The following is a 72,089-nucleotide window of genomic DNA, read 5'->3' as shown; positions in this document are numbered from 1 at the left end:
ATATATTCATGATCAGGGTAAAATTCTAAGACGATCTAGCCATGTCCGTCCGTCTGTTGTAATCACGCTATCTTCTAAAGGAATTGAGATAGGGTGCTAAAATTGGGCATAGGGTTATCTTTTGTCTGCAGGCAGATCACGTTCGAAGATGGGATATATCGGTCCACTTTTAGGCATAGCTCCCATATAAGGGTACCCGGCAAATTTCGGTATTTTAGGGTTCTTGAGCGCCTTTTTCAGCCGAATTCGCTGAAATTTGGTACATTGGGTTCTTATTGGATACTAAATGTCTCCACAAAAAATTATAAGTATAGGTCCATATTTTCTGGTAGCCCCCATATAACGGAACCTCCTAATTTTCAGTATTTTGGGGGTTTTTGTCGTATTTTTCCGCCGAATTGGCTGTAATTTAGTGTTTTGAGTTCTTAATAGGTACCAAACCTCTCTAAAAAAAATTATGTATATAGGTAAATTTTTTCGGGTAGCCCCCATATAAGGGTACCCCCCAATTTTCGGTATTTTGGGGTTCTTGAGCACGTTTTTCGCTGAACTTTGCTACATTGGGTTCTTATTGGGTCCTTAATGTCTCCACAAAAAATTATAAATATAGGTCCACTTTTTCTGGTAGCCCCTATATAATGGTACCTCCCAATTTTTAGAATTTTGGGGGTTTTGATCGTATTTTTCCGCCGAATTAGCTGTAATTTAGTATTTTGAGTTCTTAATAGGTACCAAATCTCTCTACCAAAAATTATTAATATTCGCCCCCCTTTTTGGGGTAGTCCCCATATAACCCCCTTTTTTTATATTAATATAGTTATCTGATATGTTCCGCGTTTTGAGTTTGGTTCTAAGACTCTAGTGTAATCATTTCACCTGCAGAGGATAGCGAGGTAAAAAATTAGAACGTAAAGTTCGATAATGAACTATAGTCGCATTTACACCTAGCCTCTGTGGAGGTTTCAGAAGGAGTGGACCGATATTCCCCATCTTCGAATTTGAATTATCAATTAAAAATTTCTGAAATTTGTATTATGGTTTACATAATCCGATTTTAGACATGTCGGTATAGGTCCACTTTTTGGTATGTTTCCTTTATTTTCATTTCTAGTACCTGTCAGTATATCTATGGTGGAGGGTATACAAAGTTCGGCCCGGCCGAACTTAACGCTTTTTCACTTGTTAACGTCTCATTTTCTTGTTTAAGTTCCTCTTATCAAAAATAATTTTTAGGCTCTTTCCACAAGGCTGGGATTTTTTAAAAAAATATTTTTAGGGTCTTCTATAAGTCGTTGCTCTACTAATAGGCGTCGATCTTTTTAAAGTTGCTTTGGTAATTATTATAAATTTGTTTATTTTGTTCTTATTTCAGATACATCAATTTCACTGCAGCTCATCAAATTTCAAGAAATAAAAATGGTCCATCCAGCTGAAAATACTGTTGCCGCCGAGGTCGTCGAACAAGTTGATATGGAATCTAAAGAAGGTAGGTCTAACTTTTTATATATCCTTCTCTATATATAAAAAGTGATTAATTGATCATCAACGACTTGAGGAATCCACAAGGCATGGCTTTAAACAAAAAAAAAAAAAAAATTTTTTTTGGTGGTATCTTCACCCTAATACACTTTCACATATCCTATTAAAGGACATATGTAAGCTTTAAAAATGTATATCCTGTATTTACTTTTGTTGTTGTCATTTTATAACCACCATCAACTACAGGAAACCCATTTGAGTGCATAGAATTTCCATAGATTCCTGAGCCAGTAACAGAAAACAAAAAGCGTGCATCTGCATTCCCCGCTGGCATAGAAATTCTCCATTGAGTTGAGCAACCTTCCAGTAGCAGTGGCATCAGCTTTCTAACTAAGCCCGACTAGTGAAACTAGCACACAATCCTCTATCCTGCTGTGTTCGGGAAGCCCATAAAATTCATTCATTCATCATCTAAATTCTCTACCGAAGAACTATACAATAGAGCTGAGGGGGGAGCAAAAAAGGGCCAGGATTATCTAGGTTTTGTTTTTCGGATTCCAGTTTTTTTTTAATTTTTTTTTTATTTTGGCTGTGGTGATGGTGCTATAAAATTTATTTAAATACTTCAACACCAATAAGGACAGTACCGAGGAATTAGAAAAAAATACAACCAACTGGAAAATGTTGCTGCTGCTGTAACATAAAAACCTACTCGAAAACTACAACAACAAGAGCAACATGTTTTAGTTTTTGTTTTCGGATGGCTCGGCAAAACCCAAATCTGGTGCAAACTACTGCTGTGCAGTCAGCTGTAATATACAGAAGAATAAGAATACGAACTGAACAGTCAGGAATAATGGAAAAATTCGAAATGGGAATTATTTGCGGTGAAAACAAAACAGGCAGCAGCAGCAACAACAACAAAAAACCCTATTGTATGAATTTTCATTACGCTGAACATGCCGAAAAACAATGCTGAGCATTCCGGGTTTTTTTCTATTTAGAATTTTGCATTTGAAGCGAATAGTTTTATTACAAATTGAAATTTAATTGTGTATTTTTTAGAGAGAAATTTATAAATAATTTTAAAAATCCACGCCTATGGTGGCTACCCTCAAAAAATAATTTTTAAAAAATCCACGCCCATGGTGGCTACCTTCAAAAAATAATTTTTAAAAAATCCTCGCCTATGGTGGCTACCATCAAAAAATAATTTTTAAAAAATCCTCGCCTATGGTGGCTACCCTCAAATTTTTTTTTTTAAAAATCCACGCCTATGGTGGCTAACCTCAAAAAATAATTTGTAAAAAAATCCACGCCTATGGTGGCTAACCTCAAAAAATAATTTGTAAAAAAATCCACGCCTATGGTGGCTACCCTCGAAAAATAATTTTTAAAAAATACACGCCTAAGGTTAGCCTCAAAAAATAATTTTTAAAAAATCTACGCCTGTGGTGGCAACACTCAAAAAATAATTTTTTAAAAAATCCACGCCTAAGGCTAGATTCAAAAAATAATTTTTTAAAAAATCCACGCCTAAAGCTAGATTCAAAAAATAATTTTTAAAAAATCCACGCCTAGGGCTAGCCTCAAAAAATAATATTAAAAAAAACAAGCCTATGGTGGCTACCCTCAAAAAATAATTTTTAAAAAATCCACGCCTAAGGGGGCTACCCTCAAAAAATTATTTTTAAAAAATACACGCCTTGTGTAGTAAAAAACACTCTTTGACATTTCTCTTAAAAATCCCTTTTAATTACCAGGTCTGTCACACCTGTTAATTCCCTTGTAAATCTCTCCTCTTCCCATATCTAAGTACCAATTTTACAAGCTATTATCCGCTCATAGTTAACCTCAAAAATGAGATCAAATTTAATATCAACAGGACCCCATTGATGTCATTGATGATGGTGTTGTTAGGATAATAGAAGAGGAGGTGGAGGTATTCGATTTTGTCACCATAGCAATGTTCGTTGCTCCATACACACGCACACAAAAAGGTTAAATTATGCATGGTTCAAAAAAAGAACAACAACAGAGAAATCCATATTATGGAAAAAAGGACATAATCAAATAAGATGGAAGACAAAGATATGAAATGAAATGGAAGAAAGGAAAAGCGAATAGAAAAAAATCGAAAACATAAAAACCAGTCAACAGTAGTCATGGCATATAAAAACCTAATGTTGTGACAAAATCTATAATGTTGAGAGGAGGGGAGGGGGTTGCTGATGGTTGAGGGGTGATACCCAACAGGGAGCTAAGGGACAATGGAACATAAGTAATAACAATTGTCACCAATGACGTGTGCCGTCATACCTCTCCCAATCCACCCACTACTTCTTTAAACAAAAGGACAGCAATCGCTAACATCATCATCAGCAGGGTAATCGATGTGGAGGTGGAGGATGAGGAGATGAGGAGATGAGGGGAGCGTCGGTGTGTGTGTCTTCAATATAGGCAAATGTAAGCAACTATTTTTGGCCTTAAAATTGTCCCGGCTGCCAACATTTGTTTGTCCGCTACGCGATTTGAATACATTATCAAGTTCAGAACAGATATCCAATGTCATTCAATCTTAGACAGGAGACTTCTCTGTGTGGGTGGTTGGGTGTTTGTCCTAATATCATTCACGTGGAATAATGAGTGAATGGAGTGACTTGTATGAAGACTCATACATGGATAAAATCAACAACAAATGTCTTCAAACCATATCCAAGTTTGATGAGGTTCGATGATAAAGACAACATAACTCAGCAACGCCCATTTTCATTAACACCAACATCCACAAGGACATTAACATTCATAGTTACCATTGATCCTTGGATCAAATTCATTAAAAAAGCATTCAAACGTGCATTTTTTTAAATTACCAACAGGCGTGGATTTTTTAAAAAAAATATTTTTTTCAAGTTACCACAAGGCGTGGATTTTTGTACCCTTCACCACGCTGTGGTACAGGGTACTATGTCTGTGCATATGTTTGTAACAGGCAAAAGGAATCGAGATAAACACATGGTTCCTTTTGAGAATATGCATAGAATCACTTTTTATGTCGATTTATGCATGTCCATCCTTCCTTCCGTCTGTCCATGTTAAATTGTAAACAAAGTACAGGTCGCATTTATGATCCGAATTGGATGAAAATTGGCATAAGTCACTTATTTGGACAAGGACGTGGAAATCGGTTCAGATTTAGATTTAGCCTCCATATATATTTTCGTCCGATTTTATGTAAGTGGTGTACTAAAGTTCCTGTATATCTTTCGATGTGCACGAAATTTGACACAGCTCACTTAATTGGGTCTAGAATGATGTGTGCTAAGTTTCGTAAAAATCGGTTCAGTTATAGCTCCCATATATATTTTCGTTCGATTTAATGTAAATGGTGCACCAAAGTCCCTATATATTTTTCGATTTGCACGAAATTTGACACAGCGCACTTAATTAAGTCTAGAATGATGTTTGCTAAGTTTCGTGAAAATCGGTTCAGGTTTAGATATAGCTCCCATATATATTTTCGTCCGATTTAAGGTAAATGGTGTACCAAAGTCCCCATATATCTTTCGATTTGCATGATATTTGGCACAGCGTAATGAATTAGGTCTAGAATGATGTTTGTTAAGTTTCGTGAAAATCGCTTCAGATTTAGATATAGTTCCCATATATATTTTCATCCGATTTAAGGTAAATGGTGTACCAAAGTCCCTATATATCTTTCGATTTGCGAAATTTTGCATAGGGTACTGAACTAGGTCCAAAGTGATGTGTGCTAAGTTTCGTGAAAATCGGTTCAGATTTAGATATAGCTCCCATATATATTTTCGTCCGATTTAAGATAAATGGTGTACCAAAGTCCATATATATCCTTCGATTTGCACGAAATTTGGCATAGCGTACTGAATTAGGTCTAGAATGATGTGTGTTAAGTTTCTTAAAGATCGGTTCAGATTTAGATATAGCTCCCATATATATTTTCGTCCGATTTATTGTAAACGGTCCTTATATATTTTTCGATTTGCACGAAATTTGGCACAGCGTAATGAATTAGGTCTAGAACGATGTGTGTAAAGTTTCGTGAAAATCGCTTCAGATTTAGATATAGTTCCCATATATATTTTCATCCGATTTAAGGTTAATGGTGTACCAAAGTCCCTATATATCTTTCGATTTGCGCGAAATTTTGCATAGGGTACTGAACTAGGTCTAGAATGATGTGTGTTAAGTTTCGTAAAAATCGGTTCAGATTTAGATATAGCTCCCATAAATATTTTCGTCCGATTTAATGGAAATGGTGCACCAAAGTCCCTATATATCCTTCGATTTGCACGAAATTTGGCGTATCGTACTGAATTAGGTCTAGAATGATGTGTGTTAAGTTTCGTAAAAATCGGTTCAGATTTAGATATAGCTCCCATATATATTTTCGTCCGATTTAATGTAAACGGTCCTTATATATTTTTCGATTTGCACGAAATTTGGCACAGCGTAATGAATTAGGTCTAGAACGATGTGTGTAAAGTTTCGTGAAAATCGCTTCAGATTTAGATATAGTTCCCATATATATTTTCATCCGATTTTGAGCTGGGGCATTCTTATTCATCCGCACAACATGGCCTAGCCATTGTAATCGCTGCAGCTCAATACGACTGGCTATGTCGATGTCCGCGTATAAATTCTATAGCTCGTGGTTCATTAGACGCCGATATTCACCGTCGACGCAGATCGGCCCGTAGATCTTTCGGCGAATTTTTCTTTCAAACACCCCAAGAGCTGCCTCATCTGCTTGCGCAAGTACCCATGCTTCTGATCCATATAATAGCACGGGTAGTATCAGCATCTTGTAAGGTGTGAGTTTGGTCTGGCGGGAGGTGGCCTTGTTTTAAACTGCTTACTTAGACCATAGTAGCATCTGTTGGCCATCACAATCCTTCTCCGAATTTCAAAACTGATGTCATTCGTTTTATTTATGGCGGTACCAAGGTATATAAAGTCTTTAACTACCTCGAAGCTGCAGTTCTCAAGTTCCACAGTTGGTCCGAGTCTACTGGACGTCTTGCGCGTTGATACCATCAGATTGGTCTTCTCGCCGTTTACTGCCAGACCCACTTTGGCAGACTCCTTTTCAATTTGTTTAAAGGTGGCTGTTACCGGTCGCAAATTTCTCATAGGTTCTATAAAGACATGAGGAAACATTGACATACAATTGTAAGGATACATATGTACAATATAGTGGTGAAGGGTATAATATAGTCGGCCCAGTCCAACTTTACTATCTTCCTTACTGGTTTAAAATTAAAAATGCCTTCTATTATGTTTATCATGCCACCTTTAAGCTGACCTAATTTTCCAATTATTACCCATCTGTATTCTTCCGGAAGATTTCCAGCGACGTCTGCGACATGACTACCGCCATGTAAAACATCTTTTTGAAAAACGCTAAACACGTTTGAAATAAATGAGCCTCAGATATGAGATGAGAATAAATGTTACAAAAAAAAAAACTTCCTAATAGTCTTCTGTGTATTCCTGTTTGGCATAATCCCGGGGAGACGGAGGCTGGCTGACACATATGGTCTATTAACAACCATACTTCGTTATACCCTCTCACATATTTACCCCCCTGAAAAAAACCTCATCATAATTTCTTAACACAAATCTTATTAACACTTGTTAACCGTGATGAGTCTGCCTCTTCTCTCGCGAGGGGGAAAACCTATCCTGTCACACACACGCACACGATTCAATTTCTTAAAAGACGACATTTTTTCTGTCTAATCACAACAACATGTGGCATACAAATTAAACAAATTTCACGAGATGAATATGAAGAAGTTGTAGGGATGTCTGGGTGTGTGAGTGTGAAAGTCATGCACACACAGGACATGGAGGAAGCCAGTAGAATCATCCATATGGCTTGTAAGGATGTTGCAGGCGCAATGAAATTAGGGTTGCCAGACTTGGAGGAGCTTCAAGGGCTTAATTTTAAAAATTATTAAAAAAAATCCTCTTGGACCATATAATCTGGTGAACCTTAAAAATAATTTTTAAAAAATCCACGCCTTATGGAAGGACCTTAAAAATAATTTTTAAAAAATCCACGCCTTATGGAAGGACCTTAAAAATAATTTTTAAAAAATCCACGCCTTATGGAAGGACCTTAAAAATAATTTTTAAAAAATCCACGCCTTATGGAAGGACCTTAAAAATAATTTTTAAAAAATCCACGCCTTATGGAAGGACCTTAAAAATAATTTTTAAAAAATCCACGCCTTATGGAAGGACCTTAAAAATAATTTTTAATAAATCCACGCCTTATGGAAGGTCCTTAAAAATATTCTTTAAAAAATCCACGCCTTATGGAAGGACCTTAAAAATAATTTTTAAAAAATCCACGCCTTATGGAAGGACCTTAAAAATAATTTTTAAAAAATCCACGCCTTATGGAAGGACCTTAAAAATAATTTTTAAAAAATCCACGCCTTATGGAAGGACCTTAAAAATAATTTTTAAAAAATCCACGCCTTATGGAAGGACCTTAAAAATAATTTTTAAAAAATCCACGCCTTATGGAAGGACCTTAAAAATAATTTTTAAAAAATCCACGCCTTATGGAAGGACCTTAAAAATAATTTTTAAAAAATCCACGCCTTATGGAAGGACCTTAAAAATAATTTTTAAAAAATCCACGCCTTATGGAAGGACCTTAAAAATAATTTTTAAAAAATCCACGCCTTATGGAAGGTCCTTAAAAATAATTTTTAAAAAATCCACGCCTTATGGAAGGACCTTAAAAATAATTTTTAAAAAATCCACGCCTTATGGAAGGACCTTAAAAATAATTTTTAAAAAATCCACGCCTTATGGAAGGACCTTAAAAATAATTTTTAAAAAATCCACGCCTTATGGAAGGACCTTAAAAATAATTTTTAAAAAATCCACGCCTTATGGAAGGACCTTAAAAATAATTTTTAAAAAATCCACGCCTTATGGAAGGACCTTAAAAATAATTTTTAAAAAATCCACGCCTTATGGAAGGACCTTAAAAATAATTTTTAAAAAATCCACGCCTTATGGAAGGACCTTAAAAATAATTTTTAAAAAATCCACGCCTTATGGAAGGTCCTCAAAAATATTCTTTAAAAAATCCACGCCTTATGGAAGGTCCTCAAAAATATTCTTTAAAAAATCCACGCCTTATGGAAGGTCCTCAAAAATATTCTTTAAAAAATCCACGCCTTATGGAAGGCCTTGGAAAATATTCTTTAATAAATCCACGCCTTATGGAAGGCCTTGGAAAATATTCTTTAATAAATCCACGCCTTATGGAAGGCCTTGGAAAATATTCTTTAATAAATCCACGCCTTATGGAAGGCCTTGAAAAGTATGTTTAAAAAATCCACGCCTTTTGGAAGGACCTTAAAAATAATTTTTAAAAAATCCACGCCTTATGGAAGGACCTTAAAAATAATTTTTAAAAAATCCACGCCTTATGGAAGGACCTTAAAAATAATTTTTAAAAAATCCACGCCTTATGGAAGGACCTTAAAAATAATTTTTAAAAAATCCACGCCTTATGGAAGGACCTTAAAAATAATTTTTAAAACATCAACTTCTTGTTGGTGGCCTCTGAAAATAATTTTTAACAAATCCACGCCTTGTCGGGGGCTCGGAATAATTTTTTTTATTCATATCTTGGCATCCCTGTTTCCATGTCATATTCTCCCCCCATCCCGAACTTCTTAAGATCATTAGTTTTTATTAGAGTATTTCGAAGATGAAGCTGCAAGACGCAAGCAGATTTTATAAACAGTTTGTTGTCCCCCTTTATCCTTAATATAAAATATTCTTTACACACACAAATGGATAGATACGTATGTGTTTTTGGACGGACATCCCCCATGACGATGTTGTTACCATATTAAATTGTAACAAATCAAGAAAATCTGTGTCAAAAAAATTCCAAGCCGAACGAAACAAATCTAATCAAAAACTACAACCCCAAGACACCGAGGACATTTCGAGTCGATTAAGAAGGCTGCAGAACTTTGTTTGGTGACAACATTCTTACAAACTGACATTATTCTGAGATGAGAAGGAGGGGGAGGGAGGTTGGAGATGATGATGACTAATATGTTGCTGCATTAAATCTGGCAAATGTCACGAAGACGAGAAAACTTTGAATTTTTTCATCTTTAACCTTTGGAGATTTGCTGTGACCACCACCACAGTTGAAGGATATCTCTCTGTGCCCAGTAGATGTGTTGTGTGGTCTTGTAGTCATTTGTAAGGACTAATATGTTTTTTAGCAAAGTTGTGAACTTTTAATCTCAGTCGAGGTTAAAGTGTAGAAAATTAAGTTACCAGCAACAGCCAGGCAGTCGGCCAGCCACAGGATCCATATGGTCTCCTCTGTGGTGTGTGCGTGCAATTTTCCATTTTGACTATTAACCGCAAAGGCAATTCTTACTCAGGGGAGTGGGAGGTAACCTAGCCTAATGGAAAATTCGGGGAAATATTTGCCAATTTTTTTTAAATCCAGGCCTTGTTGTGGAAAAAATTATCTTTAAAAACTTGAAAAAATAATAACTTGAAAAAATAATTTTTAAAAAATCCACGCCTGTCGATAACTTGAAAAAATAATTTTTAAAAAATCCACGCCTGTCGATAACTTGAAAAAATAATTTTTAAAAAATCCACGCCTGTCGATAACTTGAAAAAATAATTTTTAAAAAATCCACGCCTGTCGATAACTTGAAAAAATAATTTTTAAAAAATCCACGCCTGTCGATAACTTGAAAAAATAATTTTTAAAAAATCCACGCCTGTCGATAACTTGAAAAAATAATTTTTAAAAAATCCACGCCTGTCGATAACTTGAAAAAATAATTTTTAAAAAATCCACGCCTGTCGATAACTTGAAAAAATAATTTTTAAAAAATCCACGCCTGTCGATAACTTGAAAAAATAATTTTTAAAAAATCCACGCCTGTCGATAACTTGAAAAAATAATTTTTAAAAAATCCACGCCTGTCGATAACTTGAAAAAATAATTTTTAAAAAATCCACGCCTGTCGATAACTTGAAAAAATAATTTTTAAAAAATCCACGCCTGTCGATAACTTGAAAAAATAATTTTTAAAAAATCCACGCCTGTCGATAACTTGAAAAAATAATTTTTAAAAAATCCACGCCTGTCGATAACTTGAAAAAATAATTTTTAAAAAATCCACGCCTGTCGATAACTTGAAAAAATAATTTTTAAAAAATCCACGCCTGTCGATAACTTGAAAAAATAATTTTTAAAAAATCCACGCCTGTCGATAACTTGAAAAAATAATTTTTAAAAAATCCACGCCTGTCGATAACTTGAAAAAATAATTTTTAAAAAATCCACGCCTCTCGATAACTTGAAAAAATTGTCTTTAAAAAATCCACGCCTCTCGATAACTTGAAAAAATTATCTTTAAAAAATCCACGCCTCTCGATAACTTGAAAAAATTGTCTTTAAAAAATCCACGCCTCTCGATAACTTCAAAAAATTGTCTTTAAAAAATCCACGCCTCTCGATAACTTCAAAAAATGATCTTTAAAAAATCCACGCCTCTCGATAACTTCAAAAAATTATCTCTAAAAATTCCACGCCTCTCGATAACTTCAAAAAATTGTCTTTAAAAAATCCACGCCTCTCGATAACTTGAAAAAATTGTCTTTAAAAAATCCACGCCACTCGATAACTTGAAAAAATTATCTTTAAAAAATCCACGCCTCTCGATAACTTGAAAAAATTATCTTTAAAAAATCCACGCCACTCGATAACTTCAAAAAATTATCTTTAAAAAATCCACGCCTGTCGATAACATGAAAAAATAATTTTTAAAAATTCCACGCCTGTCGATAACTTGAAAAAATAATTTTTAAAAAATCCACGCCTGTCGATAACTTCAAAAAATTATCTTTAAAAAATCCACGCTTCTCGATAACTTCCAAAAAAGTTTTTTTAAAAAATCCACGCCTTTTGACTACTTGAAAAAATATTTTTTTAAAAAACCCACGCCTTTAAAAAATCCATGCCTTATTGAGTTCCTAAAAATATTTCTTTGGACTTACTGTGCTAATTCTCTTACCAAAATGTTTGCTGGGATGCTATGCAACAAGCATTTTGTTGCCCTGCGGATCCTAGTAGGTGGCTGCCTGCCTGTTTCGAAAAACCACGAAGATTACATGAACTTGGTGCCCGGTTACATGAATACATAAATATTTGAATTTACATATCATCCACTATCCTGCCCATGGTAGGGCTTGACAGTAGAGATTTCACCAGAAGGTGAAACCTCAGATGTAAAAAGACATTTTTTCCCTTCGCTTATCTCTAGTCTTCCATGTGTGTGTGTGTGAGTGCCCATGTAATTTCCATGTAACAATGCAAACATGCAGACTACAGCCTGAGGTTATGCTACAACCAGGAAGAGTTGCAGAACTTCTTTGTAAGTGTGTGTGTTCGTGTGCATGTGCGTGCTAAGGACACATTTTGTGACACTGCAACTTTTTTTAATAAAATTAAGGACTTGCAACTTTTCGAATGACATTTTACGAAGAAAAGTTTTTGGATATAAAATTAAAGAGGCATTTCTTTAAGAAAGACATTTCGGGTCGGACTTTAAGGATGTCCTTTTTCGGAGATTTTTCTTTAAGAAAAAAATCTGAAAATGTTTCCTTCTAACTTTTCAAATCAATTTAAGTTCAAAGGCAATAAATTATTTGGCAAACACCATCTTTGCCAGTTTTGTGCTGGTAGATCCGATTGACTGACTTGGTAGAGACAGGCAGTCAGTCAGACTGACTGCATGATTGCCAAGGGGAAAAAGAATTCGCCCACATACATGTGTGCATTGAGATATTCCAAAGGACCACGCTCTAAAAATCCACGCCTTGTGGTAGGCCCTAAAAAATATTTCTTTAAAAATCCACGCCTTGTTATGGATTCTAAAAAATATTTATTTAAAACCCTACGCCAACGTTTGTCCCGATTTCTTAATCCTGAGGAAATTTTTGTATTCTCTTCCCTCTTTTTTATGGTCATTTATTTAGTGTTTGATATGGTGGTCACGGGACAACGTGTCACGACTGCATCAAATATCAAAATCGATAACCATTAGCATTTATTGCTAATTCGAAAAAAAAGGACACCTGTCCGGCGCTGTGGACCTCAAACACAACAAAATAAACGACAAAATGATTCCCCAGTAATGTTAACTTATCACCTTTTTAAATTTAATGTTTCATAAAAATTAACTGTGTCGTCGTCATTGTCGCAGTTTCACACCGAATGAGGCAAAAAGGTAGAGGTGATAAAATGAGGAAGGGAAAACATCTGATAACAAAAAACGTAGCCATCCCACCACCCTACCCGCTGCTGCCTGATATATAAACTTACTACAAAACACATGATAATAATGGTGGCCCGACCGGCCACATAGTTGTGGCGGAGAACAACTGAACCACAGAGTGTAATAAACATTTATATAGTCTGCGGTTTTTTATTGCACCTTTTTTGTCACGGGCGAACATTTTTTCCGCTAGTGGAGTCGGGAGAAGACAAAGTTTGTGATACTGTGGACGGCATGGAATGGGAGAAGAGGTGTAAGAAGTTGAGATAAATGATAACTATGTTGCAATAATGAGCATCAGCTGGGTTATAATCGACTGCTTAAGGCATTAACTGCAGCCTTTAGGTTCCGGTGTCGGGATATAACGAAACCAACTTTCGTTCTAGACGAAAAATATTTTGAAAGGATGGAAACAAGACGCCAAACTAGCAAAATGGTCCTTCAATTAGTGGAGAGAAAATTAATCTTCACATCAATTCAGAAGATTTTGCCGTAACGTCGATGAAATTTTGTCAACTGACCTGAAAATTATCTTCAGAAAGTACAAAATTTACGGGATCGATTTTAGATGGAATCATTGCTAGAGAGAGTAATCAACAATGGTCCTTCGAGCCGTATCAGTGATCAATAGTGGAGAGAAAATAAATCTCCACACAAACGCAGAAGAACTTCCCTTAACGTCGAAGAAAGTGGACAATTTACGAACCAGAATTGTAGTTTGATATCTTCCTGGAGATTGAGTAAACAACATTGGTCCTTCGAGCGAATCAGTAACCAATAGTGGAGAGAAAATTAATCTTCACATCAATTTTGTAGATTTTGCCGTAGCGTCGATGCAATTTTGTCAAGTGACCTGAAAATGATCTATCTTCATAAAGTCCAAAAATACGGGCTAGATTTATAGCTGGAATCATTGCTAGAGAGAGAGAGAGAGTAATTAACAATGGTCTTTCGAGTCAGATCTGAGACCGACAGTGTAGTAAATAAACCTCCTTCTAAATATTGAAGAATTTTCCGCAACTTCTATGCAATTTTGTCTGCTGACCTGAATATTATCTTCGAGCCAGATCTGAGACCGACAGTGTAGTAAATAACCTTCCTTCTAAATATTGAAGAATTTTCCGCAACTTCTATGCAATTATGTCTGTTGATCTGAATATTATCATCATAAAGCACAAAATTTATGGGTCAGATTTATAGCCGGTATCATTGCTAGAGAGTGATAGTAATTAACAATGGTCCTTCGAGCCGACATTAGTGTTGAAGAATTTGCTTTATCGACGGGAATGTTCTGTCAACTCGGATGAATATTGTCTTCAAAAGTGGAAAATTTAAGAACTAGAATTGTAGCTGAAATTATTCCCAAAGAGAGTAAGCAGAAATATTGGTCCTTCGAGCCGAATCAATGAACGATTGTGGAGAAATAAAAACTTCACATAAGTGCTGACAATTTTGCCTTAACATCGAGGATATTCTGTCAAACGCCCTGAAAATTGTATTGAAGAAGTGGTAAACTTACGGACTAGATTTATAGTCGGAATTATTGCTAGAGAGAGATAACATCACTGATCCTTCGAGTCAGAACAATGTACGTACTTTGACTTGCCAATAATGTAGTGGATGGACTTCCCTGCGTCAACATTGCAGCCTTTTAACCTCTTAATTTTTTCATCGTTTTACGGCTTGGCTGAGTTGTGACAGAACTTTCGTTCCATAAGCCGAGCTTAAAAAAGATTTTTCAAATTTGAAAGACCATTTTCGGGAATGCTGTCTTCCACTTGATCTTTCCATCGAATTCGTGGCCTTCCCCTTCTGCGTTAACCATCAGCTTGGTTCGTTTTTTTAGGCCTTTATCCATTCTCACAACACGACGTCTAACAATGTCGATGTCCAAGAATAGCTGGTACAACTGGAAGGAGCATTTTGAAAAGCTTTTGGTATCAAATAGTGTCGGTGAAGAAGATACCCCAGAATCAATAAGAGATGACGGTGTAAAGGGTATACCACCTGGCCAAGATGAGGTCAGAATATCAATATGTCGGCTGAAGAACAATAAAGCAGCAGGTGCCGATGTGTTAACAGCCGAACTATTCAAGACAGGTGGTCAGTTGCTGGTCAGGAGCATGCACGAGCTGATTAGTACAATTTGCCTAGAGGAATGCATGCCCAATGATTGGAACCTCATCATTCTGTGTCCCGTGCACAAAACAGGAGACAAGGCGATATGTCCCAACTATAGAGAAATATGTCTCCTTCCCATCGCATATAAATTGCTATCCAGCGTACTGTGTGAACGACTGAAGCCAATGGTCGATGACATTATTTGACCATGCCAATGCGGCTTCAGACCTGGCAAATTCACCATAGACCAGATTTTCACTCTGCACCAAATCCTGGAAAAGACCTACGAAAAACACTTCGACACTTTCCAACTATTCGTCGCATTCGACAGCGCAATCCGTTCAGAGGTGTTTAAAGCTATGTCTGCATTCGGCATTCCTGCAAAATTAATACGGCTATGCAGGATAACTGTAACTGGTAAAAGGTCAGCAGTTAAGGTCGGAAAATGGAGCTCTCGGAGCCCTTCTATGCCGAACGAGGATTCAGACAAGGTGACAGTTTGTCGAGTGATCTTTTTAATATCCTGCTGGAAAAGGTCATACGAGAGGCCGATGACATCGATATAACATTGCCTACGGTAACAGCCACCTTTGAACAAATTGAGAAGGAGTATGCTAAAGAGTGGTAAATGGCGAGAAGACCAAGCTGATGGTCTAAGTAAGCTGTTTATAAACAAGACCTCCTCCCGACAGACCAAACTCACATTCTGCAAGACGCTAATACTACCCGTGCTGTTATATGGATCTGAAGCATGGGTACTTACGGATCAGATGAGGCAGCACTAGGGGTGTGGTTCAGAGAAAAATCTTCCGAATGATCCATAGGCCGATCAGCTGAGGCATGAGTTGTAGAATCTATTCTCGGGCATCGCCATTTTCAGAGGTGTCGAGCCATCTTGTGAGAATGGATGAAGATGCCCAGCTCAAAAGGCATATAAAAGCGAACCATGAGATAGTTCCCGCAGAAGGGGAAGGCCACGAATCCGATAGAAAAATCAAGTGGAAAAGAACATTTCGAAACGTGGTCTTTCGAATTGGAAGAACTGCGCGCAAGACCGACGCGCCTGGAAAACTTTTTTAAGCTCGGGTTATGGAACGAAAGTTCTGTCACAAGTCAGCTAAGTATATAAAAAAAAACTGATAATTGCGAAAAGTAGGCTGGCCGACAATCTCCAATTTGGAATTTGGAGATTGCAAAAAGAAATCCAATGACCGATGAACAGTAGGTGTTAGTTACGAATGTTATTACATGGAAGAGATGAAGTGGCCGAAGGTAGATGTAGTGTGTAAGGTTCGGCCTGGAAGAATGTCTTGGTGTGGGTCATTTCTGTAAAAGGGGGAACATTTAGTTAAACAGGGACCTATCTATATTTGTATGTTGAATGTTTGTACACTAAAATAAGATACGAGATAAGAAAATGTATGTGTCCACTCTCTCTCCTTCTCTTTTACACATTAGTCTAAGATGGGTTAAGTCATATTGTAATACTTAGTTCTTAATAGATCGACTCCGCGTAATATAGATCCTCGTTTAACATATTTTGTAAATCGCCCACCTTGTACCTTTATTCAGGTGTCTCCATAAGGGTAAATGTTTTTCAAACTCCCTGTTGCACATTTTATATCCTTTCGGATATTGCATTTTAATGTCACCGGCATGTTTGCCCTGCCGATGATGTCTGTGTCCTACAAATATTTCAAATGTCAATTTTGTTGTTATTAAGCGATTTAACAACATCAAATGTTTGTTAATGGCGGTGGCGCTGGCCAGGACACGCCTTATCCGTGTTATCACTTTATTTCGAATCAATTTTTTTATATCGTTTTCCCTACAATTTCATTTAATGTTTGGTAGGAACTCAGGGAAAAAATTCAGCTTTTAATCTCACTTTTTGTCTGGAATGTGAATACATACGCCATATAATTCCCTTGGCGGATTTTATTTTCGTCTCCGTGATTAATATTGATTATGTCATTGACAGTTTTTTTTTGTGTTCGCCAGAATAATGATTGGTTTGAGGTGGAGCAGCAGCAGGAGGAGGCTGTGGGTGGTTTTCATAGTTGGCCTTGTTTGATGTCATGATTCCGCCTGTCAACAGGATATGCGTGAGGGAATTTTTGTGTAAAAGTTTTTGTTTTTTCTTTGTAAAGTAATTTCCTGGCCTCCTTTATGTAAATATCGTTGATGTTGTTTTTCTTTTTTTTTTGTTTATGATTATTAATGACTTATTGTGTTTTTTGGTATATTGAGCAAATATTTAGAATGTGTCAGGATGGCTGAGGGGTATATTAAATATGTGCCTCAACCATATGTCAAATGATATAAGTGATAGTCTATGAGGAAATTTTTAAGGACAAGTCGTCGATTTTTTTAAAACATTATTTTAGGGTCCTAAAACAAAGCATGAATTTTTTAAAAAAATTTTTTAGGGTCCCTACACAAGGCGTGGATTTTTTTAAAAATTATTTTTAGGGTCCCTACACAAGGCGTGGATTTTTTAAATAAATATTTTTAGGGTCCTCCACAAGGCGTGGATTTTTTAAATAAATATTTTTAGGGTCCTCCACAAGCCTTGGATTTTTTAAACATTATTTTTTTGGGTCCTCCACAAGCCTTGGATTTTTTAAACATTATTTTTTGGGTCCTTCGACAAGGCGTGGATTTTTTAAACATTATTTTTTGGGTCCTTCGACAAGGCGTGGATTTTTTAAACATTATTTTTTGGGTCCTTCGACAAGGCGTGGATTTTTAAATAAATATTTTTTGGGTCCTTCGACAAGGCGTGGATTTTTAAATAAATATTTTTTGGGTCCTTCGACAAGGCGTGGATTTTTAAATAAATATTTTTTGGGTCCTTCGACAAGGCGTGGATTTTTAAATAAATATTTTTTGGGTCCTTCGACAAGGCGTGGATTTTTAAATAAATATTTTTTGGGTCCTTCGACAAGGCGTGGATTTTTAAATAAATATTTTTTGGGTCCTTCGACAAGGCGTGGATTTTTAAATAAATATTTTTTGGGTCCTTCGACAAGGCGTGGATTTTTAAATAAATATTTTTTGGGTCCTTCGACAAGGCGTGGATTTTTAAATAAATATTTTTTGGGTCCTTCGAGAAGGCGTGGATTTTTAAATAAATATTTTAAGGGTCTACACAAGGCGTGGATTTTTTAAATGATATATTTTTAAGTCCTTATTAAAGAGCACTATTTGTCTGTGTAACATTAACACACAAGATTCCTTATATATTTTCCCTAAGTATAATTTATTTCATTCTTGTATTCTTTTCTAATTTATTTTCTCTACATTTTTCATCTTCAATGTTTTTATTGTTGTTGTTTTTTCTATTTACATCTTCCATATGTAGCCTGGTGTATTTTTGTGTCTTCTTCCCTAAGTTTGTTTTTGTTTCACAGGACGTGTAGTACATAACTCTAACTTAAGCTATTTTCATTCCGTCTTCCTACTTCGGAAGTTATATTGCTTTTACCAAGCGACTAGGCTACAGCAGGACAGACATGTAGCATGACAACGAGGACAAATCTGCTAAAACCCAACAACAACAAGACGAACTACAACAGCGACACAAGACAGCATAACATCAGAAGCAGTTGCAATGACATTATTACAAAGAAATGTTGGAAACAGCCTCCGACAACACCTCCATCTTCCACCTCTCCCCAAAAACAAATTCTTATTCTATAATTATCTATTCCGGTCATGTCTTTAACATTTTGCAAAAGATGTCATCATCAGCAACAGCAGCAGCAATGTATTTGTGCCGCCCAATTCGCCTCTTCGGTGTGTAGAGGTCTGAAACGGGTCCCACCAACATCATTGCACGTCTCGGTTGCCTCTGCCGTTGCTGTTCTTGTTGTCAATTCTGCCTGGAATGCCTTTCCCTACAGCTTCAAGATATTTCTTAAGTTTCTGTCGTCTACCGCCCAATCGACCCTCTATCCCATCCGAACATTAGTTCATAATCCCCCTTTTTCTTAGTTGAAAATACAAAAAAAAAAAGAAAATGAAAACATTCCTTTACACTTAGAATTCCATTCATGTGTTGCTTTTTTTCTTGTGGCAAAAGCAACAGTCGGCATCAAAGTGGGTGAGGAGGAAAAAATAAATGAGATTCCTTTGGAGGAATATGAAAACACGATTAATTTTTTTTAGAAAATAAATAAGAATTTAGAAAGGCCTCGTAAAAATATTCTTTAAAAAAATCCACGCCTTATGTAGGCCTTGAAAAAATATTCTTTAAAAAAATCCACGCCTTATGTAGGCCTTGGAAAAAATTTATTTAAAAAATCCACGCCTTAGATAGGCCTTGAAAAAATTTATTTAAAAAATCCACGCCTTAGATAGGCCTTGGAAAAATTTATTTAAAAAATCCACGCCTTAGATAGGCCTTGGAAAAAATTATTTAAAAAATCCACGCCTTAGATCGGCCTTGGAAAAAATTATTTAAAAAATCCACGCCTTAGATTGGTCTTGGAAAAAATTATTTAAAAAATCCACGCTTTAGATAGGCCTTGGAAAAACTTATTTAAAAAATCCACGCCTTAGATAGGCCTTGGAAAAAATTATTTAAAAAATCCACACCTTAGATCGGCCTTGGAAAAAAATATTTTAAAATCTACGCCTTGGAAAAAATTATTTAAAAAATCGAAGCCTTAAATCTGCCTTGGAAATAATTAGTTCAAAATAATTATTTCAGTCTTGAATAGTTCGGCTTGTAACCCATCGGCACCTGCTGCTTTATTATTCTTCAGCCGATTGATTGCTATTCTGACCTCATCTTGGTTAGGTGGTATACACTCTATACCGTCATATATTATTGGATCTGGGGTATCCTCTTCTACTATTTGATACCAGAAGTTTTTCAAAATGCTCCATCCAGATCCTCAGCACGCTGTCTGTATATGTCACCAGGTTTCCTTCTTCATCTCTACAGGAGGAAGAGCCTGCACCAAAGCCTTCGGTTTGGTGTTTTACCCGTTGGTAGAATTTTCGGACTTCATTCTGACTCCTGTACATCTCGATTTGCTCACGCTTACGTTTTTCTTGTTCTTTCTTCTTTTTTCTGAAAAAAAAAACATTTCTCCTCTCTCCTTTTCTCCCGATAGTTCCCCATCGCATTACGTGTTGCTACTGTCCGCAGGGTTGCCCTATACGCTGCGTTTTTCATATCAGTAGCATTACGACACTCCTGATCGTACCATGGGTTTCTTGGTGGTTGTTTTTGGTACCCAAGTGTTGCTTTTGCTGCAGTTTGTAGGGAGTGGGCAATTCTCTGCCACTGTGCTTCTATATTATTATCGGGACAAGAAGCGCTTTCGTCAAGCTGGTGGGTACATTGAGCGCTGTAGGCCTCTGCTATATGTTGTGTTTGCAGCTTTTCGACGTCAAATTTCCGTGTTACATTAGATCGCACCTTTGCTGCTACATTAAGACGGGTGCGTACTTTGGCTGCCACAAGGTAATGGTCCGTATCGATATTCGCTCCTCGGATCGATCGAACGTCTAATACACTGGATGAATGCCTTCCGTCTATCACAACATGATCGATTTGATTTCTTGTTGTTGGATGGCCTTGTGTATATCGAGATTCTTGAATCTGGTGCTGCTAACTACCATGTTTTTTGCTGCCGCGAAGTCAATCAACCTCATTCCGTTGCCGGATGTTTCTTCATGAAGGCTGAATTTTCTTATAATGGGGCCAAAGATATTTTCTCTTCCGATTTTTGCATTAAAATTTTAATGTCATGGCCAGAGCAGCGGTCATATGCAACTTCCAGGTCCTCGTAAAAAATGTCTTTGGTCTGTTCATCTTTATCTTCGGTCGGAGCATGGGCGCAAATGAGATTGATGTAGAAGAACTTGGCTTTTATACGGATTGTAGCAATTCGCTCATCTACTGGAGTGAATCTGGAGACGAGGTATTTTATTCTCCTGTTAACCATAAATCCGCATCCAAATTGACGTCTCGTCGTTTCATGGCAGCTATAATACAGGGCGTAATCTTTCGATTTACTTACGCCAGTCCGTTTCCATCGCATTTCCTGTAAGGCATTAATATTGGCTTTGTACTTCTTGAGTACATCCGCCAAAGCGAACACTGCGACTGTTCTGTACAACGTGCGCACATTCCAAGTGCAGATTCGCAGATCGTGGTCCTTTAAACGTTTTCGGGGGTCATCAACATTAAGGGGTTTGGTTTTCTTTTTCTTTGCTTTTTCATTGTAGGTTCGGTTTTCCTAGTGTGGGCAACTAACCCAACGCCTCAACCCATTTTTTTATTAGCTCACTATTTCATCGGGTGATGAAAATAAGTACCCCAGGTGGCACCACGGTGAGGTCAGTGTCCACAATTGAGATGAAAGAGGGACCAATATAAGCCTGGACTTCGCCATGTTAAAGCCAATCAGAGCCGTTGCTTGGTATCTATCATCCCCTACGCCATCCACGCCTTATATAGACATTGGAAAAAATTATTTAAAAAATCCAGGCCTTATATAGGCCTTGAAAAAATTATTTAAAAAATGCACGCCGTAGATAGGCCTTGAAAATATTTTTAAAAAATCAGCGCCTTTTGGTAGAGCCCTAAAATATTTTTATAAAAATCCACATCAGGTTGTGGTGCCTTTGTCCTGATTTACGTTGACGTAAATCAATGTCTCTGACACAAATCTCCCTAGTCTGTTCCTGCAAATCCTTAAAATACCTTCTTCCCCTCCAACATTACCCCCTTCATCCACTTGCAGCTATTACCTTCGTTCGTATTAGTCACAACCACTTAATCAGATTAAATTCAACAACAACAACTACAACAATGAAATGCAACAGTCTGCTGCTGCTGCTCCTGCCTGCTGTCTGCTTCCCGTATGTCGTGCCCCATCGTCTATATCCTGTGCGTTTTAATTAATTAACAAAAACCATTCATCCGGCAGAGTGAGCGAAGGAAGGAAGGTGGTGAGGGTTGAGGATAGACACTGACAACTACAGCAACAATTTGTTCAATTCAAAATTCCTTTGTTACAACATTAACAAAACGATAAAAGCCCAAAAACCACTTTTTAATGGCCAGCAATTCACAATGAACTTAAGATTTACTTTGACAGACGACAAATGTATTGCTCGAAGAGATAGACGACTACGAACACGCCACCATCACCACCACCATCAACTCTCCGGTTGGCACACAGCTCGTTGTGGATCGTAGTCACTTGACTGGGTATTATCTGACCTGACTGACATACACACTTCGACCGAGCGTCCGACCGACCACAATGATGATACAGAATTTACAAATGCTTTTTAATTTATTTTAAATTTCGAAAGCAAATGACTTGAGTGGAAGCTAAATGGACTGACCTGCAAGATGAGGGGATGGCCACGAAGTTGACAAAAACAATTAAAAGGGTGGATTAAAAAAAATATATATTTTTAAAGACCCACAACAAGGCGTGGATTTTTTTCTAGTCTACATCAAGGCGTGGAGTTTTTAAAAATTATTTTTCAAGTCTAGGTTAGGTTAGGAAAGGTTTGGGGATGTGCAGTCACTTTTGTGGCTGCAGCACTCTGAGACCGTTACGTCCGTTGGAATTATCCACGAGAAGAAAAGAGATAAGAACAGATTTATAGGGGAGAGAAGATTGGGGAAAAAGAGAGAGATGAGAAGCGTACAGAGAGATATAAAAAGAAAAGGTAAGCTTGGAATAAAGTCGATGGCTATGGAAATCAGACAGAAGATATATTACGTGTCAAGTTTGCACTTTCCCAACCACATTAGGTTTCTAATTATGCTGTAGATTAGAGCTGGTTCGGTTGTTGAGAAGAAGCTAAGACTCGGTAGAAAATGAGCACCAACTAGTCTGTGCCGCCTGTATGCCAGGGCTGGACAGTGACACAGAAGCTGCATCCAGACTTTTTATCAGTTCCGCTGCCTTCCAAATCGCGATGATTTCAGCTTGGAAAACACTACACTATAGCTTGTAGGTTAACTCAAGGTCTAGCCTTTCACAGTTGATGCCCGCCCCTGAACTTTCTTTCATCTTGGAGGAGAGGTCTTCTCCTTCCTGTGGAAGAGCTGCAGGTATGCTTCTTCCTATGGAAGACCTGGAGGTATTCTTCTTCCTATAGGAAAGCTGGAGGTATTTTTATTCATATTGAGAGCTGGAGGTCTTCTTAGAGGAGAACTGTAGGTATTATTCTGAGCTGTAGGTATTATTCTGGATGAGCTGCAGGTGTTCTTCTTCCTGTTGAAGAGCTGCAGGTAATTTTCTTCCTATAAGAAAGCTGGAGGTATTTTTCTTCATAAAGGAGAGGTCTTCTTTTTCGAAGATGATAAATGTACGTATTATTCTTGCTGTGGAAGAGCTGCAGGTATTCTTCTTCGTGAAGAAACACTGCAGGTATAGAAGGCCAGACCGTTCAGAGGAGGTTTACTTCGGTTCCAGTCGTCTCTACTAGGAATAACGACATCTACATCGCCAAATCTCAGGACTGGCGAAGAGTCGAAGAGTACAGTCGCTTAGTTTTACGCGTTGGTCCAATGTCATACCTGGCTCGTTCAAGGTACAGCAATGACCAAAGGTACAACTTCGCGATAGGTTTTGTTCATGCAGCCTTAGGGAGCTACGCGCGGCCTGACACTTAATGCTGACGCCCAGGGGTCTGAAATTCAGCATTGCATTCAGGGCTGCTTGTGGCTTACTCCTCCTGGCTCCTGTAACTAAAATCGAGGCGGCTCTTTGTACCTTATTTAATTTACTGCATGTCGACTTGTGGCGCAGACAGTTCCACCATACAAGAGAACCATAGGATGGGTCTTACCACAGTGTTATACAACCAGTGTATAGTCGATGGTTTTAGCCCCCCGGCTTTTCCCAATGGAGTTCTTGCGTCCATAGAGTGCAATCAGCCCTCTCTTCGCCCGTTCCTCAGCGTTCCTATTCTATCGTAGTTGACAGTCTAGGATTGTACCAAGGTACTTTGCTTCAGAAGATAGATGAATTTGCACTCCATCCAGTATTGGTGGAGCAAAAACGCCGAGCTTATGCTTCCTAGTGAACACTAACAGTTCCGTCTTTGTTGGATTTACACCAAGGCCGGTTGTTCTGGCACAACGCGACAGCGTTAGTAAGGCTCTTTGCATAAGCTCCGAGATTATTGACGGGAATTTTCCGGAAATCAATATCACCACGTCGTCCGCATAAGCTACAACTTTGATACCTTTCCCGTCCAGTTCCATCAGTATATTATTAATTACCAATAGCCATAGCAACGGTGAGAGCACCCCTTCCTGAGGTGTGGCTCTAGTAACCGTTTTCCTGATTTTTGTATCACCCTCACTTGAATTTATAATTCTGCTGTTTAGCATTTTATCTATCCAATATGTAAGGGTGTCAGGAATGCCAACTTCTTTAAGTGAATGGTTTTTGGATTCAAGTTTAACGTTGTTTAAGACTCCCTCTATATCTAGGAAGGCGGCCAGCGAATAGTTTGAATTTTCCTCTCAATGTACCCTACCACCTCGTGCAGTGCAGATTCTACAGATTTGTCTTGAGGAGAAAGGATGATAAGCTAATGGGGGTATAGTCGCTTGGTGCAGAGTGGCTTGGTTTCCCCACTTTGGGAATGTAAGTAACATTTACCTCGTTCCATAGATCCGGAACATACGAGAGAGTCAAACACGTCGTATAGATCCTCTCAAGGATCAGATATATACTTGGCGAGGCAAATTGAAGCATCGCCGGTAAGATTCCATTTGGTCCTGGCGATTTATACGGTTTGAATGTATTGACTGCCCATCGTATCTTATTTTTATTAACCACCTTGCAAATGACACCCAAATCCGGAGTCACATGAGGCTGAGTGTCATAACGTTCACCGTCGATGGTACCCATATCTTTGCAACCTGGGAAATGAGTCTCAGCTAGGAGATTAAGAGTCTCAGAACCAGAGTCCGTCCACGCTCCATCCTGCTTCTTGATACTTCCGATGGACTTCGGATCCTTGGATAGTAGTCTTCGAAACCTAGCAGCGTCGTTGACTCCTTCTATCTACTCACAGAAATTTATCCATGACTTTTTCGCGTTTTATCTCACTCTCTGTAGGAGTTCGAATCAATGTCAAGTTTAGATGTATGCGCCCTGTTGTACAGTCGTCTGGTCGCTTTCCTGAGCTCACCAAGTGCCTTGTTACACTACACTGGCTAAGATTTTTACCCAGGGTATGTTAGCGGACAGGATTCCTTATGGCATCTAAGAAGAACGTCCGTTAGATTGTGCACAGCCCCATTAAGTTCCACAGCTGTTCCTAAGTTCGTATAAAGAGTCAGCTGAGAGTTCGTTAGCTCCGTGAATTTTTCCCAGTTTGTTCTCCTTGGATTCCGATAAGGCTGTTGTTTACCTCCTCCTCAATAGAGACCTCGAAGAAAATCTTTAAATTATCCGAAAAGGAACATTCATCCAGATACCCTCCAATTGCTGATAACTGAGTCATCTAGATTTGAGAGGGTTAAGTCAATGACCTCCTCTCTATCCCTAATTTTAAAGGTCGGATCGCTACTCCTATTACATACACGTAAATTATAGGATAGAATGAAATCGAAAATGGACTCACCTCGTTTATTAGTGTCCTTACTACCCCATTGAAAATGGTGAGCATTTGACGTTGCAGGAGCTCGTCATTTAGTCAAGCATCTTTCGTACACACTGGAGTTTGGTGGATCCAGTTCCTCAAAAGGCATGTAGACTGAGAAAAGCAGAGTGGCCACCCCAGGTCGAATGCTCCAGCCTTACTGTGCACATGTCGCCATTGCTGTAATTAGATAGAAAAATTAGATTTAAACTCTTCTTACCTACTATACATGTCCGCACCTTGTCCCCCATGATGGACGCGGCGAAAATTTCGAAGTTGGCATTCCTTAATCCAGAAACCATATTTTTATAAATATATGGCTCCTGAACCAAGGCGATGTCCACTTCAGAGTTCGTGAGGGACAAGAGTAGTTCGGCGGCTGCGGCCTTGCAATGATGCAGATTGATCTGCAGTATGCGCAGCCTATGCCGCTTTTCAAGTCTACCTCAAGGGGTGGATTTTTTTAAAATTATTTTTCAGGTCTACCTCAAGGCGTGGATTTTAAAAAAATATTTTTCAAGTCTACCTCAAGGCGTGGATTTTTTAAAAATTATTTTTCAAGTCTACTTCAAGGCGTGGATTTTTAAAAAAATATTTTTCAAGTCTACCTCCAGGCGTGGATTTTTTAAAAATTATTTTTCAAGTCTACCTCAAGGCGTGGATTTTTTAAAAATTATTTTTCAAGTCTACCTGAAGGCGTGGATTTTTTAAAAATTATTTTTCAAGTCTACCTCAAGGCGTGGATTTTTTAAAAATTATTTTTCAAGTCTACCTCAAGGCGTGGATTTTTTAAAAATTATTTTTCAAGTCTACCTCAAGGCGTGGATTTTTTAAAAATTATTTTTCAAGTCTACCTCAAGGCGTGGATTTTTTAAAAATTATTTTTCAAGTCTACCTCAAGGCGTGGATTTTTTAAAAATTATTTTTCAAGTCTACCTCAAGGCGTGGATTTTTTAAAAATTATTTTTCAAGTCTACCTCAAGGCGTGGATTTTTTAAAAATTATTTTTCAAGTCTACCTCAAGGCGTGGATTTTTTAAAAATTATTTTTCAAGTCTACCTCAAGGCGTGGATTTTTTAAAAATTATTTTTCAAGTCTACCTCAAGGCGTGGATTTTTTAAAAATTATTTTTCAAGTCTACCTCAAGGCGTGGATTTTTTAAAAATTATTTTTCAAGTCTACCTCAAGGCGTGGATTTTTTAAAAATTATTTTTCAAGTCTACCTCAAGGCGTGGATTTTTTAAAAATTATTTTTCAAGTCTACCTCAAGGCGTGGATTTTTTAAAAATTATTTTTCAAGTCTACCTCAAGGCGTGGATTTTTTAAAAATTATTTTTCAAGTCTACCTCAAGGCGTGGATTTTTTAAAAATTATTTTTCAAGTCTACCTCAAGGCGTGGATTTTTTAAAAATTATTTTTCAAGTCTACCTCAAGGCGTGGATTTTTTAAAAATTATTTTTCAAGTCTACCTCAAGGCGTGGATTTTTTAAAAATTATTTTTCAAGTCTACCTCAAGGCGTGGATTTTTTAAAAATTATTTTTCAAGTCTACCTCAAGGCGTGGATTTTTTAAAAATTATTTTTCAAGTCTACCTCAAGGCGTGGATTTTTTAAAAATTATTTTTCAAGTCTACCTCAAGGCGTGGATTTTTTAAAAATTATTTTTCAAGTCTATTATTTGTTTTTGTTTTAAGTGATAATTTGTGAATGCCCAAAATTGTGGTATCCACTTACAGAGGCGTTCCTTCTCCATTGTCTGCTAACTTGTTTATCTCCGTAAATCCATTCATTCATTTATGCGACTTTCAATCTCGCTATGAGCTCTGCCATATCGCATTACACTATACTTAGCCAGGGAGGTGGTATCAGTTCGTCATATAGTCTGGCATAATAGCAGCCATGGCTAGACACATTTACGATTCATCTTCATCTTCTCCACCTTCTGCTCCATAACAACCACATCATCAACGGCCTGCTGCCAACCATTCCTAGCCCAGCTGTTCTTCCTAACTTGATGCGATGTTAAATCTAATGGACTTTGCCTCGGGCCGCCATTCTGCATCGACATTCCATCCATCCACCCATTGAGGAGAGTCATGACGGCTCGTGACACCACTCAGAACAGTAGCTGGCCTGACATTAGAGCCGTCGTCGAATGGCGATAGTGCTTCTGCTGCTGTTGCCACCAGCAGTGACCCTGGAATAAACCATGAAATTGAGAAGAGTGAACGTATTAATTAAATTAAATGAAATTATACGAAACAAAATAACACAGAAACCCTTTTTGATTGTCAATTTTTGTGCTCTGAGTGACTGAGTTGAGTGTTGCAAGAATGAAGAAAGATTGGCAAGGAGTGTTGAGTGGTCGCAGGGGTGGGGTATGGCAAATGAAGACGTTGGAACAATAAAAATACATTTTTTCTGTTGGCTAATTGCTTTTAGATTTTAAAGGGACAATAAAAGAAGAAGTTCGGAAGGAGAAGAGGGTGGTAATAGAACGTGGAAGGCAGGGAGGTGGCAAATTAAGGTGTAGCTGATGACCCCTAAAAATAATGTTTAAAAAATCCCCGCCTTGTTGATGACCCCTAAGAATAATGTTTAAAAAAATCCACGCCTTGTCGATGACCCCGTAAAAATAATGTTTAAAAAATCCACGCCTTGTCGATGACCCCGTAAAAATATTGTTTAAAAAATCCACGCCTTGTCGATGACCCCGTAAAAATAATGTTTAAAAAATCCACGCCTTGTCGATGACCCCTAAAAATAATGTTTAAAAAATCCACGCCTTGTCGATGACCCCTAAAAATAATGTTTAAAAAATCCACGCCTTGTCGATGACCCCGTAAAAATAATGTTTAAAAAATCCACGCCTTGTCGATGACCCCTAAAAATAATGTTTAAAAAATCCACGCCTTGTCGATGACCCCGTAAAAATAATGTTTAAAAAATCCACGCCTTGTCGATGACCCCTAAAAATAATGTTTAAAAAATCCACACCTTGTTGATGACCCCTAAAAATAATGTTTAAAAAATCCACGCCTTGTCGATGACCCCTAAAAATAATGTTTAAAAAATCCACGCCTTGTCGATGACCCCGTAAAAATAATGTTTAAAAAATCCACGCCTTGTCGATGACCCCTAAAAATAATGTTTAAAAAATCCACGCCTTGTCGATGACCCCGTAAAAATAATGTTTAAAAAATCCACGCCTTGTCGATGACCCCTAAAAATAATGTTTAAAAAATCCACACCTTGTTGATGACCCCTAAAAATAATGTTTAAAAAATCCACGCCTTGTCGATGACCCCTAAAAATAATGTTTAAAAAATCCACGCCTATTGTTTTATTTTTCTAATAATTTTTGTTAATAAATCGAAGTGTGATGCATACTTTTAGGCATCAAGGTTTGTTTTTCTTCCTTAAATTCTCTTCATTATTCCAAAACATTTAGTTTTAATGGCTCTTTGATAATCTCCCAATTTTACACCATTACCACGAAAATCCAATCCAATTCCAAATTACCTGACAATATTTGTCCCAATTGTCCCGACCTCCACCATTCCGCCGTTAGGCAATCGTCATAAACAATTAAAAAGTCATAGCCAACATTTGTGTTAATGTCGCCATCCAGCCGGTCATCCAGCCAGCCGATGGGACAATAATGACCACGTCCGCCATAAGAACGACCACAAAAGCTCCACCAGACCAGAAACAAAGCTATGGAAATTAGTCCAGGTCACAGAGAAATAGCAGACCACCATACCGGAACCAAATCAATGAGCATTAATGGACAACAATACCCGAACAAATGGATGGTGGGTGGAGGTGGGAAAATGGGAGCGCTAAAATGTTTCAGGGCCACCGCAAAACAACACAAACAGTCAGCTGGCGCCCAATTCGAAACATTTGCAGGTGGCTGGGGCATAAATTTAACCGAAAATCACGTTTTGCGTATTAAAATTGTTTCCGGACAAAATTACGCTGATGGTTTTTCGTTCGGTGTTTCGATTTCCCTTCTTCGCGGGAGACTGGTAGAATTCGTTACAAGGTTACACCAAAAAATTTCATTATTCGAGGATTTGAGGTTAATTTTTCTGTTTTGCGTAAAATTCGAAATGAGAATTAGCGAGAAGGGATACAGAAACCGAAGCACTCGCGCACCTGATTGAAGTTTAATTGATAAAGTAGAGGTGGTCGGGGCATTAATAAAAAGGATTTCTAATGGCCTTAAGTTTACGAATCGCTTGAAATATTAATTGGGGAAAGTTGGGGAGCTTTTGATGATTGCCAGACAAGTAAGTCAGTCAGGTGTTTCATAAAACTTAGAAACTGAAATATTTTAACGATTTTATTAAGGCAGCCACCTTAACTTCATAAAAATATTGAAAGATTTTAATTTTTAATTAAAAAGGTAACCAAATTGCAAATTCATATGATTGAGTGCCTGAAAGTATGCATTACACATTGAATTATTAAAATAAATGTGTTCAAAGGGGGAACTATTGGTGTGGAATTAAAAAATATTTCTAGGGTCAACCAACCAGGTTTTAGGGTCGTTCCGCAAGTCGTGGATTTTTTTAACATTATTTTTGGGGTCTACTTTAAGGCGTGGATTTTTTTAAACATTATTTTTGGGGTCTATATTAAGGCGTGGATTTTTTAAATTCTATTTTTGGGGTCTACTTTAAGGCGTGGATTTTTTTAAATTCTATTTTTGGGGTCTACTTTAAGGCGTGGATTTTTCAAATTCTATTTTTGGGGTCTACTTTAAGGCGTGGATTTTTTAAATTCTATTTTTGGGGTCTATTTTAAGGCATGGATTTTTCAAATTCTATTTTTGGCGTCTACTTTAAGGCGTGGATTGTTTAAACATTATTTTTGGGGTCGACCACAAGGCGTGGATTTTTTAAACATTATTTTTGGGGTCTACCACAAGGCGTGGATTTTTTAAACATTATTTTTGGGGTCTACCACAAGGCGTGGATTTTTTAAACATTATTTTTGGGGTCTACCACAAGGCGTGGATTTTTTAAACATTATTTTTGGGGTCTACCACAAGGCGTGGATTTTTTAAACATTATTTTTGGGGTCTACCACAAGGCGTGGATTTTTTAAACATTATTTTTGGGGTCTACCACAAGGCGTGGATTTTTTAAACATTATTTTTGGGGTCTACCACAAGGCGTGGATTTTTTAAACATTATTTTTGGGGTCTACCACAAGGCGTGGATTTTTTAAACATTATTTTTGGGGTCTACCACAAGGCGTGGATTTTTTAAACATTATTTTTGGGGTCTACCACAAGGCGTGGATTTTTTAAACATTATTTTTGGGGTCTACCACAAGGCGTGGATTTTTTAAACATTATTTTTGGGGTCTACCACAAGGCGTGGATTTTTTAAACATTATTTTTGGGGTCTACCACAAGGCGTGGATTTTTTAAACATTATTTTTGGGGTCTACCACAAGGCGTGGATTTTTTAAACATTATTTTTGGGGTCTACCACAAGGCGTGGATTTTTTAAACATTATTTTTGGGGTCTACCAAGGCGTGGATTTTTTAAACATTATTTTTGGGGTCTACCACATGTCGTGGATTTTTTAAACATTATTTTTGGGGTCTACCACAAGGCGTGGATTTTTTAAACATTATTTTTGGGGTCTACCACAAGGCGTGGATTTTTTAAACATTATTTTTGGGGTCTACCACAAGGCGTGGATTTTTTAAACATTATTTTTGGGGTCTACCACAAGGCGTGGATTAAACATTATTTTTGGGGTCTACCACAAGGCGTGGATTTTTTAAACATTATTTTTGGGGTCTACCACAAGGCGTGGATTTTTTAAACATTATTTTTGGGGTCTACCACAAGGCGTGGATTTTTTAAATAAATATTTTTGGGGTCTACCACAAGGCGTGGATTTTTTAAATAAATATTTTTGGGGTCTACCACAAGGCGTGGATTTTTTAAATAAATATTTTTGGGGTCTACCACAAGGCGTGGATTTTTTAAATAAATATTTTTGGGGTCTACCACAAGGCGTGGATTTTTTAAACATTATTTTTGGGGTCTACCACAAGGCGTGGATTTTTTAAACATTATTTTTGGGGTCTACCACAAGGCGTGGATTTTTTAAACATTATTTTTGGGGTCTACCACAAGGCGTGGATTTTTTAAACATTATTTTTGGGGTCTACCACAAGGCGTGGATTTTTTAAACATTATTTTTGGGGTCTACCACAAGGCGTGGATTTTTTAAACATTATTTTTGGGGTCTACCACAAGGCGTGGATTTTTTAAACATTATTTTTGGGGTCTACCACAAGGCGTGGATTTTTTAAACATTATTTTTGGGGTCTACCACAAGGCGTGGATTTTTTAAACATTATTTTTGGGGTCTACCACAAGGCGTGGATTTTTTAAACATTATTTTTGGGGTCTACCACAAGGCGTGGATTTTTTAAACATTATTTTTGGGGTCTACCACAAGGCGTGGATTTTTTAAACATTATTTTTGGGGTCTACCACAAGGCGTGGATTTTTTAAACATTATTTTTGGGGTCTACCACAAGGCGTGGATTTTTTAAACATTATTTTTGGGGTCTACCACAAGGCGTGGATTTTTTAAACATTATTTTTGGGGTCTACCACAAGGCGAGGATTTTTTAAACATTATTTTTGGGGTCTATTTTAAGGTGTGGATTTTTTAAACATTATTTTTGGGGTCTATTTTAAGGTGTGGATTTTTTAAACATTATTTTAGGGTCTACCACAAGGCGTGGATTTTTTAAACATTATTTTTGGGGTCTACCACAAGGCGTGGATTTTTTAAACATTATTTTTGGGGTCTACCACAAGGCGTGGATTTTTTAAACATTATTTTTGGGATCGTTTCACAAGGCGTGGATGCTTTAGAAATTATTTTTGTATTAAATATTTAAAATACTTCTACATTACAATATAAAACTCCATTCCCATTCAAAATGATTGACAGTTTAGCATATAATTTTCTCTAATACGCTTTGTGTGTGGGTTGGTGGGAAATTAAATTCGTTTTGTATTTCTGTGGGGGTTAGTCCACCAAATGCACAATTCAGCTCCTCAACATTCAGTCAGTCGGACAGACAGACATTCAAAGAACATTTTATACACAACTATTGCTGTCGTGTTCCTTATTTTTTTGTTGTAATTTTTTCTTTTTCAATTTGTTTGCTAATGCCGGGTATTATTATAATGTACGACGATGAGTTGTTGTTGGCGCTGTTTGTTGTAGTTGTCGCTTAATGTTCGCGTTCACACAGCAGTTAAAGCTGAGGAGTGGGTTGGCTGGCTCTATGTTCGCCAAGCAGCCAACCAGTCATGATGGCCTTACAGCTGATGATATTCCAAGGGAAGATAGTTCGGTTGTTGCTCTTGTTGTAGTTTTGTTGCATTTCCGGTTCAATAAACTCATTTTAGCCAAGTGCAAAGGCACTACAGACGATGACGACGGGGCTGTGAACTACTTGGGAGTCACTACAACCACGACTGCCACCACTTCGACTATCTGCATAGTTTGCAGGGCATTAAAACAACTTTTCCAGATAACATTTGCAGGCATTATGGCAGATAAGCGATGGGGGAGAAGGCATGGGGAGAAGGGAGGCATGACAGTGGGTAGGATGGATGGTTGTACTCCAGAAGTGGCAAACAAGTAAGTCAAACAACCCACCAACGTACCAGTCAGCCCGTTCGCCAAACAGCCATCCCGTCATCCAGCGAGCTAGCACAGCACAATTATGCCGCTATAGTAGTGTGCCACTTGGAGAATTGGAGTAGCTACATCAGCGTTACTTACTACTCGGCGACGGACGGACATCTCTGGATGTGGCAGTTGGTAGTTGAAAACTATGTTCCCTATATACAATAACGAGCGTTAAGTATGTGTTCGCCACACTTCAAGAGTCCGAGAGTAGGTATTACTGGGAGTTTTGTGTATGTCGTCCTCGTTGAAGTTTTTTTTATTTGGTGAAGTAAGCATTTCGTGTTATTTTTTTTGCCACTCTGGCCCACAAACATTCCAACAACAATTTCATATTAGTTTGTTGTTATTTTCCTACGTTGTTATCCTCCATAAAGTTTTGCAAAAATGTTCAGAAAGAACTAAAATAAAATTTTTGCCGTATTGCAGGGGCTTAAAGGAGCAGCTTTAATATTTAATTAAAAATTACCCCAAAAATATCGTTTAAAAAATCCACGCCTTAAAGTAGACCCCAAAAATAGAATTTAAAAAATCCACGCCTTGTGGTAGACCCCAAAAATAGAATTTAAAAAATCCACGCCTTGTGGTAGACCCCAAAAATAGAATTTAAAAAATCCACGCCTTGTGGTAGACCCCAAAAATAGAATTTAAAAAATCCACGCCTTGTGGTAGACCCCAAAAATGGAATTTAAAAAATCCACGCCTTGTGGTAGACCCCAAAAATAGAATTTAAAAAATCCACGCCTGGTGGGAGACCCCAAAAATAGAATTTAAAAAATCCACGCCTTGTGGTAGACCCCAAAAATAGAATTTAAAAAATCCACGCCTGGTGGGAGACCCCAAAAATAGAATTTAAAAAATCCACGCCTTGTGGTAGACCCCAAAAATAGAATTTAAAAAATCCACGCCTTGTGGTAGACCCCAAAAATAGAATTTAAAAAATCCACGCCTTGTGGTAGACCCCAAAAATAGAATTTAAAAAATCCACGCCTTGTGGTAGACCCCAAAAATGGAATTTAAAAAATCCACGCCTTGTGGTAGACCCCAAAAATAGAATTTAAAAAATCCACGCCTGGTGGGAGACCCCAAAAATAGAATTTAAAAAATCCACGCCTTGTGGTAGACCCCAAAAATAGAATTTAAAAAATCCACGCCTGGTGGGAGACCCCAAAAATAGAATTTAAAAAATCCACGCCTGGTGGGAGACCCCAAAAATAGAATTTAAAAAATCCACGCCTTGTGGTAGACCCCAAAAATAGAATTTAAAAAATCCACGCCTTGTGGTAGACCCCAAAAATAGAATTTAAAAAATCCACGCCTTGTGGTAGACCCCAAAAATAGAATTTAAAAAATCCACGCCTTGTGGTAGACCCCAAAAATAGAATTTAAAAAATCCACGCCTGGTGGGAGACCCCAAAAATAGAATTTAAAAAATCCACGCCTTGTGGTAGACCCCAAAAATAGAATGTAAAAAATCCACGCCTGGTGGGAGACCCCAAAAATAGAATTTAAAAAATCCACGCCTTGTGGTAGACCCCAAAAATAGAATTTAAAAAATCCACGCCTTGTGGTAGACCCCAAAAATAGAATTTAAAAAATCCACGCCTGGTGGGAGACCCCAAAAATAATTTTTAAAAAATCCACGCCTGGTGGGAGACCCAAAAATAATTTTTAAAAAATCCACGCCTGGTGGGAGACCCCAAAAATAATTTTTAAAAAATCCACGCCTGGTGGGAGACCCAAAAATAATTTTTAAAAAATCCACGCTATGAGTACCCTTGACAAAAATATTTTCTGGAATGCCAGTTAGACGGCTTGAGAGCCCAGCATTTCAATTAAACAGCCTTCTCTTGAAAATCTCTTGCTCCGTTTTTTTCTTATATTTATTTTGAATTTTAATGAGCAATTAATGTCTACCTTCATTGCTTTAAAGTATCGTCATCGTTGTTGTTCCTCATCCTCCTCTGGTGGAAATACAAAAACAAATATTTGCAATTATCTGACATTCCCATTGAGTTGACGGCGAAGAAAACAAATTACAGGCCCTCAAGGGTTCAATGCTGGAAGGTATTACTTTGAGCCATTTTTTTTTTTTTCTATACGAAAAAAAATTTGGTTCGAATTTTTTTCTCTTTATACGAAAAAAATTGGTTTTCCGAATTTTTTTTCAGCATTTTTGTAAATTAAATTCGTGGATAATGCTGGAAGGTATTACTGTGAGTATTAAAGAATTTTTTTTTCTATACGAAAAAAATTGGTTCCGAATTTTTTTCTCTATACGAAAAAAATTGGTTCCGAATTTTTTTTCTCTATACGAAAAAAAATTGGTTCCGAATTTTTTTTCTCTATACGAAAAAAAATTGGTTCCGAATTTTTTTTCTCTATACGAAAAAAAATTGGTTCCGAATTTTTTTTCTCTATACGAAAAAAAATTGGTTCCGAATTTTTTTTCTCTATACGAAAAAAAATTGGTTCCGAATTTTTTTTCTATACGAAAAAAAATTGGTTCCGAATTTTTTTCTCTATACGAAAAAAATTGGTTCCGAATTTTTTTTCTCTATACGAAAAAAAATTGGTGCCGAATTTTTTTTTCTCTATACGAAAAAAAATTGGTTCCGAATTTTTTTTCTATACGAAAAAAAATTGGTTCCGAATTTTTTTTCTATACGAAAAAAAAAATTGGTTCCGATTTTTTTTTTCTATTCGAAAAAAAATTGGTTCCGAATTTTTTTTTTCTATACGAAAAAAAATTGGTTCCGAATTTTTTTTCTATACGAAAAAAAATTGGTTCCGAATTTTTTTTCTATACGAAAAAAAATTGGTTCCGAATTTTTTTTCTATACGAAAAAAAATTGGTTCCGAATTTTTTTTCTCTATACGAAAAAAAATTGGTTCCGAATTTTTTTTCTCTATACGAAAAAAAATTGGTTCCGAATTTTTTTTCTCTATACGAAAAAAATTGGTTCCGATTTTTTTTCTATACGAAAAAAAATTGGTACGGAATTTTTTTTCTCTATACGAAAAAAAATTGGTTCCGAATTTTTTTTCTCTATACGAAAAAAAATTGGTTCCGAATTTTTTTTCTCTATACGAAAAAAAATTGGTTCCGAATTTTTTTTCTCTATACGAAAAAAAATTGGTTCCGAATTTTTTTTCTCTATACGAAAAAAAATTGGTTCCGAATATTTTTTTGTATACGAAAAAAAAATTGGTTCCGAATTTTATTTTCTATACGAAAAAAAAATGGTTCCGATTTTTTTTCCATACAAAATTTTTTTTCTAGACGAAAAATCCATAATCGCATTCCATCTGGCCAAAAAATATTCTTTGAAAAATTCACACTTTAATGTAGGCTTCAAAAATTTTTTTTTGGAAAATCCAACCCTTAGGTTTTCAAAATCCAAGCTTCAGGGTTGACCCTTAAAATTAATTTATAAAAAATCCGTTTTTTTCTCTCAGTGTACCCCATTAGACCTAAGTGCTTGAAACCAAATCTATGTTCTTGTGGTTTAGGTTTCATTTCATGTTCTCAAGATATAAGTATGTGTGGATTGAGTATTTGTGCCACTACTGTGATCTGTAGAGGTTTTTATGTGGCTCCCTCTATTGTTGTTGTCATCAGTTGCTACACCCCACACAATCATCATCGGCATCGGAATCTTATGGCATTCATAACGCCATCAAACCAAAACCGCAAACCATCAAACATCATTTGCTAAATGGGCTGCTGGGTGGGTTATTTCATTGATATCCGGAATTCGAAGTGAGGTGGATTCTAGGCTTCTTCCCACCCACCATCGGATTTTTTTAGGAATTTATTTCAGAATTATGTTGGGATTTTACTCAATTGTAGGGAAGTAAATTATCATCCATCCAATCATCATTCCATTCTGTTCGCTCCGGAAGTGCCTAAAGGCCATTGTGAAATCCCTATTTAGATAATTCACGGTGGTATCCACTTTGGAGTTGAGCAGAACAATTGGATTCCTTTTCCATTGTGGCGATGATGGCCTTGTGTCTGCCTTATCTCTGCCTGTCAGGGAAGATACCGCTAATGTGGCTGGAATGAAAAAAAATAATGTACTGTATCAACAAAAAAAAAAAAAAAAATAAAGGATATCTAATTCCTGGCATTTCGCTTCTGCAGGATAGGTTCTTTCGACCGTTTCAAAGCTTAAAGGATTGTGGCCAGGGCTTTGTTCTTCCAGCTTATGGCATATTTTTATCTTTAAATGATGTAGTCATTCAAACACGTATTCCAAGCACCCTCCTCCCCTCTCCTCATCCTAAAACGTTTCCTTCCTCTGTCCATTCCCTGACTGTAATTGGAAACATAAGGCATAAGACCGCTTCAAATTTATGACAGCTCACGTAATATTTGTTCGAACAACAAAAAACAACAACAACACGAAGAGAAAAATTCCAATTTATAAATGTGCGAACACACACACAACTACTTCGTGTAGCCTAAAACTAGGCAATATAATTTATGTTTCTCTCCATTGTATTATCCATAAGCCTTAAAGTATGTTACTTAAAGTGGTTACTGCTACTACTTTAGTGCTATGGGCCACAAGTAATTGTTCGTTCACTGGGCTGGATAATCCACATTATTTTTTATTTTTTTTTTCGTTCTCTAAAGATCTTCTATTAAGTGGCGAACATAAGTTTGAAGTACTTTTCATGTGCCAGTTTTTTTGTTTTATTATTTGTTCATAGTTTTATGTTAGAGCCTAAAAGTAGGCCATTGATTCAGTTACTAGTTAATGGGCTGATAAATGTAGAATGGCGTTTGGTGGCAGAAAGCTAATTAAAGAAATCAACACGAAATGAGGATGAAAAAATTAAGGTATTTTTTTAAACATATTTTTGTTACAGGAAATGCAATGGAAAGGGACATGCGTAAGTAAATCAGACGATTACGCACTGTATTATAGCTGCCATGAAACGAGACATGAATTTGGCTGACAGGAGAATAAAAGATCTCATCTCCAGATCCACTCCAGTAGATGAGCGAATTTCTATAATCCGCATAAAAGCGAAGTTCTTCTACATTAGTCTCATTTGCGCCCATGCTCCACCGAAGATAAAGATGAGCAGACCAAAGACATATTTTACGAGCGCCTAGAAACAGCATATGACCGCTGCCCTGGCCATGACATTAAAATTCTGCTAGATTTTAAAGCAAATATCGGAAGGGAGAATATCTTTGGCCCCACCGTCGGAAAATTCAGCCTTTATGAAGAAAAACATCCGACAACGGCATGAGGTTGATTGACTTCGCGGCAGCAAAAAACATGGTAGTTAGCAGCACCAGATTCAAGCATATCGATATACACAAGGCCACCTAGATTTCTTTTGATCAATCAACAAATTGATCATGTTGTGATAGACGGAAGGCATTCATCCAGTGTATTAGATGTTCGATCGATCCGAGGAGCGAATATCGATTCGGACCACTGCCTTGTAGCAGCCAAGGTTCGCACTCGTCTTAATGTTGCAGCAAAGGTGCGATCTAATACAACACGAAAACTCGACGTCGAAAAACTGCAAACACAACAGGTACCTGAGGCCTACACCACTCAACTTACCAACCTGCTTGACGAAAGAACTTCTTGTCCCGCTAATAGTATAGAAGCACAATGGCAAAGATTTGCCCACTCCTTACGTACTGCAGCAAAAGCAACACTTGGGTACCAAAGACCACCATCAAGAAATCCGTGGTACGATCAGGAGTGTCGTAATGCTACTGATCTGAAAAACGCAGAGTATAGGGCAATCATGCAGACAGTAGCAACACGTAATCTGATGAAGAATTACCGAGAGAAAAGGACAGAGGAGAAACGTGTTTTCAGAAAAAAGAAGAAAGAGCAGGAAAAACGTGAGCGTGAGCAAATCGTGATGTACGGTATGAAGTCGGAAAATTCTACCAACGGGTAAAACACCAAACCGAAGGCTTTGGTGCAGGCACATCCTCCTGTAGAGATGAAGAAGGAAACCTGGTGAGAGATACAGACAGCGTGCTCAGGATCTGGAAGGAGCATTTTGAAAAACATCTGGTATCAAATAGTAGCGGTGAAGAGGATACCCCAGAACCAATAATAGATGACGGTATAGAGTCAGAATAGCAATCAATCGGCTGAAGAATAATAAAGTAGCAGGTGCCGATGGTTTACAAATCGAACTATTCAAGACTGGTGGTCAGATGCTGGTAAGGAGCATGCACCAGCTGGTTAGTACAATATGGCTAGAAGAATGCATGCCCCATGAATGGAACCTCAGCATCCTGTGTCCCGTGTACAAAAAGGAGCCAAGACGATATGTGCCAACTATAGAGGAATAAGTCTTCTTCCCATCTCATATAAAGTGCTATCCAGCGTACTGTGTGAACGACTGAAGCCAATGGTCAATGACATTATTGGACCATACCAATGCGGCTCCAGACCTGGCAAATCCACCATTGACCAGATTTTCACTCTGCGCCAAATCCTGGAAAAAACACATCAACACATACCACCTATTCGTTGATCATAAAGCCGCATTCGACAGCCCTATCCGTTCAGAGTGTTTAAAGCCATATCTAAATTCGGCATTTCTGCAAAATTAATACGGCTATGCAGGATAACTTTAACTGGTACAACGTCAGCAGTTAAAGTCGGAAAGGACCTATTGGAGCCCTCCAATACCGAACAAGGATTCAGAACTCCTGCTGGAAAAGGTCATACAAGACGCAAAGGTGAACAGAAATGACACTCTGCACACCAAACAAACATGTTACTCGCCTACGCCAATGACATCGATATAATGGCTCGAACATTGCGAGCGGTAACAGCCACCTTTGAACGAATTGAGAAGGAGTCTGCCAAAGTGGGTCTGGCAGTAAACGGCGAGAAGACCAAGCTGATGGTATCAACGCGCAAGACGTCCAGTAGACTCGGACCAACTGTGGAACATGAGAACTACAGCTTCAAGGCAGTTAAAAATTCTATATATCTTGGTACCGTCATAAATAGAACGAATGACAACAGATGTTACTATGGTCTAAGTAAGTAGTTTTAAAACAAGGTCAACTCCTGTCGACCAAACTCACACTTTACAAGACGCTGACACTACCCGTGCTGTTATATGGATCTGAAGCATAAGTACTTGCACAAGCAGATGTGGTGTTTGAAAGAAAAATACTACGAAAGATCTACGGGCCGATCTGCGTCGACGGTGAGTATCGGCGTCGAATGAACCACGAGCTTTACAATTTATTCGCGGACATCGACACAGTCAGTCGTATTGAGCTGCTGCGACTACGATGGCTAGGCCATGTTGATCGTAAATCAGAATGCCCCAGCTCAAAAGGCATATAAAAGCGAGCCTACTGATGGTTCCCATAGAAGGGGAAGGTTTCGAATCAAATGGAAAGACCAAGTAGAAAACAAGAGCTTGGAACGTGGTCTTTCAAATTGGCGGAGATGCACACAAGACCGACGTGCTTGGAAATCTTTTTTAAGCTCGGCTTATGGAACAACCGTTCTGAACCAAGCCAGAACCGTTCTTTTTAATGCCTACCATAGGCGTGGATTTTTAAACATATTTTTAATGCCTATTTTGCTACTAATAATTAAATGTAAATTGTTTAATTTCTTGAACTAATAAAATATTTTTTTTTTATATTTTCAGGTAAATAAAAATGTGTTCCTAAAAGTATGCTATGATATTGGCAAGTAAGGAAAATTATTTACAACTATTTTATTAGTGAATATTTAGCTTATTCCTTTATTTCTGAGAGGAATATCCCTTTCTTGTAACCTGTTTAAAAATGTGTTAAAATTTCCAAACCAATTTAAATATTCAAAACATTATTTTTCAAATGTTTAGGGAATTGTCATCCTTTCCTCCAGCCACTACTGGTAATGGCACCTTCTCCACCATTATTTTTCAATGTCATTTTCATCATCGACAATTGCTTGTATATCTTTCCCCTGCCTTCAACTCCTATCCTTCCTCATGGAACTCCCAAAAGTATGCTTTCGTAAATTGTTGCAAAACATGTTCGTTCAAGTTAAATGAAATTCTTATGTCGTTCGCGATGACATGCCAGAAGAAGATATATCTTGTTGTTGTTGTGACTTTTATGTTCTCCGCTAATGTTGTTGTTGTTACTGTAGTTGCAAACAAACACTGACAAGTTTAATTACATTGTGGTGGCAGCACCAGTAGCAGCACGGCGTAACGTATGCTACGTTAATGAGCTAAACAAAAGTTCCAATTGCAGAAAAGGAGGATTGCGTGCGGGATGGTGGGGTTCCTCCATATGCTGTGTGTCTTGGCGGAATACAGCAGACATGTTTTGATAGTTATTGGAAATTGGAGATGGTTCAATATTTGAATGTTGTGTTTACACCTAAAAGTATGCAATGCAGTTTATAGTTACCAACAAGGTGTGGATTTTTTTAAAATTTGTTTTTGAAGTCTACTTCAAGGCGTGGATTTTTTAAAACTTATTTTTCAAGTCTACATCAAGGCGTGGAGTTTTTAAAAATTACTTTTCAAGTCTACATCAAGGCGTGGATTTTTTAAAAATTATTTTTCAAGTCTACATCAAGGCGTGGATTTTTTAAAAATTGTTTTTCAAGTCTACATCAAGGCGTGGATTTTTTAAAAAAAATATTTTTCAATCTACCTCAAGGCGTGGATTTTTAAAAAAATATTTTTCAAGCCTACCTCAAGGCGTGGTTTTTTAAAAATAATTTTTCAAGTCTACATTAAGGCGTGGATTTTTTAAAAATTATTTTTCAAGTCTACATCAAGGTGTGGATTTTTAAAAATTATTTTTCAAGTCTACCTTAAGGCGTGGATTTTTTAACAATTATTTTTCAAGTCTACATCAAGGCGTGGATTTTTTAACAATTATTTTTCAAGTCTACATCAGGGCGTGAATTTTTAAAAATTATTTTTCAAGTCTACATCAAGGCGTGGATTTTTTAAAAATTATTTTTCAAGTCTTCATCAAGGCGTGGAGTTTTTAAAAAATTAATTTTGATTCTCTCCCATATCCCTGTATAATTTATGTTCAATAAACATTGCATACTTTTAGGTGTTGACTAACCGTTTAACACCAAATTTACAAATACAAAAACAGGCAAAATGTTTCAGGGACAAAGGACACTATGTCATAATCATGACTTAGATTGTCAGCAAAAGTCATAAAGGATATTTAGTAAAAGTAAAAACAAAACATATAAACTAAAGCATACTTTGGGGAGAAGGGGTGCACAAAAATTCAAGCAACTTAATGAAAAATATATATATGGCCGGTTAACACGCAAATAAAATATTACACAAAGAAAGAACAACTAAAAACCAACAAAATTGTATTTCTAACCCCCATCGATACCACTTTTCATGTTTTGAAAATAAATTTAATTGTAGGTTATGTGTTGTTTTTGGTTCGGCTCGCTTGTCTTAAGATAACAAGTAATCAAATGGCTGTCCGTCGGTCGTGTTATTTCAAATTGAACATAAAATCAAATGAGTGGCACACTCCAACTTGGCTAACGGTGGAGATACAAAAAAGAAAGGGCAAAAAGAAGCGGAAACCCACTCCTGGTAATAAAATAACCAATACCATGTCAAAGGGCTCGTGTCTCTACCTCCCCCTTTCCCTGTTGTTGATACCAACAAAGGCACCTTTAATGCAGTTAAATTATTGCACGCCACTGTATTCGAGAAACAAACACGGGTTTCCTTCCTAACTACCCTCCTCTTGTATTCCCATTAATAGGGCTGCTCAATATCATCCACCATTATTTTCTTGGCTAATAGAGGTAATACTAAACCACCTATAATGAAATGGAGGTTTCACTGAATTTATGGCTAATATAAAAGAATTTCAACAAAAAAGCAAACCAATACACATATACCAATGTAGCCATTAAAAATGATTTTTAAAAAATCCACGCTTTGTTTGTAGTCCTTATAAATACTTGTTTAAAAAATCCCAGTCCGATAGTAGATCCTAAAAACCTACAACATAAAGTAGGTCCTTTAACATATTTAATCACAAATCTCAATGTTTCAGGTACACTTCAAATCGGATGCAAAACATTTAACTAGACGCAGTTTTAGAGACGGCAGAACATGTTATTTGAGGACCTTAAGAATATTGAATAAAAATGTATTCGATCATTAAACTTGAGAAAACGTTATTTTCATTATACCCTACACAACTATGTTGTCAGGGTATTATAGCTTTGTACAGCCCCAAAAGTTTGTAACGCCACGAAATATTTGTTCTAGACCCACCTTAAGTATACCGATCGTCATATCTCGACTAGCTGAACCGATCTAGACATGTGTGTCCGTCCGTCTGTCCATTACAATTTGTAAACACGATACAGGCCACAGTTATGGACGACAGCAGAACATGTTATTTGAGGACCTTAAGAATATTGACTAAAAATGTATTCGATCATTAAACTTGAGAAAATGCAATTTTTATTATACCCTACACAACTATGTTGTCAGGGTATTATAGCTTTGCGCAGCCCCAAAAGTTTGTAACGCCGCGAAATATTGGTCCTTTAAGTATATCCATCGTCATATCTCGACTAGCTGAGTCGATCTAGACATGTGTGTCCGTCCGTCCGTCCATTATAATTTGTAAACACGATACAGACACAGTTATGAACCAATCTTCACGAAATTTTGCATGTAGGATGGGTTCGACCAAATGAAGACCCCTACTTTTTTTTGGAAAATACCGGGTAATATTTAGGGGATGAAATGGACCATATACTTAATTTTTGTCAGTTTTTCTGGTCGCTCCAGAGGCCGCAATTATGGCCCGAACGAAATATTACATGGAGAAAGGGATCGGGCTAAAGAATAAGCTGTTTTGATAAAGATTTGTCAATATTTAGCGGGTCAAATGGACCCTGACTTTTGTGTGAAAAATTATAAAATTTGTATTCTATGGCGTATATATTTGCCCCTGAGGGACATAGACCCGAGAAGTTGACAGTATATCCAAGAAGAGTGGTTGACCTTTAAATTTATACTAATTGTATTGTCGTATGTACTTAGATGTGGGAGTTGCACTTAAATATTTACAGGTGCTTACGTATTCAGATATCATTTAGTAACCCATTACCACACTAGAGGGCGGAAATATAGCGCTGATCGCTTTCAAATGTTCCATGAGGTTCCAGTTATAGTCAAGGTGATGATCAGATAATAATTGTGGGATAAAGTGGACCGAAAACTTATTTTTTTCTGTTTTTTTTTGAGTCGATATATAGGCCACAATTATAAGACGAACATCACAACACAACCTACGGGAAATGGAATATGGACATGTACGGAATATTAAAACTATTCGGAAAATATGCCAGTGTAAGGAAGAGCTGTTGATCTCTAATCGGACAAGATGGTGCAAATATTACGAATTATTACCCAGGCTCGGAATAAAAATCCGCAGAAAGTTAGAGTCCCGTGGTAGTTGTGTAGGGTATCGTATGGTCGGCCCCGTCCGACTATACTGCTCACTGGTTTTTAAATATTTTTATTGCCTTAAACAAGATGTGTGCTTCTAAAAGGAAGATGTGGATTTTCTAAAAGACACTTTTCGAGTCTGCAAGAAGGCGTGGATTTTTCAAAAGGCCTTTTCGAGTCTGCAAGAAGGCGTGGATTTTCTAAAAGACATTTTTCGGGTCTGCAAGAAGGCATGGATTTTCTAAATGAAATTTTTCGGGACTGAAAGAGGCGTGGATTTTCTAAAAGACATTTTTTGGGTCTGCAAAAAGGGGTAGATTTTTTAAAAGACATTTTTCGGGTCTACAAGAAGGCGTGGATTTTCTAAAAAGCATTTTTTCTGGTCTGCAAGAAGGTGTGGATTTTCTAAAAGATATTTTTCGGGTCTGCTAGAAGGCGTCGATTTTCTAAAAAGCATTTTTTCTGGTCTGCAAGAAGGTGTGGATTTTCTAAAAGATATTTTTCGGGTCTGCTAGAAGGCGTCGATTTTCTAAAAGACATTTTTAGGGTCTGCAAGAAGGCGTGGATTTTCTAAAAGACATTTTTAGGGTCTGCAAGAAGGCGTGGATTTTATAAAAGACATTTTTAGGGTCTGCAAGAAGGCGTGGATTTTATAAAAGACATTTTTAGGGTCTGCAAGAAGGCGTGGATTTTATAAAAGACATTTTTCGGGTCTGCAAGGAGACATGGATTTTCTAAAAGACGTTTTCGGGTCTGCAAGGAGACATGGATTTTCTAAAAGACGTTTTCGGGTCTGCAAGAAGACGTGGATTTTCTAAAGGACGTTTTTCGGGTCTACAAGAAGGCGTGTATTTTCTAAAAGACATTTTTCGGGTCTGCAAGAAGGCGTGGATTTTCTAAAAGACATTTTTCGGGTCTGCAAGAAGGCGTGGATTTTCTAAAAGACATTTTTCGGGTCTGCAAGAAGGCGTGGATTTTCTAAAAGACATTTTTCGGGTCTGCAAGAAGGCGTGGATTTTCTAAAAGACATTTTTCGGGTCTGCAAGAAGGCGTGGATTTTCTAAAAGACATTTTTCGGGTCTGCAAGAAGGCGTGGTTTTTCTAAAAGACATTTTTCGGGTCTGCAAGAAGGCGTGGATTTTCTAAAAGACATTTTTCGGGTCTGCAAGTAGGCGTGGTTTTTCTAAAAGGCATTTTTAAAATCTGGAAGAAGGCGTAGATGGTCTTAAAACCAAAAATGGTTTAAAGCATTGTTAGGGCCTGCAAGAAGGCGTGGATTTTCTAAAAGACATTTTTCGGGTCTGCAAGAAGGCTTGGATTTTTTAAAAAAGACATTTTTCGGGTCTGCAAGAATGCGTGGATTTTCATAAAGACATTTTTAGGGTCTGCAAAAAGGCGTGGATTTTCCAAAAGAAATTTTTCGGGTCTGCAAGAAGGCGTGGATTTTCTAAAAGGGATTTTTCGGGTCTGCAAGAAGGCGTGGATTTTCTAAAAGGCATTTTCCGGGTCTGCAAGAAGGCGTGGATTTTCATAAAGACATTTTTAGGGTCTGCAAGAAGGTGTGGATTTTGTAAAAGAAATTTTTAGGCTCTGCAAGAAGGCGTGGGTTTTCTAAAGGCATTTTAAGGCTCTGCAAGAAGGCGTGGATTTTCTAAAAGGCCTTTTTAGGCTCTGCAAGAAAGCGTGGATTTTGTAAAAGGCTTTTTTAGGCTCTGCAAGAAAGCGTGGATTTTGTAAAAGGCCTTTTTAGGCTCTGCAAGAAAGCGTGGATTTTGTAAAAGGCCTTTTTAGGCTCTGCAAGAAAGCGTGGATTTTGTAAAAGGCATTTTTCGTATTTTTGCCTTCCTCGTTAAATTGTTGCCTTCAATGTCGCCTTTCTGAACAGAAAAAACACAGTCCTGAATATTTATTTCGCCCATTATTTGCTCTTCAGCTGGAGAGGATTAAAATGTCTGTTTGTGAGGATACCGATGATGATGATGCTGTTCGTTCATTCATTCATCAGTCAATTCGTCATTCAGTCAGACAACAACAATTCAAATCCATACATTATCCCTTTCAAATATGCTCTGCTCGAGCAGTCAGTGTAGGCTTTCCTCAAAATCCGTCATGTCATTATTTGAATTCCCAGCACTTGATGAATGTGTGGGGCGGGAGGTTTGGGAGAAGGTTGGGGGAGGATGAATATTTTTTTTATTCATGTTTGACAGTTGTGTCATATATCCTAAAAAACTGAAAACAAAAAATTGCTGGTTTGAAAGGAAGAAACAATTTGCTATTAGCCCACTTTTCTTGTGTGACAACATATTTTGGCGTCTTTTGGGTGGAAAATTGAAATTCTTTTCATTTCTTTTCCCTTTTTTAAATTTTTGATCTTTGGAAGTGCTTGCCATGAATACCCTTTGCGTGTGAAGAAATTTTCCGAAAGCTAAGAAATGAAAAAAGGACGTCTCAAAGAATTTCTAAATTTATGTATTTTTTTTTTGTTGAATTTGTTTCCCTTTATTTGTAAATATCCCCAAAAGTATGCAATAATCCTTAATAATGAAACTGAAGCCGTAAAATATACTTTAATATTGTGACAATGAAGTGTGTATTTTAGGGACTTGTGTGACCTTTTTATGATCAAATAATTTAATGGATTTAATTTTAATTTTTATCATCCTTAAAATATGCAGTACTTTTTTTTGGATTTATAGTTTGATCTCTAAAGAATGTGTGGGATTGCCCCATGGAACTCTGACATACCGAAGCATCCACCAGGAGACCATAGGAACAAATGTATCCCCCACTTGGACCTCTATAGTTAGGGTTATGTCTTCTGTACAATCTGAGGTCCATTTGGATGGATTTGTGTGCTTCGAGGGGAGGACCTTCAAGGTTACGGAATAGTTGCTTGAGAGTTTGCTGTTTGTGGTATACTTTTAGGGAGTTAGTAGTAGGGTGAATATGGGAGCTTTGCATATACCATTAAATGATTTTTTGGATGCCATTAAGTGACAGTTCCCATCCTCCCAATGTATTTATCTTCACCTTCGAAGAAATAATAAAAATTAGTTACATTACATTCATTTTTCCCATATTCACCCTATGCGGACAAGCAGGAAAAAAAACACATACATAAATAATCACACTTTCACATAATATCATCACCAGAAGTACTCTGAACCGAATTTGAGCTATTGCATCCTGGAAAATTGCCATCTCTATGAGACGCGGTGTTAGATTACTACTAATGTCACTAATGCAGTATTTTTTTGGACCTCTATATTTAGGCTTATTTCTTCTGTACAACCTGATGTCCATTTGAGACCCTTTAAATTGTTCTGGAAATTTATTTTTCTTTTTAAAATTTCCACGACACTCCCTGCTCCACCTTCTCTCCCCTCCTTACTAATTGAAAATTTATTTCAAAATAATTCCTTTCGGCTACTTTCATTAAATAGTTCGCAAGCGAAAAATAAATTGCCATAAATTCGAATAGAGAAGAGGAGAAAGAAGAACAGCATGCTTCAACCGAACATGAATCCTTTCGTAGTCATGTTTCCACGTTTGATGGCACCGCATGTTTTGGCTCCCCGTTCTATTCTGGCCACAAGATGAATGTGGTTTTTCACACTTGATATTTTGTCGGAGTGTGGCGGCTGCAGCTTCCATCCAATCTGTTTGGTCCTGTGTTGAGTACTACTTGCATCTTCATTTCTCATCCGTGATGTTGTTCACGTTCTATTTCCATTTGAAATGTGTTTGAGTTCAGTTCTTTTGGTCGATATCTTCTTGGAAAACACAGAACACACACATGTGTGTTTTTGTAACCATAAACCAAACGATAGTTTCAGGATAAAAGACAAATGCAGAGCGAAAGGGGCTACACTATTTGAGGTGATCTTCAAAGGTCTTCTTCACGCCTTGTAGAAGGACCTAAAAATATTTATTTAAAAAATCCACGCCTTGTAGAAGGACCTAAAAATATTTATTTAAAAAATCCACGCCTTGTAGAAGGATCTAAAAATATTTATTTAAAAAATCCACGCCTTGTAGAAGGACCTAAAAATATGTATTTAAAAAATCCACGCCTTGTGGGAGGACTTTAAAAATCTTCTTTAGAAAATCCACGCCTTGTGGGAGGACTTTAAAAATCTTCTTTAGAAAATCCACGCCTTGTGGGAGGACTTTAAAAATCTTCTTTAGAAAATCCACGCCTTGCAGAAGGACCTAAAAATGTGTTTTTAAAAAATCTACGTTTTGTGGAAGGACTTTAAAAATCTTCTTTAGAAAATCCACGCCTTGTGGAGGACTTTAAAAATCTTCTTTCGAAAATCCACGCCACGGACTTTAAAAATCTTCTTTAGAAAATCCACGCCTTGTAGAAAGACCTTAAGGACCTCAAGAAGAATATCCTCACACTCCAATGTCAGGCCCCTTTAAGTATTACTTGCCCTGCTTCCGAGCTTCAATCCTTTTGTTTTCCAAATGCACTCACACACGTTACGTGTGAGAATGTTTGTTGGCCTCGGTAGTTGTTACACTTTTGGGTCATGTTATCGATAATTGTCACAAGACTCTTTGTCAGCCAATTTTCCTTCTCCTCCTCCTGTGTCGTTTTCACTTCGTGTGTGTTATGCAGATCATAAATTTTACTTGTTTTTCCGAACTCATGCTACAACTTCTCCTCCCTCCCTACCTTTCTGGTCCTTTCATGAACGATTTGGATTTGTAAATAGGATGTAGTGGTGGTGAGTGCATTATTAGTGACATGCAGCAGCAGTAGTCTGTGTCTCCATGCTAGTAGTAATCTAACGCCGCGACTCTTAGGGATGGCAAATTTCCAGGATGTAATAGCTCAAAGGTTATTTAAGGTGTTACCGCAAACAACATTCCGAGTCAATTCGGTTCAGAGTCCTTCTGGTGCTGATGTTATGTGAAAGTGTGATAATTTATGTCTGTGTTTTTTTCCTGCTTGTCCGCATAGGGTGAATATGGGAAAAATGAAAGTAAAGCAATTAATTTTTATTATTTGTTCGAAGGTGAAAATAAATTCATTGGGAGGATGGGAACAGTCTCTTAAGGTCAAAACAATGGCATCCAAAAAATCATTTAATGGTATATTTAAACAAGCACCCATATTCACCCTACTACTACTAACTCCCTAAAAGTATACCACAAAAATAATAGCAAACTGTCAAGCAAGGTCCTTGAAGGTCCTCCCCTCCAAAGCACACAAATCCATCACTGCCACAGAAGAATATACACGTGCGTTAGTTTTTGTCCTTCTATTAATTATTTTCATTTCTCATTTTCATGTTGCATACTTTTAGGTGTTATAATAGTTATTTATTTATTACGTACAGTTGGGCGCCACATATTTTTAGTTTTTTTTTGGTTTGTTTGTTTACTTTGGCTAAGCAAAGTAAAAAGATTTTTTATCGCGATTCGTCATTTGTTAACTTTTCAGCTAGATAATCCATGGGGAAAGGGGTGACCTTGACGGGCCGCCAACTATTTTTGAAATACCAAATGGTCTCAACACGCAACTTAACAATTAAATGTGTCTAATATTGGAAATGGCAAAACGGGTTTCTTTGCAGAATGCCAGAAAGGGTATTTAGGAGAAGATGAAAATGCCTAAAGTCCCTTGAAAATATTTTTAGGGCATATTCTCTAGGCGTGGATTTTTTAAAAGATTTTTAAAAATTATTTTTAGGGTCTACCACAAGGCTTGGATTTTTTAAAACTTATTTTTAAGGTCTACCACAAGGCTTGGATTTTTTAAAAATTATTTTTATGGTCTACCACAAGGCGTGGATTTTTTATGGTCCTTCGCCTCACCTTAATGTGTGTTCATTTTAAAAGGCATTGAATGGTAATTGATTTATTAAATTTCCGAACAAGTCGTAAATAAAATAAAAGATTTAAATTTCATTTCAGGGCAGACATGTTATCTACGAATTTTTATGGATAACAAGATGTTTTTATATGCACAAAAAAATTGTTATAATAAAAAGGAAAACATGCTGCTTCTATGTGAAAAATATAAAAATTGTTGTTCTCAGTAAACCTCAGAGACCTTGAAGGTTATAAATTAAAATAAATAACCAAAAAAAGTGCAGAAAAATAAAAAAAAAACACCTACCGAACAACAACTTCAATCTCAGTTGGGATATAAAATAAGTTAAGGTAACATTGGAAAATGGCAGGAAAAAAACGACCAGGAAACTCATTCAGTCAGCCAGGCAGCAGGGTAGGTTACGGCAGGACAGGCATTCAGCAGTATAACAAAGTTCAAAATTGCATTTGAAGAGGTTGCGAATCAAACTTCGAAACAAAAAATGTCTAGACTGTGGGTGGTTATGTGGATGGTTGGTTGACTGGCTGACTGACGAGGCAGAATGCTGAAATACTGAATAGGATTGGGGTTGGTATCGTTTGATTGTAAGAACTCCAACGAACTGTAACACCGACACTGAAGCTGCTTGCTGTATAGGAATGTGCTTTGTTGTATTATTTTTTTCCAGTGTTAATATGAAGATATTTATCTGGTTATATAGGAAGCTGTAAATCCGCTGAGAATAAGTGTAAAAGCAAGGACAACAAAAATATATAAAAAAAAGAAATTTGTTCCTACATGATTTTGGGGATTACAAGCAGGTTGCTGCCAGGTTGCCAATGGAAGTCACACAGGACGACAGAAAATTGAATTCATGTTGAATTCTTCTTCACTGGCCTTAAAAATGTATTTCAAAAATCCACGCCTTGTGGATAAGCCTTAAAAATGTATTTCAAAAATCCACGCCTTGTGGATAAGCCTTAAAAATGTATTTCAAAAATCCACGCCTTGTGGATAAGCCTTAAAAATGTATTTCAAAAATCCACGCCTTGTGGATAAGCCTTAAAAATGTATTTCAAAAATCCACGCCTTGTGGATAAGCCTTAAAAATGTATTTCAAAAATCCACGCCTTGTGGATAAGCCTTAAAAATGTATTTCAAAAATCCACGCCTTGTGGATAAGCCTTAAAAATGTATTTCAAAAATCCACGCCTTGTGGATAAGCCTTAAAAATGTATTTCAAAAATCCACGCCTTGTGGATAAGCCTTAAAAATGTATTTCAAAAATCCACGCCTTGTGGATAAGCCTTAAAAATGTATTTCAAAAATCCACGCCTTGTGGATAAGCCTTAAAAATGTATTTCAAAAATCCACGCCTTGTGGATAAGCCTTCAAAATGTATTTCAAAAATCCACGCCTTGTGGATAGGCCTTAAAAATGTATTTCAAAAATCCACGCCTTGTGGATAGGCCTTAAAAATGTATTTCAAAAATCCACGCCTTGTGGATAGGCCTTAAAAATGTATTTCAAAAATCCACGCCTTGTGGATAGGCCTTAAAAATGTATTTCAAAAATCCACGCCTTGTGGATAGGCCTTAAGAATATTTCTTTAAAAAATCCACGCCTTGTGGATAGGCCTCGAAAAATATTTCTTTAAAAAATCCACGCCTTGTGGATAGGCCTCGAAAAATATTTCTTTAAAAAATCCACGCCTTGTGGATAGGCCTCGAAAAATATTTATTTAAAAAATCCACGTTCTTGTTGCATACTTTAAGGTGCAAGCCATCAATATTTACTCAGCGTACATCTATAGGGGAGATGTATCGTGTCTGTATGTATCGTGGTGTGTGCTTCGTCCTGGGTGTCTTATTAAAATGCTATGCTAAATGTGTTAAGAACAAAAAGCCATAAATGATGACTCGGTGGTCTTGGTCGCCGGTATTTTTTCAAGGTCCTCCACCTTCTCCTCCTCTTTCGAAATGCTTCAGCGAATTTCTGACAATAAATAAAAATTATTATGAGGAAGACAAGCGAACAGGAAAACTCTTTCACTAAATGAACATGACAGAAAGACAAAAAGAAAAATAAAAAAATAAAAACAAAAAAAAAAAAAAAAAAATGAAAAATAAGGAAAAGTGAAAAATCCTGCCAAAGGATTAAAAGGGGAACATATTTTGTGTCCTTTCTATTCTTTTTTCCTGACACACGTTTTGACTGAATTATTTTCATAAGAACAAAAAATAGAAAATGATGAGGAAAATATTTTCCAATGACAAATTGCACAGACAACTTCGCAGACCTTTGTCATATCTCCTGTCGCGTAGCTGATGACGATTTTGGGAGTGTTGAGGGGGAAGTAACTCCGCCACAGCACACTTAGAATGCAAATGAAACCAATTAGCAGGCTATTATTTTATGGGCAAAAGGATAGCTACCATTTGAGATGCAGGAAGGGGAGGAAATCATTAGAAAAGACATGCAGGAAAAATACAGGAGACAACTTAAAGGATCTCAAGAGGGATTTTCTTTTGAAAAGTGACGATTGAGAAAATATTGAAAAAATATCTTTTAAAAAATCTACGCCTTTTATAACCCTTGAAAGAAGTCTTCTTTAAAAAATCTACGCCTTTTATAACCCTTGAAAGAAGTCTTCTTTAAAAAATCCACGCCTTGTATAACCCTTGAAAGAAGTCTTCTTTAAAAAATCCACGCCTTGTATAACCCTTGAAAAAAGTCTTCTTAAAAAATCCACGCCTTGTATTGTATAACCCTTGAAATAAGTCTTCTTAAAAAAATTCACGCCTATAAAAGCGAATGATTTAAATAGCACTGAAAATGTGATGTAGTAGGTGGAATATGGGCACGTATTTTAAATGGTTGTAATACTGCATCTGAAACAAATACCACCAGGGGCGCTGCCATATGTGTAGCATTGACACAAACCGTCACCAAAGCATTATGTCTTTGATAACGGCCACAGGGTTGCATCGGCTGATGATGTATTACACATGGTTTGTATCTATGCTTTATATATGACAGCGCATGTGGCGGGGAATTATCTGAACTGAGTTTTAGTATTACATAATTTTGAAGGCGTCTCAATACTACCCCTACTGATGGTTTTTAAACCTTGTTTTTAATGAAATGAAGAGGACTGGTACTTTTCAAGTATCTAGATCAGACTGATGACCAGGATTTGTAATAGCTTTTTAAATGGATATTTTGAAGAACCTGATGGTCAGCGAAAATTTGAATTTTATAATAAAGTTAAATTGACTGGAAACAGAAAATGTTTCTATTGAGGTGACAATGTTGATTTTGAGGGAAACTAAAAAAGAGACCCATAAAGAGATGATGGCTGCGGGCAAGGGAGTCTGTGGTATACCCCATCGATTTAGATGCGAATTCGAAGCGGACTATCTAATGTTAGAATTTGATTCATCCAGTAGTATAGAAGTTCTGAGAAATTTAATAGCAATTATTGTTTCCATAAGCGAGTTAATCAGACTCAATCTGTCGAGGAAAATAGACATTCCACAATTACAAATGTTTACGGTCTTACTCAGAGATTGGGATAGCGAGTTCACGACAGTGCTCATGATCGCAATCTTTAGTCTACCAAAGAAGACACTGCTGTTGAAGAAGTGGGAAGTCTTCCAACTGAGGGAGGGGAAAAACGCGGCTCTCCTTGAGGTTGGCTTCGACAGGTCTTCAATGGCAATTGTGGCTAAGAGAAATGGTAAAGTGCACAAAGTGTCCAACGCTGTCTACTTCAAGATTAAAAGACAATGATTGTAGAGTAGGAAGCCACAAAAAATATCGAGGAAAACTACCCAGCATCAAAAAATAAGGAATCCAAGAAAATAGGCTCGTTTACTTTAGGGCAATTGATGGAGTAAGACGGCAATAATGACTCTGATGGAAAAATTAATCAAAGGTAACGGAAACCCAACCAACAAATACATACTTAGCTCTAGTGGAAGCACAACCACTACAAATCAATAACCAATTACTGTCGCTCCTTTAACACTTCAGGATACACAACTTGATAATAAATCATTTGGAGGAACTTTTTACAGCGATAGTACAAATTGAAGCCAAAGGATAACATTACAATGCCAGAACACTAATTGACTTTGGATCACAATCAACCTTTATTTCGGAAAAGAACATTTTGAAACTGCCAACTCGAAGCAACCTGATTCATGTAACTGGGCTTAGTCAATTTGTTTCTGAAACCTCAACGAAGTCTTGCTTATTTATGAATAGATCCAAATATCACCCTAGCTTTAAACTGGATGTATGGGCTCAAGTTTTACGAATTTTACCATGAAATCTACCATCACAAAACATAGATAAATCACAACTTGGAGACATTACATCATTGGAATTGGCTGACCCGAAATTGTATATCATCAGTCAACCCCCATTGACTTACTTATTGGAATGGACATAGGATCATTAATATTCACAATTGGAACATCAATGAAAATATTTGGATCAATATTGACACAACAAATCAAATTAGGATGGATTGTTGGAGGACCAATACCCTTAAAAAAACTCTACAGTGAAATTAAATAAACCACCACCAAACAATAAAACTGTAGCGACTGCTGGAGAAAGCTTTCTGATCCACGAAGTAATAATTCTTTGAACTGTCCACGCTTTCACTGATCCCCGAGATAATTTCCCTTAAAAAGCTCACGGTTTCACTGGTCCCCGAGATCATTTTCCTTCCACGTCTTTCTGGTCTTGAAAATAATAAATTCCACACTTTTGTGGTTCTCTAAATAATTTAATTTAAATATCCACGCCTTTCCGGGTCATTAAACAATGTTCTCTTTAAAGATCCATGTCTTTCTGATCCTCGAAATATTTTTTTTTTTAAATCAACAGATTTGGCGACCTTGAAATTTTCTTCTTAAAAAAATCATTGACTTTCTGATCCTCTTTTGAAAAATCCTCGGCTTTGGGGACCTTGAAAAAATTTTTCTTTAAAAAGGAAATTATTTCAAGTTCCATTAAAGCATGGATTTATTAAAAAATAAAATATTTCAAGGGCCCTCAAAGCGTGGATTTATTAGAGAAAAATATTTCAAGGTCCATCAAAGCGTGGATTTATTAAAGAAAAATATTTCAAGGTCCATCAAAGCGTGGATTTATTAAAGAAATATATTCTAAGGTCCCAAGAAGCGTAGACTTTTTAAAGAAAATTATTTTAAGGTCCCATGAAGCGTAGACTTTTTAAAGAAAATTATTTTAAGGTCCCGAAAAGCGTAGACTTTTTAAAGAAAATTATTTTAAGGTCCCAAGAAGCGAAGACTTTTAAAGAAAATTATTTTAAGGTCCCAAGAAGCGCAGAGTTTTTAAAGAAAACTATTTTAAGGTCCCAAGAAGCGTAGACTTTTTCAAGAGAATTATTTAAGGTCCCACGAAGCGCTGACTTTTTCAAGAAACTTATTATCAGGTCGCAAGAAGCGTAGACTTTTTAAAGAAAATTATTTTAAGGTCCCACGAAGCGTTGACTTTTTCAAGAAACTTGTAAATAATTTTCTTTAAAAAGTCTACGCCTCTTGTGACCTTGAAATAATTTTCTTTAAAAAGTCTACTCCTCTTGGGACCTTGAAATAATTTTCTTTAAAAAGTCTACGCCTCTTGTGACCTTGAAATAATTTTCTTTAAAAAGTCTACTCCTCTTGGGACCTTGAAATAATTTTCTTTAAAAAGTCTACGCCTCTTGTGACCTTGAAATAATTTTCTTTAAAAAGTCTACGCCTCTTGTGACCTTGAAATAATTTTCTTTAAAAAGTCTACGCCTCTTGTGACCTTGAAATAATTTTCTTTAAAAAGTCTACGCCTCTTGTGACCTTTAAATAATTTTCTTAAAAAAGTCTACGCCTCTTGGGACCTTTAAATAATTTTCTTTAAAAAGTCTACGCCTTTTGGGACCTTGAAATAATTTTCTTAAAAAAGTCTACGCCTCTTGGGACCTTTAAATAATTTTCTTTAAAAAGTCTACGCCTTTTGGGACCTTGAAATAATTTTCTTTAAAAAGTCTACGCCTCTTGGGACCTTGAAATAATTTTCTTTAAAAAGTTTACGCCTCTTGGGACTTGAAATAATTTTCTTTAATAAATCCACGCCTTAAAGGACTTTGAAATAATTTTCTTTAATAAATCCACGCCTTAAAGGACTTTGAAATAATTTTCTTTAATAAATCCACGCCTTAAAGGACTTTGAAATAATTTTCTTTAATAAATCCACGCCTTGATGGACCTTGAAATAATTTTCTTTAAAAAGTCTACGCCTCTTGGGACCTTGAAATAATTTTCTTTAAAAAGTCTACGCCTCTTGGGACCTTGAAATAATTTTCTTTAAAAAGTCTACGCCTCTTGGGACCTTGAAATAATTTTCTTTAAAAAGTCTACGCCTCTTGGGACCTTGAAATAATTTTCTTTAAAAAGTCTACGCCTCTTGGGACCTTGAAATAATTTTCTTTAGAAAGTCTACGCGTCTTGGGACCTTGAAATAATTTTCTTTAAAAAGTCTACGCCTCTTGGGACCTTGAAATAATTTTCTTTAAAAAGTCTACGCCTCTTGGGACCTTGAAATAATTTTCTTTAAAAAGTCTACGCCTCTTGGGACCTTGAAATAATTTTCTTTAAAAAGTCTACGCCTCTTGGGACCTTGAAATAATTTTCTTTAAAAAGTCTACGCCTCTTGGGACCTTGAAATAATTTTCTTTAAAAAGTCTACGCCTCTTGGGACCTTGAAATAATTTTCTTTAAAAAGTCTACGCCTCTTGGGACCTTGAAATAATTTTCTTTAAAAAGTCTACGCCTCTTGGGACCTTGAAAAAATTTTCTTTAAAAAGTCTACGCCTCTTGGGACCTTGAAATAATTGTCTTTAGAAAGTCTACGCCTCTTGGGACCTTGAAATGATTTTCTTTCAAAAGTCTACGCCTCCTGGGACCTTGAAATGATTTTCTTTCAAAAGTCTACGCCTCCTGGGACGTTGAAATAATTTTCTTTAAAAAGTCTACGCCTCTTGGGACCTTAACATAATTTTCTTTAAAAAGTCTACGCCTCTTGGGATCTTAAAATAATTTTCTTAAAAAAGTCTACGCCTCGTGGGTCCTTGAAATAATTTTCTTTAAATAGTCTACGCCTCGTGGGTCCTTGAAATAATTTTCTTTAAAAAGTCTACGCCTCTTGGGTCCTTGAAATAATTTTCTTTAAAAAGTCTACGCTTCTTGGGTCCTTGAAAAAATTTTCTTTAAAAAGTCTACGCCTCTTGGGACCTTGAAATAATTTTCTTTAAAAAGTCTACGCCTCTTGGGACCTTGAATTAATTTTCTTTAAAATGTTTACGGCTCTTGGGACCTTGAAATATTTTTCTTTAAAAAGTTTACGCCTCTTGGGACCTTGAAATAATTTTCTTTAAAAAGTCTATGCCTCTTGGGACCTTGAAATAATTTTCTTAAAAAAGGCTACGCCTCTTGGGACCTTGAAATAATTTTCTTTAAAAATAATAATTTTCTTTGATGGACCTTTAAATAATTTTCTTTGACCTTGAAATAATTTTCTTAAACATAATCCAACTCTTTTTGGTCTTTAAAAAAATACTTTTTATTAAATGTACCCTGTATTTTCCCATTTGTTTCTATTGCATACATTTCGGGCTTCAATGAAAATAAATTTAATTTGTAGCATATCTTAAGGGATTTGAAATGAAATTTAAATAATAGTATTACTTTCTATTATTTTCCCTTTGCAATATACATTTTTTCTTCGTTTCCCTTTTAAATCCCCTCCGAGTATGACCAAACATATGCAGGCATATGCTACTATTTCACTTCATCCCCTCTCTCCTCTTCCATACCTCCTCCCCTGACCTTTAGTAGATAACTTAACCTCTTTGCCAGATTTCAAAGAATTACATTAATTGTTTGTTTTGTTTTTAAGCTTCTTCTCCTCAGTTTTATCGGCTTTGGTGTTTTCGATATCCTGTTCGATGTTCATGCCGGTCATTATTTGTTTTCCAATATAAATTTATGTTAATGTCAGCATTTAATTGTTTATTATGTTTGACTTCTGGGTAAAAATCGAAGGAGGGAGATTTTCTGGTATTTGGTATCCTTTAAAATGGGGATATCGTTTTTTTCCTTTAAAAGTCCTTAAGGATATCGGCTTAGAGTTGCATAAAAACGGAAAACTTTATAAAACATTTATCGCCCTGAAATTCTGTGGTCTATAGATGGTCAATAGGCCGGAAATGCTACAAATAATTGAGGATAGAATGCGTGAGCAGGGGGCAGGGTGAGTAGATCAAAAGACCATCAACCACTACAAATTCGTTTAAAACCCAACAAAAAAAGAAAATCGAATCTACGTTTTCTTTGTAAAGCTATAACAAATGTAAGTTTTGACCCCTTGTGTCAGATCCACCTCCCTTATATCGATATGACCATTACCACACACACACACACACATATGACCTCTCACTCCTCAGGTATTACGAAATTCTGACCGCCCCCCCCCCCCTTTTATACTTTTTTTCGCATTGTTTCAAGTTGCCCCTTGGAGCAGTATTTTTTATGTTGTATGTATGAAAACCTCCCCTCACCCTTTTAACCACTTACCTGGTCCCTTAATACCGAACTCTGTTATTCCAATGTGCGTTTTTTTCTTCTTTTTAAATCCTTGGGGGGAATTTATTTATTTGCTGCTACTGCTGGCCCTGATGGTGGTGGTATTAACTGAGTCATACCAGCTCCACCATTCAGTCACTCATATGTGGTGGGGGGTAAGGGGGGAGGCGATGTTCAACAATGTCTACAAGTGGCAAAGGGGAATTGTTCTCTAACATATTTGTGTTTATTTGAAAGAGCTCCTGGTCGGTCGCCCATAAACTATGTTTAGTGGAAAATGTCAGTCACTAAGTCCATAAAGACAAAAGAAGAGAAGTTCCTGCTACACTGGACACCGCACACTAACCCCCTCTATGATTTGGGATTTTGTGTTGCAACCAGCAGCGGTAAATCCCTCCATGACTAATTGTTTACATGTTGATTAAGGATAATTGAGAAAGAAAAAAATGGTGCATAGTTTTAGGTTGAAGAAAGAAACATTACAAAAAGTGGTGCATACTTCTAGGCCAAATATTGAAAAACTAGTATGTAAGAAACTAAAAATAATTTCTAAAAAATCCCCGACATAATGAGGACACTAAACAATATTTTTTTTTAAAACCACGAATTAATGTAGACACTAAAAAGTATTTTTTAAAAAATCCACGCCTTAATGTAGACACTAAAAAATATTTATTAATTTCTCTTTCGAGATGAGCTACATGATCGGAGTTGCAATGAAAAGGAAAGCCAGAGAGATACTACATTCCCACCACTATGCGACGCGTTTCGCCGTTGGTTAAGCGGCTCTTCAGGCATATTGGGAAATGTGGCTTACAAATGTCTTTACTTGATAAGTTGTATTTATGTCGACTATTGTTGCGAAATTGCATCTACGAATTAAATTCAACCGTGTCAAGGTTCGGACATTTGGCATCACACCAGAACATTCCTTTTCAGAGCAGATTTTTCTTGTATTTTTTAAAAAAATCCACGCCTTAATGTAGACACTAAAAAATATTTTTTAAAAAAATCCACGCCTTAATGTAGACACTAAAAAATATTTTTTAAAAAAATCCACGCCTTAATGTAGACACTAAAAAATATTTTTTAAAAAAATCCACGCCTTAATGTAGACACTAAAAAATATTTTTTAAAAAAATCCACGCCTTAATGTAGACACTAAAAAATATTTTTTAAAAAAATCCACGCCTTAATGTAGACACTAAAAAATATTTTTTAAAAAATCCACGCCTTAATGTAGACACTCAAAAATATTTTTTAAAAAATCCACGCCTTAATGTAGACACTAAAAAATATTTTTTTAAAAAATCCACCCCTCCATGGACACTAAAAAATATTTTTTAAAAAATCCACGCCTTAATGTAGACACTAAAAAATATTTTTTAAAAAATCCACGCCTTAATGTAGACACTAAAAAATATTTTTTTAAAAAATCCACGCCTTAATGTAGACACTTACTTAGCTGGTTTGTCACAGAACGGTTGCTCCATAAGCCGATCTTAAAAAAGATTTCCAAGCGCGAATTTCCACATTCTAAGATATTGTTTTCCACTTGGTCTTCCATCCGATTCGTGGCCTTCCCCTTCTACGGGAACCATCAGTAGGCTTGCCTCTTGAGCTGGGGCAATTCTCATTTATTCGCACAACATGGCCTAGCCATCGTAGTCGCTGCAGCTCAACACGACTGACTATACCGATGTCCACGTATAAATTGTAAAGCTCGTGGTTCATTCGACGCCGATATTCACCGTCGACGCAGATCGGCCCGTCGATCTTTCTGAGAATTTTTCTTTCAAACACCCCAAGAGCTGCCTCAATTGCTTGCGCAAGTACCCATGCTTCAGATCCATATAACAGCACGGGTAGTATCAGCGTCTTGTAATGTGTGAATTTGGTCTGGCGGGAGGCCTTGTTTCTAAACTGCTTACTTAGACCATAGATGTTGTCTTCTAATTGGCTTTCCATCTAATTCGTGGCCTTCTGCTTCTGCGTAAACTATCTGTAGGCTCGCTTTTGAGCTGGGTGGGTCATTCTCATTCATTCGCACAACATGACCGTAGTCGCTTCAGCTCAATACGACTGACTATGTCGATGTCCGCGTATAAATTGTAAAGCTCGTGCTTTATTCGACACCGATATTTATCGTCGACGCAGATCGGCCCGTAGATCTTTCGGAGAATGTTTCTCTCAAACACTCCAAGAGCTGCCTCATCTGCTTGCGCAAGTACCTATGCTTCAGATCCATATAACAGCTTGAGTAGTATCAGCGTCTTGTAAAGTGTGAGTTTGGTCTGGCGGGAGGTGGCCTTGTTTCTAAACTGCATACTTAGACCATAGTAGCATCTGTTGGCCATCACAATCCTTCTCTGAATTTCAAAACTGATGTCATTCGTTTTGTTTATGGCGGTACCAAGTTATATAAAATCTTTAACTACCTCGAAGCTGTAGTTCTCAAATACCGCAGTTGGTCCGAGTCTACTGGACGTCTTGCGCGTTGATACCATCAGCTTGAACTTCTCACCGTTTACTGGCCGACCCACTTTGGCAGACTGCTTCAAAGGTGGCTGTTATCGCTCGCAATGTTCGACCCATTATATCGATGTCATCGGCGTAGGCGAGTAACATGTGTTGTTTGGTGCACAGAGTGTCATTTCTGTTCATCTTTGCCCTTCCGTATGACCTTTTCCAGCAGGATGTTAAAAAGGTCACACGACAAACTGTCACCTTGTCTGATTCCTCGTTCGATATTGAAGGTATCCGATAGGCCCCTTCCGACTTTAACTGCTGACCTTGTGGCACTTGAAGTTATCCTTCATAGCCGAATTAATTTTGCAGGAATGCCAAATGCAGACATGGCTTTAAACACCTCTGAACGGATAGGGCTGTCAAATGCGGCTTTATAGTCGACAAATAGGTGGTATGTGTCGATGTGTTTTTCGTGGGTCTTTTCCAGGATTTGGCGCAGAGTGAAAATCTGGTCAATGGCGAATTTGCCAGGTCTGAAGCCGCATTGTTATGGTCCAATAATGTCATTGACCATTGGCTTCAATCGTTCGCACAACACACTGGATAGCACTTTATATGCGATGGGAAGAAGGCTAATTCCTCTATAGTTGGAACATATCGTCTTGTCTCTGTTTTTGTGCACGGGACACAGGATGCCAAATTGTACTAATCAGCTGGTGCATGCTCCTTACCAGCATCTGACCACCAGTCTTAAATAGTTCGGCTGGTAACGCGTTGGCTACTGCTGCTTTATTGCTCTTGAGCCGATTGATTGCTATTCATCTTGGCTAGATGGTATACACTATATACCAGCATCTCTTATTGGTTCTGGAGTATCTTCTTCACCGCCACTATTTGATACCAGAAGTGTTTCAAATTGCTCCTTCAAGATCCTCAATACGCCATCTGTATCTGCAGGAGGATGTGCCTGCACCAAAGGCTTCGGTTTGGTGTTTTACCCGTTGGTAGAATTTTCGGACTTCATTCTGACTCTTGTACATCTCGATTTGCTCACGCACACGTTTTTCTTGTTCTTTCTTCTTTAGTTTCTGAAAACGCGTTTCTCCTCTCTCCTTTTTTTCCCGATAATTCTCCATCACATTATGTGTTGCTACTGTCTGCAGGGTTGCCCTATAAGCTGCGTTTTTCACATCAGTAGCATTACGAAACTCCTGATCGTACCATGGGTTCCTTGGTGGTGGTTTTTGGTACCCAAGTGTTGCTATTGCTGCAGTTTGTAGGGTGTGGGCAATTCTCTGTCATTGTGCTTCTATATTATTATCGGGACAAGGGTTGCTTTCGTCAAGCAGTTGGGTAAGTTGAGCGGAGTTGGTTTCTGCTATCTGTTGTGTTTGCAGCTTTTCGACGTCGAGTTTCCGTGTTGTGTTCCATCGCACCTTTGCTGTCACAAGGTAATAGTCCGAATCGATATTCGCTCCTCGTATCGATCGATCGTCTAATACAATGGATGAATGCCTTCCGTCTATCACAGCATGATAGATTTGATTTCTCGTTGTGCGATCGGCAGAAATCCAAGTGGCCTTGTGTACAGTGGCTCCATCGCATAATAGGACAAAAGTTTTTCTAATATAAATGTATTAAAAGAGTTAAACATATATATATATATATATTTTCTATTGGTAGTTTTCATTATATTAAGGTTCTGTTTACTGACGAAAGCAAATTTAATTTGCACGGATCAGATGGAAAGATGTATGTGTGGCGTAGGCCAAATGCTGAATTTAATCATAAGAAAGCCACTGTTAAGTACGAAGGAGGTTCTGTTGTGGTTTGGGGCTGCATGTCGAGTGTGGGAGTGGCAATTTGCATTTTATTGATGGTAAAATGGACAAATTTGTCTACCTCAACATTTTAAAACAAAATGTAAAGCAAAGTGCAGACAAATTGGGTATCGCGAACAACTTTGCCTTTTATCAAGACAACGATCCCAAGCACACATCAGGTGTTTCGAAGCTTTGGTTGATCCATAACTGCCTCAAACTTATACGAACACCTGCGAAGCTTTGGTTGATCCATAGCTGCCTCAAACTTATACGAACACCTGCACAGAGCCCAGACCTTAAGGTAATTGAGCATATTTGGGAAGAATTAGCTAGGAGAGTGTATGAGAAAAAAATTAACTCCAGTACAGCTTAAGGAGGCTTTACTGGAATCGTGGAACTCCATAGAGCCGGAGGTATGCCAGAATTTGGTCAAATCAATACCGAAGCGTTTACAGGCCGTTCTGAACAACAAAGGATATGCAACTAAATATTAATTTATCGTTTTTTTTTTGCATTTTTTAACATTGATACTTTGCTTTGTCCGATTTTGCGTTGAACACAATAAATCGAGTTAATTTTGTTTTTCTGGCAAAATTTACTGTTATCACTAGGAAAGTTGTTGTTTTTTGTATTGTTCAGAAATATAAGTAAGTAATGTGTAAATAAGAGCGAAAAAAACTACACATTTAGACAATTTCTTTGAAATGTATAGCATTATTATATCTGACAACCACTTGTCCGATTATTCGATGGAGCCACTGTATATCGAGATGCTTGAATCTGGTGCTGCTAACTACCATGTTTTTTGCTGCAGCGAAGTTAATCAACCTCATGCCGTTGTCTGATGTTTCTTCATGAAGGCTGAATTTTCCGACGGTGGGGCCAAAGATATTTTCCCTTCCGATGTTTGCATTAAATTCTCCTAGCAGAATTTTGGTTTTCTTTTTCCTTGCTTTTTCATAGTAAGAGGTGTTTTCCGAGTGTGGGCAACTAACCCGACGCCTCAACCCATTTTGTTATAGTTCTTATGGGTGAACTCGCGGCACATATTAGCTCACTATTTCAATGGGTGATGGAAATAGTTACCCCAGGTGACACCACGGGGAGGTCAGTGTCCACAATTGAGATGAACGAGGGACCAAGATAAGCCTGGACTTCGCCATGTTAAAGCCAATCAGAGCCGTTGCTTTGTATCTATCATCCCCTACGCCTGGTGTTTACTTCAAACAATAATTTTCCAAAAAATCCAAATATCATTGTTCGGGTCCTTTAAAAAATTATTATATAGAAAGGCCATTCCTCCCAATACTTGTCTTATTTCCCCAACTCCTTTCCACCAACACGCCAATGCATACCCGAAACATATGAACCTCATTAATAATGATGTCCTTGTACTTGTGCATTTGTTTCTACAACAAAATTATGTAATATATTACTTTGGTAACTTATTACCTGACGCTGCTGCATGTTTACACCCCCCACTCTCTCTACCAGGTTATGGAAAAAACGCAAGGAACTTGGCTTCGGTACGCACGTTTGACAACCTCGTTATTGGTTGCACGTAGTAAATTTGTCTGGGACACTACGTTACGTTGTAATAATTCATTTCAAAATTTCTAAAAGTTTTACTGGTTCTTGGGGAGAGGGGCTTTTAAATGGCATATTGTTGGTTTGAAATTCCTGCAAAAGAACAGGAAATATTTCATAGGGTTTACAACAAGGCGTGGATTTTTTTTTATCCACAAGGCGTGGATTTTTTAAATAAATATTTTTGCGTGGCCTATCCACAAGGCGTGGATTTTTTAAATAAATATTTTTGCGTGGCTTATCCACAAGGCGTGGATTTTTTAAATAAATATTTTTGCGTGGCCTATCCACAAGGCGTGGATTTTTTAAACAATTTTTTTTCGCCTATCCACAAGGCGTGGATTTTTTAAATAAATATTTTTGTGTGGCCTATCCACAAGGCGTGGATTTTTTTAAATAAATATTTTTGTGTGGCCTATCCACAAGGCGTGGATTTTTTTAAATAAATATCCACAAGGCGTGGATTTTTTAAATAAATATTTTTGCGTGGCCTATCCACAAGGCGTGGATTTTTTTAAATAAATAATTTTGCGTGGCCTATCCACAAGGCGTGGATTTTTTTAAATAAATATCCACAAGGCGTGGATTTTTTTAAATAAATATCCACAAGGCGTGGATTTTTTTAAATAAATATCCACAAGGCGTGGATTTTTTTAAATAAATATCCACAAGGCGTGGATTTTTTTAAATAAATATCCACAAGGCGTGGATTTTTTTAAATAAATATCCACAAGGCGTGGATTTTTTTAAATAAATATCCACAAGGCGTGGATTTTTTTAAATAAATATCCACAAGGCGTGGATTTTTTTAAATAAATATCCACAAGGCGTGGATTTTTTAAATAAATATTTTTGCGTGGCCTATCCACAAGGCGTGGATTTTTTTAAATAAATAATTTTGCGTGGCCTATCCACAAGGCGTTGATTTTTTTAAATAAATATCCACAAGGCGTGGATTTTTTAAATAAATATTTTTGCGTGGCCTATCCACAAGGCGTGGATTTTTAAATAAATATTTTTGCGTGGCCTATCCACAAGGCGTGGATTTTTTAAATAAATATTTTTGCGTGGCCTATCCACAAGGCGTGGATTTTTTAAATAAATATTTTTGCGTGGCCTATCCACAAGGCGTGGATTTTTTAAATAAATATTTTTGCCTGGCCTATCCACAAGGCGTGGATTTTTTAAATAAATATTTTTGCCTGGCCTATCCACAAGGCGTGGATTTTTTAAATAAATATTTTTGCCTGGCCTATCTACAAGGCGTGGATTTTTTAAATAAATATTTTTGCGTGGCCTATCTACAAGGCGTGGATTTTTTAAATAAATATTTTTGCGTGGCCTATCTACAAGGCGTGGATTTTTTAAATAAATATTTTTGCGTGGCCTATCTACAAGGCGTGGATTTTTTAAATAAATATTTTTGCGTGGCCTATCTACAAGGCGTGGATTTTTTAAATAAATATTTTTGCGTGGCCTATCCACAAGGCGTGGATTTTTTAAATTTTTTCTATCTTCCCTAACCAGTATTTAATTACATCTACGATAATTGCATACTTCTAGGGGGGGTTTGAGTTAATAATTTAGAATCACTTTAAAATTTGCTATTTCATGCTCAATTACAAATATAACCACAGCATTGTTAGTCATAAATTGTGTGAGTCATGACACTGGTGGCCAAATTCATTCTCTCCCTTTTCGTTTCGTTTAATTAAATTTTTCGAGTAGCATACATTGGGGCGCACAACACTAGCAATTTTGCTGTTTCATCTCTCATTCGGCAAGTGAGTCATACAGCATTTAAGCCGCCAACATAGCCATCAGTCGAATTGCGAACAAGAAGAAGAAGCACCAGAAAAAATTGTATTTCTTCAAAACTGATTGTTGTTGTTATCATATCACCCAACACAATGAAACAATCTATGTGATGATTACGACGACTACGATGTTGAGGTTAGGCAATGTTGATTTTAGTGTATTTTTATATTTATATTGCCTACTTTTTGGCGCCAGTAATAAAACGAGCCGACAACAAAGAAAAAACTGAAATGAACTGAAAGGTTGGTTATTTTTGGCAAAGGCATTTAACCTCGCAACTCCTCCTTAATAAATAAAAAAAATAATTTTTGGAACAATAAGGATATCTATTGTAGAGGATAAACACAATAATAGTTTGTCCTTTCTAAGGACAAATGATAACAAAAAAAAAAAAATGAATTAGCAAAGGCGATTGAAAGTGAAAATTCGGAACTGAAGAAAAAATAAATAAAATGTTAAAAAACATAAAACATGTTTTTTTCTATTTTATTGCCTACTTTAAGGCTTCTCGGCATAATGATGTATAGTTTTTTAGGGTTGAGTTATTAAGTGTTGTATTTCATTATGAAATTTCCACCCTCAATTTAAAGTATTTAGGCCTCAGTCCAGAGGTTGGTTGGTTGGTTTAATTTGTTTTGGCACACACCACCACCGCAATCCGCTCCCCCTCTTTTCCGATGACCTCATTCATGGCAATAAAATATCTATAAAAGTCAATAATGCATAACATATCTAATGAGTTCTGCTTAAGGACCTAAGTCCTTTAGCCACCCTTTATTTTCGTGTCCATGCATTTTTGTAACAATACGTCATTTTCCTTATATGCCACGAGACAAACCTATTACAGCCACTTTTGAATAATTTACAATCCTATTATGGCATAATGTAGCCGGTAATTCATCATGCAGGGAGGAATTAATTTCATCGTATCCAGTATAACAAACATACACACATATGGTCATTAATATTTATTAGAAATAATCCACGCCTTGCGGAAACTAATTTTTAAAAATCCACGCCTTGATATAGACACTAAAAACTAATTTTTAAAAATCCACGCCTTGATGTAGACACTAAAAACTAATTTTTAAAAATCCACGCCTTGATATAGACACTAAAAACTAATTTTTAAAAATCCACGCCTTGATGTAGACACCAAAAATTAATTTTTAAATTAGAAAAATATTTATTAGAAATAATCCACGCCTTGTGGATAGGCCTCGAAAAATATTTATTAGAAATAATCCACGCCTTGTGGATAGGCCTCGAAAAATATTTATTAGAAATAATCCACGCCTTGTGGATAGGCCTCGAAAAATATTTATTAGAAATAATCCACGCCTTGTGGATAGGCCTCGAAAAATATTTATTAGAAATAATCCACGCCTTGTGGATAGGCCTCGAAAAATATTTATTAGAAATAATCCACGCCTTGTGGATAAGCCTCGAAAAATATTTATTAGAAATAATCCACGCCTTGTGGATAGGCCTCGAAAAATATTTATTAGAAATAATCCACGCCTTGTGGATAGGCCACGCAAAAATATTTCTTTAAAAAATCCACGCCTTGTGGATAGGCCTCGAAAAATATTTCTTTAAAAAATCCACGCCTTGTGGATAGGCCATAAAAATGTGTTTCAAAAATCCACGCCTTGTGGATAGGCCTTGAAAAATATTTCTTTAAAAAATCCACGCCTTGTGGATAGGTCTCAAAAAATATTTATTTAAAAAATTCACGTCTTGTGGAAGGATCCTACAAATATTTATTTGAAGAATTCATATCCTCCTGAAACTCAAAAGTTTATATTTAAATCCTTTCCAAACTTTTCTCCAATATTTTCGTTTCCTTATTGCCACTCAATTGACGTTTATCTGATACGTCAACACAGACAGAAATTTAAAATGTTTGCGAAAAAGGTTTATTTTCTGCCTCTGCTGCTTTTCCTTCGTTCGTTGGAGCTGAGTAAATCCTGCCACGACATCATTTATGCATTTGTATTGATCGATCGATTGATTCGGCTGCCAGTCGTCTTTACTGCGAAGTCGTTATCCTTACATACCTTGTACCAGTCAGCTATTCTGTCTGGTTGCAAAGAAAGTTTTGCCACCTCCTTGCCTCCCTCCCTATCCTCTCCAAACTTCATTTTTATTTTGCCTTTTCGATGAATCCTTCCCAGGAAGTATCATCAAGCGTATTGCTCAAGGCTGCAATACCAGGTAGTTAAGAAAAGGATTTTCTGTCGTTGTTGTTGCTGTCATTTTAGTGTTGTGAATTTAAGTTCCGCTTGCAAAACGAGCTGCAGATTTATTATCACCCCCTGCTCCTCTCCCACCTTTTTTAACGAACTGTTGTAAATTCTTTTTATTTTTTCAATCCTCTCCTGACATCGTCAGATGAAAAATTAAGTTTACGACATTGTTTTATGTTCACGCTGCAGATGCTCTTCTTGTCTCCGACTTCCCATCTTTATTGGTGTGAACTGTCAAAATGTTTAGAGCGTCGTACACAATGTATTTGACTAAAAGTATGCTACAGTTATTTGATGTCTAAGCACAACGCCTCACTATGCGCTAATGAAGTTCATGAGCAGAGGGAAAATCTTAATTTAAATGTTGTGAAGGAATTTCTTGGTGTTGTTTTTGTTGTTAACATTCTTAAAAAATCTAAAAATAGAACTTTTTATTAACTTCTCACTTTTTTTCATTGCAGGTAAGGTTCAAATTTTTTTTTGTTTGGTGAAATCTGTAAGTATTTTAAAGCATTTAATTAAACATTTTTTGCAAATATTCCTTAAAAATCCAGGCCTTATGGTAGCCTTTAAAAAATCCACGCCTTATGGTAGCCTTTAAAAATTCCACGCCTTATGGTAGCCTTTACAAAATCCAGGCCTTATGGTAGCCTTTAAAATATCCACGCCTTATGGTAGCCTTTACAAAATCCACGCCTTATGGCAGCCTTTAAAAAAATCCACGCCTTATTGAAGCCTTAAAAAATCCACGCTTTATGATAGCCCCTAAAAATATTCTTTAAAAAAATCCACGCTTTATGGTAATCCACGCTTTATTCTTTAAAATATCACGCCTAGTAAACAATCGTTAAACATATTTTTGGGTTCGGATCTTACAAATGTTATTTAAAACAAGTGAAAAAGCGGTAAGTTCGGCCGCGCCGAACTTTGGATACCCTCCACCATAGATATATTGACAGGTACTAGAAATGAAAATGTAGGGAACATACCAAAAAGTGGACCTATACCGATATTTCTAAAAACGGATTATGTAAACCATAATACAAATTTCAGAAATTTGTAATGGATAATTATAACCTCAGCCTTGTGGCTAATGAGGGTGTATACACGTTAACATGGTGAATATGTGCCTCATCGAAATATTGGTTCTAGACCCCATCTTTCTTTGGACCAAATCCGTTTCAGAAAATTTAGGTTTCATCCGAACTTTGCCTATCTTATTATTTCTTCCAAACTTAGTTCAAATTCGAAGATGGGGGATATCGGTCCACTACTTCTGGAACCTCCACACTAGGGCTAGGTCTAAATGCGGCTATAGTTCATTATCGGACCTTACGTTCTAATTTTTTATCCTGCTATACTCCGAAGGTGAAATGATTACAACAGAGTCTTAGATCCAAACTCAAAACGCGGAACAAATCAGATAACTATTTATAATCGAGATAGACCCATGGTTCCTTTAGAGAATATGCATAGAATCACTTTCTGAGTCGATTTATGCATGTCCGTCCGTCCATGTATTTTTGTTTTGTCTTTGTTACAAAGTACATTTATGGTCCGCTTTGGATGAAATTTGGAACAGGTCACTTAATTGGCCTAATGACGAACCCTATTGAAATTGGAGAAAATCGGTTCAGATTTAAATATAGCTCCCATATATATTTTCGTCCGATTTTATGTAAATTGTGCACCAAAGTCCCTATATATCATTCGATTTGATGAAATTTAGTTTAGCGAAATGAATTGAGTCTAGAATGATGTGTGCGAAGTTTCGCGAAAATCGGTTCAGATTTAGATATAGCTCCCGTATATATTTTCGTCCGATTTTATGTAAATGGTACACCAATGTCCCTATGTATCATTCGATTTGCACGAAATTTGGCATAGCGTATTGAATTGAGTCTGGAATGATGTTTGTTAAGTTTCGTGAAAATCGGTTCAGATTTAGATATAGCTCCCATATATATTTTCGTCCGATTTTATGTAAATGGTACACCAATGTCCCTATGTATCATTCGATTTGCACGAAATTTGGCATAGCGTATTGAATTGAGTGTAGAATGATGTGTGTTAAGTTTCGTGAAAATCGGTTCAGATTTAGATATAGCTCCCGTATATATTTTCGTCCGATTTTAGGAAAATGGCGCACCAATGTTTCTATTTATCATTCGATTTACACGACATTTGACACAGCGTACTGAATTGAGTGTTGAATGACGTGTGTTAAGTTTCGTGAAAATCGTTTCAAATTCAGATATAGCCCCCATATATATTTTCGTCCGATTTAATGTAAATGGTGCACCAAAGTCCCTATATATCCTTCGATTTCCACGAAATTTGGTATGGCGTTCTGAATTGAGTCTAGAATGATGAGTGCTAAGTTGCGGGAAAATCGGTTCAGATTTCGATGTAGCTCCCACATATACATATATAATCGTCCGATTTTACAAAAGTGGTGCACCAAACTCCTAATATTTGTCCGATTAACACCAAATTTTGCACAACGTATCGAATTGAGACTTAAATGACGTTATTACATTTTATTGAAATTGGTGCAGATGCAACCATAGCTTCCATATGTATTTCTAAGGAGAGTCTGATTGAAATAAAGTTTTTACCACCGAATAGCCTGTATCAATTTTGCTATAAATCGTTTTCCATAAATATGTCCCATGGTCTAAATCTGCCCAAATGAAATTAAATTTAGCATAGGTTGCACAAAGACTTGAGTATGTTTCATCGAGGGAACATTGGCATGCAATTGTACGTATGCATATGTAGAATATACCAAAAGTGGTTAAGGGT

The sequence above is a fragment of the Musca vetustissima genome, unplaced genomic scaffold, assembly GCF_032173495.1.
Source record: "Musca vetustissima isolate MV318-11 ecotype Yass unplaced genomic scaffold, APGP_CSIRO_Mvet_v1 utg17428, whole genome shotgun sequence".
Lineage (NCBI taxonomy): Eukaryota > Metazoa > Arthropoda > Insecta > Diptera > Muscidae > Musca > Musca vetustissima.
The sequence above is the reverse complement of the archived record's forward strand: the minus strand, read 5'-3'. Positions refer to the sequence as shown.